Source organism: Scyliorhinus canicula, chromosome 17 (genome assembly GCF_902713615.1).
Source record: "Scyliorhinus canicula chromosome 17, sScyCan1.1, whole genome shotgun sequence".
NCBI lineage: Eukaryota > Metazoa > Chordata > Chondrichthyes > Carcharhiniformes > Scyliorhinidae > Scyliorhinus > Scyliorhinus canicula.
Window position 1 is genome coordinate 98,993,178 of NC_052162.1, and position 60,948 is coordinate 99,054,125.

General features: G+C 48.8%; 1 protein-coding gene across 1 annotated transcript; it reads left to right on the forward strand.

Moving 5' to 3' along the window:
• Positions 1–28,621: 28,621 nt before the first annotated feature.
• Positions 28,622–58,164, forward strand: gla (galactosidase, alpha). The gene is made up of 7 exons (XM_038775361.1): positions 28,622–28,836; positions 31,618–31,792; positions 31,950–32,127; positions 48,813–48,904; positions 54,550–54,711; positions 55,666–55,863; positions 56,658–58,164. Exons 1-7 carry the CDS (start codon positions 28,652–28,654, stop codon positions 56,976–56,978), a joined length of 1,311 nt encoding a protein of 436 aa, XP_038631289.1. The 5' UTR covers positions 28,622–28,651; the 3' UTR covers positions 56,979–58,164.
• The last annotated feature ends 2,784 nt before the right edge of the window (positions 58,165–60,948 follow it).

The following is a 60,948-nucleotide window of genomic DNA, read 5'->3' on the forward strand; positions in this document are numbered from 1 at the left end:
GCGCAGATGTCCCGTACGCCCCCTTCCCCCCTTACACCTTTGTCTGGTCTGGAGGGTATTAGCTATGAGGAGAGGTTGGATAAAGTCGGACTGATTTAATTGGGATGACGGAGGTTGAGGGGCGACCTGATAACGGTTTACAAAATTCTGAGTGGCATGGGCAGTGTGCACAGTCAGAGGGTTTTCACAGGGTGGCATCAGTTTGCCTTTGTACAAGGAATACAGAATTAAAAACATATTTAATTTGCAGTTCTTGGGCAGCTTTCGCAACTTCAGGAAAGCACTTTGGGGCTGATGGAGAACTTTTGAAGGGCAGTTGCTGTTACAATGTTGGAAATGCAGTAGCCAAGTTGTACACATCAAGATCCAACAAGCAGCAAGAATGAGAAACTAGTGGGACAATCCAAGCTGACACTCCCAAAGCAGGCTGGGAGTGAGGGACAGCCAAACTGTCAACAGAGCCATCTGTCAGATTGAGGCACCATTTGCCCTCTCAGGTGAATCAATCAGACCTACTTCACTGGGGTACAGTGTTCCTGACCTTCACCATCTGACCCACTGCAGCACGGTAGCATTGTGAATAGCACAATCGCTTCGCAGCTCCAGGGTCCCAGGTTCGATTCCGGCTTGGGTCACTGTCTGTGCGGAGTCTGCACATCCTCCCTGTGTGTGTGTGGGTTTCCTCCGGGTGCTCCGGTTTCCTCCCACAGTCCAAAGATGTACAGGTTAGGTGGATTAGCCATGATAAATTGCCCTTAGTGTCCAAAATTGCCCTTAGTGTTGGGTGGGGTTACTGCGTTATGGGGATAGGGTGGAGGTGTTGACCTTGGGTAGGGTGCTCTTTCCAAGAGCCAGTGCAGACTCGATGGGCTGAATGGCCTCCATCTGCACTGTAAATTCTATGATCTATGACCCTTTACACATTCTTTTGGTTCTTGTCATCCTGCCAGAACGGTCGCCCTTCATTTGTCATGGTCCATAAATCAGGATTCAAACTACTTTTTTACATTAAGACGTTGAATATTTTTAGCACCCACTGGCCTGACTTCCATTGCTCTCCGAGTGAGACTCTCACCATCAATTCTCCGTAAACTGCAGCACAGTCAACGCTCTGCTGCCTGTATCCTAACTGGTACCAGGTCCGATCCTGTGATTGATGAATCCACAGGAACCCAAGGTCGCAGCGACCAACGGAGCAGAGCAATGCCCCATGTGGGAGGAAGAATTAAGGAAATACCTAAAGGGGAAAGGATGGCCGCTTTGGTTGAATTTTTGTGCTAATGATGAGTCAGGTTCAGGAAAGATAAGACAAACTTGTTGGGAGAACCTAAGCGAGGTCCACAAGAAAGTCAGAAAGCCGATGGCAATAGTGTCCCGTTTGGCACAGTTCTGGGGCATGGAGGAGGTCGTGAAGATGCTCTGTAGGCAGTTATTTGAGAAGGAAGAAAAGAATGAGGGAAACAGGAACGAAAGCGAGAAGATAATTGAGCAACTCCAGGAACAGTTAGCAGCTAAGGATAAGGAAATGACCGATGTAAAATGTGCACATCAATCTTGTCTGGTTCCCTTAGTAGCTTCCAGACCCAGTACGATAAAGCCTGCCAAGAAGCACAGCGCACAGTCCTGGTAAGAGAGGAAACAGAACAACAGGTCGCCCAGCGAACTAGCAAATGCGCAGATTTAAAAGCAGCTTTGAGAGCGCTCCACAGCTCCACTAAGGAACAGAGGCAGAGTACCGTTGGCCATGCTAAATGCCGACAGAAGATAGAAAAGTCACTACTCCCAGTACAGAATGGCTTCAGGTACACTTTCGAGCAGGATTTAGATGAGGAAGATGCTCCCGATTGGCAAGAATTAAATTAAAGCGGCCAAAGATACGTAGAGGACATGGGAAATCAAAATCGAGCCCCCCTCGCCCCAAAAAGAAAAACACCCGCAGCACCGACTGCACAGGCAGCACACACCTCATGAATCCAGTCACCACACAACGCAAGTCATCGGATCAGGATGAGCCTGATATCGTTTACACCACCCCACTATCCATAACCCAATTAAGAGAAGCTTGCATGAACATTAGTCCATTCCTGCCCTCCGCAGACCCGCACAGCTTCTTTGAGGAGGTGCGCCAACAAAAAGTTATCTACGGCCTAGACGAGAGAGAGGAAGTAAAGCCAATAGTTATGACCCTTAGGCAGTCCATAAGATCAGCTTTGCAAGAACCTCAAAATGTAGCAGGAGGAACCCTACAGGAAATGAAAACAGCCATATTAGATGCCATCGGGTATAACAAAAGAGATCCAGTCAAGGGTTTAAAACACTGCAGTCAAAAGAAGGAAGAGCATCCGACCACATTTGCTGGTCGCCTATGGATTCATTTCATGGCAGTCTACTGACAATTGAACCGCGCACCTAAATGAGGAGGACACCACTAAATGGTCCCGGACCTTAGTCTCGCATGCCACAGACGCAGGTCAAAAGGCTTGTGTAAACTACGACCCCGCAGACCACACACACAATGAAGCTTGGGTATTGAAATGACTTTCTAGTGCATGGGAACAAACCCTACACCGACGGAGAGATCGGGACGAGGTAGAAGCAAACATGCACCCACTGAGGACTAGCCTGGACCCAGCATGGGTAGACACAAGGGACAGCACCCCAGAGCACAGGCACCACGAGGTTGTTACAATTGCGGCCACATGGGACATTATGCCTGTGATTGCCGACAAAACCCCCCCGAACCAGCACCGATACCAATAACCAAACCCCCCACCTAGGAACAATGTTAGGCCCATGCATAATGTTAGCGCCCATTCAGACGATTTAGGGTTTAATTCCACAGATTGACGTTGTTCGGACTCCCCAACTTGGGTCTGTGACACATGTTGGGACATATCAGGCAGACCAGTAGTTACAGGCACAGTCTGGGGACATAGTCAATTTTCTTTGGGACACAGGAGGATCCCGCACCACTTTAAACTCCTCCACCATGTTTCAATGTGACAAATGAAACCATCACCCTGAGTGGATTCACCGGCCACATACAGCAAGGATATATCACAGTTCCCGTACCCATTCAGATAGGGAACATTAGCACCAAACACCCCGTCATTTTAGTTGACTTACTCCAAACAGCTGAGCACATTCTAGACATTGAATTGATGAGCTCCCATAACCTTTAGTTTGACCCAGTAAACAAATGTGGCTGGCGAATGGCCAAAACAGCTAGGGCTCCCGCTACGCTCACAGTCTTCCTTCAAGCGGACTGGGCAGAGAGGGGAGTGATTTTTGGAGGGGAGAGCTGGAAGGTAAGCTGAGTTCTTGATTTTTAACTTACTTTTTCGGAGCAGGAAACCGGAAGTCAGCCGTGGGGAGACCTGGGAAGGTTGTATTACCCAATAAATTTGAACGGTGAGGAAACCCGAGACACTGCACTTGTAGTGTCTCCCACCCTCCCTCCTCCTAGAACCTAAAAAAAAAGACTCAGTGCTGTGAGCAGGTAAGCTATTTACTTTTCCTTTTCCTTTTTTACTGGGAGACTAAGTAGAGGTGATGGCAGCTAGGGCAGTGGAATGTCCCTCCTGCAGAATGTTTGAGGTAAGGGAGACCACCGGTGTCCTTGCTGACTTCACCTGCAGGAAGTTGAGCCATCTCCAGCTCCTCACAGACCGTTTTAGGGAACTGGAGCTGGAGCTGGATGAACTGAGGATCATTCGGGAAGCTGAGGGGGTGATAGATAGAAGCTACAGGGACATAGTTACACCTGAGAACAAAGGTAGCTGGGTCACAGTTAGAGGTGGGAAGAGGAGGAAGCAGTCAGTGCAGGGATCCCCTGTGGTTGTTCCTCTCAACAATAAGTATACCGATTTGGATACTGTTGGGGGGGGGGGGTTACCTAGCAGGGGTAGGCTGCAGTGACCGGGCCTCGGGCACGAGGTCTGGCTCTGGGGCTCAGAAGGGAAGGGGGGAGGTTAGGAGAGCACTAGTCAATAGTTAGAGGTACAGACAGGCGGTTCTGTGGGCACCAGCGAGACTCTCGGATGGTTTGTTGCCTCCCGGGTGCCAGGGTTCATGACGTCTCGGATCGTGTCGTCAGGATCCTTAAGGGGGAGGGGGAGCAGCCAGAAGTCGTGGTGCACATTGGTACCAACGACATAGGTAGGAAAAGGGGTGTGTATGGTGAATGTGATTCACACTATATATAGTTGCCAATATTACTCCATGTATATATGTTCGTTATCTACCCATTGTAAGGGCAGTTGTACTATCCGACCACCAGGGGGAGTCGCTCTGGGAGTACGTGAGAGTTTGTACTGGGCTCCTCCCTTGGCTTTGCACAGGACTCCTCCCCCTGGGACCGATGTATAAAGATCAGTGCCTTAGAGCCATCCTGCCAGTTCACCTGAAGTTCAACGACGAATAGGCTGGCTCTATTGTAAGTGTATTAAAGCCTCTGTTCAGATCCAACTACACGTGTTCGCTGAATTGATGGTTCCATCAATTTAATACACTTAATAAGCTACCGAAGTAAAGTATGGAGTCCGCTCTAAAACCAGGACGTCTAGAACTCGATCCGCAGGATGCAGAGGCGAAAGAAACCTTCTGCCACTGGCTGAAATGTTTTAAGGCCTACCTGGCCGAAATCAGCACCGCTGAAACTATGGAGGAACAAAAGCTCAGCCTACTGCACGCGAGGCTAAGCCACAGAATTTCTACACAACTAAATCCAGCCGGTTCCAATACCGCTGCGCTGGCGATTTTGGACAAAATGTATATTAGGCCCATGAACGAGGTCTTTGCCCGCCATGTGTTCACAACTCGCCGACAACGGTCTACTGAAACTTTAGCTGAATTTGCACGCGAGTTGAACAATCTCTCAAATGACTGCAATTACCAGGCCGTAACCATGGCCGAACATAGGGAGGTTGCTGTGCGGGACGTTTTTGTAGCGGGCCTTCGATCTAGCTAGGTACGCCAGAGACTATTAGAAAATCAGGCCCAGGGCTTAGAGACTACCGTAGAGGCTGCTATCACGATGGAAGTTTCCTTCCACAGCCTCAACTCGTTTCCCGCGGACCCCGCTAACCCTGCATGGACCCCCGACCTGAGGACCCCCCAAGCCTGTGCCGCAAGGCCCCCCCAGCTATCGCGCTGCCACAGCCGGTCCTACTGTCCCAGTCAACTACTCAAACTATCCAGCTGCTCCAGCTAATTACTCAGTTTCCCCAGCCAGCTACCCAGCTCGCCAAACCAGTTATTCAACTGCTCCAGCCTGCCACTATTCAGCTCCTCAAACCAGTTATTCAACTGCTCCAGCCTGCCACTTCTGTGGACAAAGCCAGTACCCGCGGCAGCACTGCTCAGCCCGATCCGCGACCTGCAGCAGCTGCGGGAAGAAAGGCCACTATGCTAAAGTGTGCCTCGGCAGAAGGGACCCAGCCCTCAACACCCCAACAGTCCAAAAACATCACCCCCAGCACCAGCAGGCCCGCGGAGCCCGAAACGCTGTGGCCTACGCTCAGGCTCCGCCCCCTCCCGCCACATGCGATCCATGGGGGCCGCCACCTTGGCAAACTTCCACCATGCGGCCGGCCACGTGCGATTCATGGGGGCCGCCATCTTGGATGCCATCTTCATCACCACCCTCCACGTGCTATCCACGGGCCCTAGCTGCATCCCCAGACTCAAACAGCTCATCGGAGGAGTACGACCTCCCCGGGCAGTCACCACATGGCCCGCAACTCGGCGCAGTGTTCCTGCATCAAGCTCGCCAGAACGCAGCGGCATCTACTCGACAGGACGCACGATCGGAAGAATTCGACTCCCCCGGGCACCCACCACGCGGCCCGCAACTCAACACGGTCACCCTCGACCAATCTCGCCCCAAGCATCTGAGAAATTCGATGACGGAGGTCCAGATCAACGGGTACAACACGTCGTGCCTCTTCGACTCCGGGAGCACAGAGAGCTTCATACACCCAGAGCTGGTAAGACGCTGTTCCCTCCCTATTTATCCCGCCAACCAAACTATCGCCCTCGCTTCGGGCTCCCATTCCATCCAAATCCAAGGCCGCACTACAGCAACGCTAACGATTCAAGGCGCTAGCTATTCCAAATTTAAACTGTATGTCTTGCCCGACCTCTGCGCGCCACTCCTCTTAGGCTTGGATTTCCAATGTAATCTCAAGAGTCTCACCCTCAGCTTCGGCGGGCCCCTGCCCCCACTCACTATCTGCAGCCTCGCCACGCTGCGCATCACCCCCCCCTCTCTTCGCCAACCTCACCCCGGATTGCAAACCGGTAGCCACCTTCAGCAGGCGGTACAGCCTGCAGGATAGGGTATTTATCAGAATGGAGGTCCGAAGGCTGCTCAGTGAGGGGATCATAGATGCCAGTAACAGTCCCTGGAGAGCTCAAGTGGTGGTCGTCAAGACCGGGGAAAAATTCCGCATGGTCGTCGATTATATCCAGACCATCAATCGCCTTACGCTCCTAGACGCGTATCCCCTCCCCAGAATCGCAGACATGGTAAACCAGATCGCCCAATATCGGGTATTTTCCACGGTGGATCTGGAGTCTGCATACCACCAGCTCCCAATCCGCCCGGAGGACCGCCACTACATGGCGTTCGAGGCCGATAGCCGCCTCTTACATTTCCTCCGGGTTCCCTTCGGCGTCACTAATGGGGTTTCGGTGTTCCAACGAGCAATGGACCGAATGGTAGACCAGTACGGGCTGCGGGCCACGTTTCCCTATCTGGATAATGTTACCATCTGCGGCCATGACCAGCAGGACCACGACGCCAACCTCCACTGTTTTCTCCAGACGGCCCAAAAATTAAACCTTACATATAACAAGGAGAAATGCGTGTTCCGCACAAACAGACTAGCCATCCTCGGCTACGTCGTGGAGAACGGAGTCCTGGGCCCAGACCCGGACCGCATGCCTCTTAGAACTCCCCCTCCCCCATGACACCAAGGCCCTCAAACGGTGCTTGGGGCTCTTTTCGTATTACGCCCAGTGGGTCCCCCAATATGCAGACAAAGCCTGCCCACTCTTCAAGGCCACACTATTTCCCCTGTCTGCTGAGGCGCGCCAAGCCTTCAGCTGCATCAGGGATGACATCGCCAAAGCAGCCATGCAGGCGGTGGATGAATCCACTCCCTTTCAGGTTGAGAGAGATGCTTCAGAGGTAGCGCTAGCAGCCACTTTAAACCAAGCAGGGCGGCCCATTGCATTTTTCTCCGTACCCTATCCGCTTCAGAACTCCGACATTCCTCAGTCGAGAAGGAAGCACAAGCCATCGTGGAGACTGTCCGACACTGGAGGCACTACCTCGCAGGTAGGAGGTTCACCCTCATTACCGACCAACGGTCGGTCGCCTTCATGTTCGACAACTCGCAAAGGGGCAAAATTGAAAATGACAAAATTCTTCGGTGGAGGATTGAACTCTCCACCTACAATTACGATATCAAATATTGACCGGGGAAGCTCAACGAGCCCTCGGATGCCCTATCCAGCGGGACATGCGCCAGCGCGCAAATCAGCTGCCTAAAAGCCATCCACGATGACCTCTGCCACCCAGGGGTCACCGGGCTCGTCCACTACATCAGAGCCCGAAACCTGCCTTTCTCCAACGAGGAGGTAAAAGCGGTCACCAGGGACTGCCCGATCTGTACGGAGTGCAAACCGCACTTCTATAGACCAGACTGGGCCCACCTGGTCAAGGCTTCTAGGCCCTTTGAACGCCTTGCGATCGATTTTAGGGCCACTCCCCTCCACTAACAAAAACATTTACTTCCTTAACATTATTGATGAGTTCTCCCGATTCCCCTTCGCCATCCCATGCCCCGATATGACCTCTCACACAGTCATTAGGGCCCTGCATAGTGTCTTCACCCTGTTCGGTTTCCCCATCTACGTGCACAGCGACCGGGGTGTGTCCTTTATGAGTGACGAGCTGCATCAGTAGCTGCTCGACAAGGGCATCGCCTCGAGCAGGACTACCAGTTACAACCCCAGGGGAAACGGACAGGTGGAGAGGAAGAACGCGACGGTCTGGAAGACCATCCTACTGACCCTCAGGTCCAGGAAGCTCCAAGTTTCCCAATGGCAGGAAGTCCTCCCTGACGCGCTCCACACAATTAGATCACTCCTGTGTGCAGCTACCAACCAAAGCCCCCATGAGCGGCTCTTCATTTTTTCCAGTGGCACTACCACAGGGGTCTCACTTCCGGCGTGGCTGAGGACGCCAGGCCCGGTTCTCCTAAGGAAGCACGTCAGGGCGCACAGGACCGACCCCATTGTTGAAAAGGTGCACCTGCTTCATTCCAACCCACAGTACGCATTTGTTGAGTTCCCGGACGGTCGCCAGGACACAGTATCCCTCCGGGACCTGGCAACCGCTGGATCCAGCCCCCCATCTACCCCCACCGAGGAACTCCTTTCCCCGTTCCCTATGCGGCCGCCCCCTTGCGCCCCCGATTCTGCGAGCTCACCCCACCAGTCCCGAGCGCCAGCACCAGCCCGCCCCCCGCACCCCCAGTCTCCATTCGACCAGGAGGTGCATGAGGCTTGGACAAGACTCACCCCGGAGCCGGCAACCGTACCCCAGACATCGACACCCGCCCAGCCACCGCAAGAGGCTGCAACCCCAGTTCTCCGCAGATCAAAACGGACAATTCGTCCACCGGACAGACTGACTCTTTGGGCCTTCACCCCCACCGGACTTGATTTTTGTAACAGGGGGTGAATGTGGTGAATGTGATTCACACTATATAGTTGCCAATATCACTCCATGTATATATGTTCGTAATCTACCCATTGTAAGTGCAGTTGCACTTTCCGACCACCAGGGGGAGTCGCTCTGGGAGTACGCGAGAGTTTGTACTAGGCTCCTCCCTTGGCTCCGCCCAGGACTCCTCCCCCTGGGACCGATGTATAAAGATCAGTGCCTTAGAGCCAGCCTGCCAGTTCACCTGAAGTTCAACGACGAATAGGCTGGCTCTATTGTAAGTGTATTAAAGCCTCTGTTCAGATCCAACTACACGTGTTCGCTGAATTGATGGTTCCATCAGTGTGAATTTAATAAACGAGTTTCGAGAGTTAGGCTGGAAGTTAAAAGACAGGACAGACAGAGTTGTCATCTCTGGTTTGCTGCTGGTGCCACGTGATAGCGTGGCTCGGAATACGGAGAGAGTGCAGTTGAACACGTGGCTGCAGGAATGGTGTAGGAGGGAGGGCTTCAGGTATTTGGATAATTGGAGCACATTCTGGAAAGGTGGCACCTTTCGGGTTGCATCTGACCAGGACGGGTTGCATCTGAACCAGAGGGGCACCAATATCCTGCAAGGGAGGTTTTCTAGTACTCTTCGGGAGGGTTTAAACTAATTTGGCAGGGGAATGGGAACCGGATTTGTCATCCAGCAACTAAGGTAGCCAATGTTCAGGACGCAAAAGCGTGTAGTGAGGCAGTGGGGGATGTAAACCTGACAAAGGAGAGCACTTGCAGGCACGGAGATGGGTTGAAGTGTGTATACTTCAACGCAAGAAGCATCAGGAATAAGGTGGGTGAATTTAAGGCATGGATCGGTAAATGGGACTACGATGTGGTGCCCATAACGGAAACTTGGATAGAAGAGGGCAGAAATGGTTGTTGGAGACTCCTGGTTATAGATGTTTCAATAAGATTAGGGAGGGTGGTAAAAGAGGTGGGAGGGGTGGCATTGTTAATTAGAGATAGTATAACAGCTGCAGAAAGGCAGTTCAAGGAGGATCTGCCTACTGAGGTACTATGGGTTGAAGTCATAGGAAAGGAGCAGTCACATACTTGTGAGTTTTCTATAGGCCCACCAATAGCAGATGTGGAGGAACAGATTAGGAGACAGATTTTGGAAAGGTGCAGAAGTCACAGGGTGGTAGTCATGGGTGACTTCAACTTCCCAAATATTGAGTGAAAACTCTTTAGATCAAATAGTTTGGATGGGGTGGTGTTTGTGCAGTGTGTCCAGGAAGCTTTTCTAACACAATATGTAGATTGTCCGACCAGAGGGAAGGCCATATTGGATTTGGTACTTGGTAATGAACCAGGGCAAGTGATAGATTTGTTAGTGGGGGAGCATTTTGGAGATAGTGACCACAATTCTGTGACTTTCACTTTAGTAATGGAGAGGGATAGGTGCTTGCAACAGGGCAAAGTTTACAATTGGGGGAAGGGTAAATACGATGCTGTCAGATAAGAACTGAAGTGCATAAGTTGGGAACATAGGCTGTCAGGGAAGGACACAATTAAAATGTGGAACTTGTTGAAGGAACAGATACTACGTGTCCTTGATATGTATGTCCCTGTCTGGCAGGGAAGAGATGGTTGAGTGAGGGAACCATGGTTGACAAGAGAGGTTGAATGTCTTGTTAAGAGGAAGAAGGATACTTATGTAAGGCTGAGGAAACAAGGTTCAGACAGGGCGCTGGAGGGATACAAGATAGCCAGGAGGGAACTGAAAAAAGGGATTAGGAGCTAAGAGAAGGCACAAAACAATCTTTGGCAAGTAGGATCAAGGAAAACCCCAAGGCCTTTTACACATATGTGAGAAATATGAGAATGACTAGAGCCAGGGTAGGTCCGATCAAGGATAGTAGCGGGAGATTGTGTATTGAGTCTGAAGAGATAGGAGAGGTCTTGAACGAGTACTTTCCTTCAGTATTTACGAATGAGAGGGGCCATATTGTTGGAGAGGATAGTGTGAAACAGACTGGTAAGCTCGAGGAGATACTTGTTAGGAAGGAAGATGTGTTGGGCATTTAAAAAAACTTGAGGATAGATGTCCCCCGGGCTTGACGGGATATATCCAAGGATTCTATGGGAAGCAAGAGATGAAATTGCAGAGCCATTGGCAATGATCTTTTCGTCTTCGCTGTCAACAGGGGTGGTACCAGAGGATTGGAGAGTGGCGAATGTCGTGCCCCTGTTCAAAAAAGGGAATAGGGATAACCCTGGGAATTACAGGCCAGTTAGTCTTACTTCGGTGGTAGACAAAGTAATGGAAAGGATAGGATTTCTGAAAAGTGTGAGGTTGTCCATTTTGGAAGGACAAATATGAATGCGGAATGCCGGGTTAATGGTAGGGTTCTTGGCAATGTGGAGGAGCAGAGAGATCATGGGGTCTATGTTCACAGATCTTTGAAAGTTGCCAATCAAGTGGATAGAGCTGTGAAGAAGGCCTCTGGTGTGCTAGCGTTCATTAGCAGAGGGATTGAATTTGAGAGCCGTGAGGTGATGATGCAGCTGTACAAAACCTTGGTAAGGCCACATTTGGAGTACTGTGTGCAGTTCTGGTCACCTCATTTTAGGAAGGATGTGGAAGCTTTGGAAAAGGTGCAAAGGAGATTTACCAGGATGTTGCCTGGAATGGAGAGTAGGTCTTACGAGGAAAGGTTGAGGGTGCTAGGCCTTTTCTCATTAGAACGGAGAAGGATGAGGGGGCGAGTTGATAGAGGTTTATAAGATGATCAGGGGAATAGATAGAGTAGAGCAGAGACTTTGTCCCTGGATGGAACAAACCATTACAAGGGGACATAAATTTAAGGTGAATGGTGGAAGATATAGGGGGATGTCAGAGGTAGGTTCTTTACCCAGAGTGTAGTGGGGGCATGGAATGCACTGCCTGTGGAAGTAGTTGAGTCGGAAACATTAGGGACCTTCAAGCGGCTATTGGATAGGTACATGGGTTACGGTAGAATGAGGGGGGTGTAGATTAATTTGTTCTTAATCTAGGACAAAAGTTCAGCACAACATCTGTGTTCTGTGCTGTATTTTTCTATGTTCTAGTAGGGGATTATGAAAAAAAGATTTGTTCAGTCGGGGACTATTGGTTTAATCCGCAAATAATTAGTGCAGACCAGGCGATTAGAGAGGTCCTCATAAAACACAAAGCTTTGTTTGCACAACAGAAACACGACTGTGGGAAGATCCCAGGTACAGTAAAGATTTCAGGTCCCGATCCAAAGCCGCAAAAGCAATAGTTTCCCACAACAAGCCGAGGGTGAGATTTAGAAGGTTATTAACAATTTTTTAGACCAAGGAGTTATTCGACCCGTAGCATCCACAAATAATGCCCCAATTTGGCCTGTAAAAAGCCCGATGGTTTGTGGCGATTAACGATCGACTACCAAGAACTTAATAAGGTAACCCCTTTAGCAGCCCCCACTGTTGCCACGTGTCCCGAGACCATGCTCAAACAGGGAGTACAGGCAAAATATTTCACAGTGCTGAACATCAGCAATGGCGTTTGGTCCATCCCGTTAGACAAGGCCTGCCACTATAAGTTTGCGTTTATGTTTCATGGGCAGCAGTACAAGTGGACATGCCTGCCACAAGGATTCCATAACTCCCCCTCCATTTTCCACTGACAATTAGCCAATGGACTTTCTAAATTTACCTGACCCGAATGCCTCATACAATATGTAGACGATCTGCCCCTGCAAATGGACACAAAAGAGGAACACGTAGAGCTCTTATCTGAATTACTAGGCCTACTGCAATCTATCAGATGCAAGGTCAACCCCAAAAAGGCCCAGATTTTAAAGGAAAAGGATCTTTATTTAGGCACCATCATCACCCACAGGAAGAGAGAAATTGAGCAAAAACGGATCGAGTCCATCGTTAAATTGCCCCTTCTGATTCGAGGGTACGATGGCCTGTGACAGTTAAAGGCACACGTTTGTCGGAAAACAGATCACTATTGTCCCAGTTTTATGCCCAGTTTCCACACGACTACAAACTCTTACTATCCACTCAGGTCACCAAAGGTAGGGAGTAACGGCACTGATCCCCGCCCTACCGAAGGACCCCAAATGCATCCGGTCAGTTAAGCTCAGGTAGTGGAGTAACGGCACTAACCCTGGCCCTACCCGGGGATTCCACCCATTCTTATCCTGCAGCGGTCCACACGCACCTCATATTCCAGTCACTTCATACGCTCTGGAATGGTTCTCTACACACTGCTTTGCCATTGGCAAGCCTTAGTTTCACCTTCTCTGCTCTCCCTTTGGTTGTGGTATAAAGGATGTATTTTTCCACGCTCACCCATTCTTTCCTTTACCTTCCGCGATCCCCTGGTCGCTCCCCACCTACTATTTACACATATGACACAATTGGTTGCTGTACATGCTGCTACACGCAAACTACCTCTGAACCCTGCGACGAAACTCTATAAAACTGGCCGCCCTGAAATTCGGCTGGTTAAGATAAACCTCAACCACCACTCGTTGCAAGTAAAGAAAAGACTGGTCGAGGAAATTGCCCAACCACTCCCCACATCGACCACAAGCTGCGAGAGTCTCTGTACTTAAAAATTTGCATTTCTTGTCTCTCCAAAATGGTATTTGAAAAATAAAAATGAGGGAGTCACACATGGTGACAATGATAACGGGTAATTGGAGTAAGGAGAGAAAGGCTAATAAAATGAAATATTAACCGAAGATAATAACAGATACTATGCTTGCACCCCAGGATCACCCGGAAAACAGAAAACACAGGATGAAGCAAGGACTGCTGACATGCGTTTGGATCATCGCTGGATTTCTGCAACTGCACGCGTAACGGACCTTTGTTACAAACCCCACACCAGCCCCAAACACTACCACACACCAGGCCACCACCAGCCCGGACACTACACCACACAAAAAGACAAACATCGAAACCCCCACTTGGTGCGAAAACATTGCCAAATGGAACCCCCTTTCAAACATAGTAGAGACCCTTCTCTTAATTGCAATGATCTGCAGTGTCATTCAGACACTTTGACTCCGTAAATGGCGAGCAAAAGCCTCCCGCTCCTCGATATATACAGTCCGATCCCCCTTCTTTGGAATTCAACAAAATTAAATTCATGTACCAATCGCTGCTAAGAATAAATCATGTACCTCTTTAACTTTATTATGATTAAGTAGAAATGTGATGCTGCTGTTTTAAATGTTGTACTGTATATAAGTTCTTTGATATTCACCAGCAGCATGAGGGTATCTTAGATAGTGTTAGCTACAGATCAACTGTGCGGATAAATTAAATGTTTTATAGTGACCTCAATTATAGTAACCGTTAGAGATGAATTAATTTATGGATGTATTAATGAAATATTAGGTAAATGTCCCAAACCATAAGATAGAATAGAGTAGAACCTTGCCTTGACCAAGGGTGACAGGTCCACCAAGGATGAACAGGGATCGATTGTGTGATCCACCACGCTTCGTGTTCAGGATCAAGAGGATGGGATGTAGCCATCTGGGATGTAGCCATCTAGGATGGCCACCTGCAAAGGACCATGGGAATTATGGCCAACCCAGGACTCAGACAGATACAGAGCCAATGTGTATTTGAGTCAAGTAACCAGACCTGATCGAAACCCCCACTCGTTTGCATTTTAATGTCCCATTTTCCCAGGACAATAGAACTCCAATCAAGCAACCAGTAAGCCACAGACTGATCGGCGCCACTCCCCTTATTCAGAAAGCCCAACTGCCATGGTCAATGACCGTTGAGGACCCGCCCAGTCACCAAGGCACCTGTCCCTTTATTTGCCGAAATCAAAGACAGTGATCAAATCCCTGTTGAACTATTGGGTCCAAGGTTAAGGACCACCCCAAAGAGCGCGAAATCAGAGAGGGATAAAAGAGGACACAGCCATGTGTTTTGTCTCTTTTGGATACTGCCTGTGCCAAGCCAATTGTAGCAGGAACAGCCAGTCAAGTTCAAGACCAACGATCATTACCTGATGGATGAGTCCAGCAGAGACAGAGCCACTTTCTTAGAACCAGCCAAGTGAAATCCAGATAAAGGCCTTATCCATTTGCACAATGCCGGTCACCCTGAAATTAAGTATAGGTTATTGTCGTTGATAGGTGTAGTTTAACTCGTTGTAGATATTGTGTTTGCATGTCGACATAACCCTTGTGTATGTAAATAAACCATCTTTTGAACTAACTAACTGGTTGTATGGTAATTTGACCGATATAAGGGAAGGTTTGTGGTTCACCAACATCATTAATATTAGCGACAGTACATGCTGCTGGGATCAAAACGAGCATAACAGCGTGCATCCAACAATTAGAAACAGAGGTAGGAATAAGGGAGGAAAGAAACCGCGCTAACGTGGTACACCTTAGCCAGTTCCAGCCTCAGTGTGATACCACATTGCAGCAGCTAGAAGAATTTCAACTAAAATGTCGCGAGCTACAGGCTGCAGTGAAAGTTCTGCATGAAGCAGATTAGGAGAAGTGAGCCGCACAACAAATCACACCAAATGCCTGCGCGAGATTGAACAATTCAAGTTGCAATTAACTACAAAGAGGGGTGGAATGTGCGCCTTCACGACCGAATCTGGGCACAGTGATCCAGGGGTAGAATGTAAGGAGTTAGAAGAGGATGCTGTGAATACGCAGCGACTGACTCCGATAATGACTGGGGACCCCAGCCTCCATTCTAAGAAACAGAACTGACCGAACCGACCTCCGTCCCTATGAACGCGGTCACCATCAGCCGATGGGACGGGCAGAATCCTAACGTAACGCCCTACACCATGACCCAACTCATTGACATTGCTGAAACAATGGGCAACACGGTAGCACAACTGGCTAGCACTGTGGCTTCACAGGACCAGGGTCCCAGGTTCAATTTCCAACTTGGGTCACTGTCTGTGTGGAGTCTGCACAATCTCCCCCGTCTGCGTGAGTTTTGTTGCTCGTTCTGGGTGAGTGTGCTTAACACTCGATTTGGCTCTGTTTCGTTACTTAGCTCTGGAGTCGCCAGGTATCGTTAAGATACCGCCACAAGTTTCAAGGTCAAGTTCAAAGCAATAAAACCATACACCAATTAGTACGTTCAAACAAATGAGTTTATTATAATACAATTATAAACTACTCATGCACACGCTAAGGTGACTAAACTATTCCTACCACTAAATAGACCAATACTTATCTGAATAAGGATCTGCCAGATCAGGGGACAAGGCCTCTTGCTCTGCACTGGGTCCGCAGACTTCAGGTTGGTACGGGTTACAAGGGGATCAGGAGTGTCTATCTCTGGTAGCGATCGTTGTGAGACACTTACTTGCTGGCGGCTGCTGTCCGAACCTCTCCTCTCTCTCGGACAAGGTCTTCTTCGGTAAAGGCTGGTCGAGAGGGCTGGTCAAGAGAGGAGGGCTGGTCAAGAAGAACGAACTAAGTTTGGGACCTGTCTTTTATAGGTCCCAGGGCTTCGCACCCTTTTGAGCGGACCCTCTATCTGCTGGGGATCGATTGGGTCTCTTCCCAATCGATTTGTTTGAATCCCCCAATACTGAGGCTGTCCCTCGCCTACTGGGCGGGCCTTCAGGTGCTTTGTCTTCAAACCCTGCTGGTGCCGGTGTGTCTGGTGTCCCATACAATGTTGCAATCACTTCCCTATTTGTGTACATTGTCCCTGGGATCGTTTCATTACTATGCTAACTGTCCCGGAGATTGCCCCATTAGTATGCAGAATGTTCGTTTCGGTGCTGTCTGCTCTTTTAGCAGACAGAATACACAGTGGCTTGTTGCAGCCTGCTTGTGCTGCAAACTTTGTCCATTTTACCCTGCAAACTTTGCGTTCCTCCATTTTGTATTGAGGGAATGGCCAACTTCGGTGGCTACAGTTTCCTCTAGGCGGGTGCTCTGGTTTCCTCCCACAAGTCCCGAAAGACATGCTGTTAGTTAATTTGGACATTCTGAATTCTCCCTCCGTGTACCCGAAGAGGCGCTGGATGTGGCGACTTGGGCCTTTTCACAGTAACGCAAAATGGCAGAGTGTAGGTAAATCCTTGGTACAAGGCAGCATGGTAGCATGGTGGTTAGCATAAATGCTTCACAGCTCCAGGGTCCCAGGTTCGATTCCCGGCTGGGTCACTGTCTGTGCGGAGTCTGCACGTCCTCCCCGTGTGTGCGTGGGTTTCCTGCGGGTGCTCCGGTTTCCTCCCACAGTCCAAAGATGTGCGGGTTAGGTGGATTGGCCATGCTAAATTGCCCGTAGTTTTTTAAAAAAGTAAGGTTAAGGGGGGGGGGGGGGGGGGGGGGGGGGTTGTTGGGTTACGGGTATAGGGTATACGGGTATAGGGTGGATACGTGGGTTTGAGTAGGGTGATCATTGCTCGGCACAACATTGAGGGCCGAAGGGCCTGTTCTGTGCTGTACTGTTCTATGTTCTATGTTCTAAGGCGAAGTAGGAGGCTGCTCCGACGAGTTCCTATAGACACAGGATGATCCCACACTACCTTCAACATATCCCGTGGTGTCAGTCGCACATGGCACACATGGAAAAAGTGGTTAATCCCACCCACACACGAAACCCCGATTGAGGTATCTACAGAAAAATACGTAGACTGAATTTCTACCATCCGCAACAGCATCTGGTCATTCCCTTTGACCGCCAGTGCCAGTGCAAATTTGCCTTTATGTTCCAGGGGCAATAGTACAGCCTGCCATAGGGCTTCCAACAACTCCCCCTCTATATTTCACCAGCGACTAGTCAAGGGCATGGAAGGCTTTTCCAAGCCAGAATGTCTGGTGCAATATGTCGACAATCTCCTCCTACAGACAGAAAAAAGAGGGAATATCTGAAATTATTGAAAGTACTGCTGAACTTCCTCACTATATTAGAATTAAAAGTAAATCCCAAGAAATCCCAAATAATGAAACCACAAGTCTCCTACTTGGGTACAGTAGTGACAGATGGTAGCATGAAACTGAAAGGAAGCGGATCGAGTCGGTAACACGCCATCAGGTAACACTACCAAATGAGGTGAGCTTGTTACGCTGCTTTCTCGGCTTGGTGGGGTTCTGCTGAAACCATATTGACGGATGTGGCACCAAAGCTGCTGCTCTTTCTGATCTTTTACGCAGAAATATCCCATGGACCGGGATCACACAATTAGTCTCAGAAATAAAACAGACCATAGCACAGGCCTATGCCCTACAGTTACCTAACCCATTGCTCTGGTAGCAGGGCAGCACAGTGGCGCAGTGGTTAGCATTGCTGCCTCACGACGCCGAGGCCGCAGGTTTGATCCGGCTCTGGGTCACTGTCCGTGTGGAGTTTGCACATTTTCCCTGTGTTAGTGTGGGTTTCGCCCCCATAACCCAAAGATGTGCAGGTTAGGTGGATTGGCCACACTAAATTGCCCCTTAATTGGAAAAAAAGAATTGGATACTCTAAATTTATTTTTTAAAAAGCACACTTGTAGCTATGCTCCTACAAGAATGGCATGGGCGACTCGGCCCAGTAGCCTACGCTTCCCGCATTCTAACCCCGATGGAACAAAGCTTTTCAATATGCGAGAAGCCCCTCTTATCGGTCTTCTGGACAGTGCAGTGTGTCAGCAAGATAGTCGGCTTAGGCAGCACGGTGGGCAGTGGTTAGCATTGCTGCCCCATGGCGCCGAAGTCCCAGGTTCGATCCCGGCTCTGGGTCACTGTTCATGTGGAGTTTGCACATTCTCCCCGTGCTTGCATGGGTTTCGCCCCCACAACCCAAAGATGTGCAGGGTAGGTGGATTGGCCACGCTAAAATTGCCCCTTAATTGGAAAAAATTAATTGGGTACACTAACTTAAAAAAAAAGATACTCGGCCTAAACCACCTCACCACCCTTGTTCCTTGTATTGCTCTCCAAGATAGCCAAAGTCGTAGTGTTGACAAAGAGCATAAAGCTATAAGTTTAAATCAAAATTAGTTTACTTGGTTTGCACACTCTACTGAGTAACAATTAAGAAAATAATATTGAATCTATGATACAGTAATTAATTATTTCTGTAATATATAACCTACAGTCAAATTCAACTTCACACTATCCTTCTACATCAACTTTGCCAACAGCTTCTCCCAGAATGCTTAGAGACACAGCCTTTGATAAGACTACTCAGTGATGCCATCTAGTGTTGATATACGTGAACATTATCTTGTTAACCCATTACTCTACTTAAATTATACATATCATTACAATCCTCATAGAACGCCCCCCCCCCCCCCCCCCCCCACCCCCCACAACTACTGATGAACCGGCAGATCAAAGAATGGACGTTAGCCAAAACCGTATATCACGCTGGACACTTATACTCCAGGGCAGTGACATTACGGTCAAACACACCGGAGTCCCTTCCTTCATAGCAGACAACCTGACCTACGGAGGGAAGCCCACAAATGCCAGGTTCTGGCAATCGATGGCCCCCCAAGGGGCCATTTCTGCCACAACAAAAGGGGGAGGAGCAAGAGAATCAAAACCAGAACAGTGGCACCTTAAAAATGTATGTGGACGGATCCTCTACGGTGCAGGAGAGAACAGGAGAACAGGCTGCATCATTTTTGTGGAAGACCAGGGAGCCAAGCCCCTGAGGGAGATAGCCTTAAAGCAACCCACCCATACGAGTGCCCAGGCTGCAGATCTAGCTGCCACAGCTTACTTGGTCAGCCACCCTGGCAAGTTCCCCACACCAGCAGTCATACACTCAGACAGTATGTCTGCAACAGTTTAATAGACTTCCCACCACTGTGGGAAGCGAGCGGATGTATCTCAGCTGATGGGAAACCTCTGCCATCAGCACCTTTATTAAGGTTTATTTTTCAAACTGCTCAAGGCCGAGTACGGCACATTAACGTCAAGGCTCACCACTGTACCTCTCCCTTAGAAACATTAGGGTGGATTAATTAGTCAAACAGAGCACCAGGGAGGGAAAACCATGGCAACACATTGCTGTCAAACACATTGTCGCTGCGACCGTCAGGCAGACCAAGATCGAAGACCTTAAACAGGCCCAAAAGCAGTGGACTAAGACCTGAACCAAATTCAGGAAGGGACATAACCCGCCTTCCTTGATCAATGGCGATCCCTCCTCACGGTTCAGGACGGGCTTGTCCTTAAAGACGGCATGTATGTGGTCCCGACCTGGGACTGCAACCAGATCATTTACCAGAACCACGACGTTCAGGGCCATCAAGGAGCAGGAACCACAGGTGAGCACATTAAGGGATTGTGCTCGTGGTCAAACCTGGAACAGGACTTGCAGCACTATGTCGATAATTGTATCATCTGTGCACAACGCAATCTTGTCAAATATGGTCACAAGGGGGAAGTGTGACACACACTCTTGGACGTATCTACAAACCAACTGTATCGGTCCCCTACTGCTGGGCACGGCAAGTTACAGATACATCCTGGGCGTGGTGGACACTTTTACTAAATGTGTGGAAGCCTTTTCAACCCGCACCAACGTGGCCAAGTTCACGGCTGACATCCTAGTGCAGCAAATCTTTACTAGATGGGGTCTCCCCCCACAGCGTTGACTCAGACCAAGGCACTCACTTCACTGCCCAGGTCATTCAATGGGTAATGGGTTGTTTGGGGAAAAACAAAATTTCCACATTGCATACCTCACTCAATCTAGTGGAAAACTCCGTACCCAGTTCCACTGGATTCACTCCCCACTTCTTCATGACCGGGCGACCTATTGCCGGAAACGAGCATCTACTCGGGTTAGATTTATCTTAACCTGAACTCGCGCCCCTCACACATGAGAGCGCCATGATAACACTACTAGAGAATGTCCAGGATGCACAATAGGCTGTAGCTGTTAAGTTAGGGAAACACAAACAGCAAAGCAAGGCCTACTTCAATTGTCAAGTAAACCCCATCAAGTACAAAGTTAGGCAAAAGATAATACTCCGTGTTTTCCTGCCCAAATATGCTGGAGCTTATCTAGTAGTAGACAAAGCCAGCCCCTCCGTTCACAAGGTGGACTCCAGGAAAGCCGGATAGTGCCATGACAGCCAAATGAAGGCATTCGGTTCCCAACAAAACTTTCACCATTCCACGTCACTTTAGAAGGGATTGATAGACCCAGTGTCCACCCCCGTCTCTCATCCCGTACCACCGGATCAGAGCCCCAGCCACGCCCCCATTCCGTCTCTAAACCCGAGCACCCCAGGTGTGAAATCTAAGGATATTCAGATGAAAGAAACGGGACAGTAACAAACCCCACCCTCTCCGGGGCACCTGGCATTGGGACTCTCGAAACCACTTAGTAAGGCATTCAAAACAAGAGCCATTAAGGGGCAGCACGGTGGAGCAAGTGGTTAGCATTGCTGCCTCACGGCGCCGAGGTCCCAGGTTCGATCCCGGCTCTGGGTGACTGTCCGTGTGGAGTTTGCACATTCTCCCTGTGTTATCGTGGGTTTCGCCCCCACAAACAAAGATGTGCAGAGTAGGTGGATTGGGCATGCTAAATTGCCCATTAATTGGAAAAAATGAATTGGGCACTCCAAAATTTATTTAAAAAAACAAGAGCCAGTAAAACATTGGATACCCAGTAGTCATATCCCGCCCATCTCGGAGGAGGTATCAGGACATCTTTGTCGAAATGTAAATAGAAAATTGCCCGTCCACTTCATGCATCCGTTTGTTTGAAGGATTTTGCCAATGTTCCATATTAGCTAATTGGCCGGTTATGTTGTGTCAAAACCCTTTCATAAACAGCAGCTTCAAACTCAAACTCAGGAATGTGTCCAGTTTCACTGTTTTAAGTGCCAACCATGACATACTATGCTTCGGGAAGATGCATCAGCCTCACGAGACATGCAGCTAATAGCTGTGACACTCTGCACATTAAGTATGCTGTATAGCATGCAACTCTCTTCTCATTCTCTTCAAATGCACCTTCCAGTTGCAAACTTCTCATCCCGACACAGGAAAGCACCCCCACTCCCCCGAATACGGATTTATTAACAAATCGTACTAGTGGCACCCTGAACATAAACCCCCCCCCCCCCCCCCCCCATCCTTTAAAAAATAAGTGAGTCATAAGACATTTGAAAAATCACAAGACATTCTGGTGGGGAAAGGGAAAAGGGGAATCAGGTATTGTCGAATGATAAGATGCTACCTTGATCTCTTCTACACAGTGGATTACATATTCCTATACTACGTAGGACCCCTCGCTCCACAGCGGTCACAGGAGTCCCCGTCTACAGACGCCACACTGACAGAAGATCAACCTACGACACCCCGGAAATGTGTGGTTCACCCCACCAGATGCGGGTGAATGTGAGGATGGTCTCCGATGGGTACACCCCAATAAAAGTGTCACCTATGGGTGCAACACCGAGAAGATGGTACTGAAGAAGGATAATAGGGGCTCCGATTACTGCTCCCTAAGGACGACTCTCACCAGTGATTGGTGGGCATACACAAAGCATGCTCGTAAGGAGCTAGCCTGTCTAGCCCACGGCCCAGAGAAAGGGCTGAAATTAGGGCAGAGGTGCCAGGTAAGGTTATACAACACAAATACATCTATTATGAGATTAGAAATGGATTAAGGCCAGCTGATAGCACACCCCTCCCAACTTGTCCTAAAGCCACCCCAAGGCCCCAAAATGGATTAATATTAAAACATACAGGGAACGTATTATTGACAACACCGACTACGAATTGGCACCAGTATTAGTACAGCTCCGGAACAGTTACCAGACTGGTGTCCATCCCCACTCAGGAGGTTAACACGCCATTTGACAAGACGGTTATTGAGCCTGGGACAAACAAGGGGGGGGGGGGGAGAGATATCTAGATCAAAGGGTGCAAGAGGAGGGAAATCCTGAAGAATGTGGCCATCGTTAAAGTGTTTGATTTCGACAATAAGCTCAGGGTCCCACCCCGACAAGTTAAACAGACCTTGGACAGCCTGAATGAAAATGCTCGTCAGGCAGCAAAGGCAGATTTGGCTGCACCTTTATGGTTGTTGTGCTGTAAGGGTAGGCCCAAACCATTAATCAAATCGCCTAACAGAGGGTGGAAGATCATGCTAGGCAACAGAACCAAACTTTGTTCAGTAAAACCTTTTTACCCTGAGGGTGGTAGAGGAGGGTTGCCTCACATCCTTTAAAAAGTACCTGGATGATCATAACATTCAAGACTATGGGGCAGGTGCAGACTCAATGGGCTGAAGGGCCTTTTCTGCACTGTATTTTCTGTCATTCTGTAAATGTAAGGCACAGAGTCATCTAAAGGGCAGAACGGTGGCACAGTGGTTAGCACTGCTGCATCACAGCTGCAGAGACCCGGGTTCAATTCCAGCCTCGGGTGACTGTGTGGAGTTTGCATTTTCTCCCCGTGTCTGCATGGGTTTCCTCCGGGGGCTTCGGTTTCCTCCCACAATCCAAAGGTGTGCAGGTTAGGTGGACTCCACAGACGGCCGCCCCATCGTGGACCCCATCAGCGACCTCCCTCAGCCAACCCCACGCCTGTGCCGCGCGGCAGCCAACCAACCCCGGGGGGGCCCCAAATGCTACTTCTGTGGGCAGTCAAAACACCCCCGACAGTACTGTCCGGTGCGGAGCGCGCTCTGCAAGGCCTGTGGCAAGAAGGGAGATTTCGCTGAAGTGGCTAGGCCCGCTCAATCGCCGCTATTGTCCTGGCACCCCCCACGTGCGGCCAGTGGGCACAGCCATCATCCCCTCCTTGGACCACGTGCGGCCACCTTACTCGACTTGCAACACGTGTGGCCTGTGGCCGCCGCCATCTTGTTCCTACCAGGACCAACGAGCTCCGCCATCTTGCCTTCCTCACGACACGTGCAGCCGCAGGGCGCCACCATCTTGCCTCCCCCACAACACGTGCGGCTCGTGGGCGCTGCCATCTTACCCAACTCAGGACCCCTGCCCGTCGTGCACCTCATCCGGCCACTCATCGCCTGCAACCGCCGATGATCAGCCGTGTCTCGCCTCGGTCACGATTGACCAGTCTAGACCACACAACGACATGACTGCTTTAACTAAAGTGAAGTTCAACGGGCACGAGATCTCCTGCCTGCTGGACTCTGGGAGCACTGAGAGCTTCATTCACCCCGATATGGTAAGGCGCTGCTCCCTCGCGGTACACCCCGCTAACCAGAGAATCTCCCTGGCCTCCGGATCCCACTCCGTGGCGATCCGGGGGTACTGCATCGCCACTCTCACTGTCCAGAGCGTGGAGTTCAGCGGCTTCCGCCTCTACGTCCTCCCCAACCTCTGCGCTGCCTTGCTACTCGGCCTGGACTTCCAGTGCAACCTCTACAGCCTAACCCTAAAATTTGGCGGGCCCCTATCACCCCTTACTGTGTGCGGCCTTGCGACCCTTAAGCCGCATCAGATGCATCAGACATCGCTCTGGCCGCCACCGTCAAACAGGCAGGCAGGCCCGTGGCATTCTTTTCCCGCACCCTCCATGCCTCTGAAATTCGGCACTCCTCCGTCGAAAAGGAGGCCCATGCCATCGTTGAAGCTGTGCGGCATTGGAGGCATTACCTGGCCGGCAGGAAATTCACTCTCCTCACTGAACAACAGTTGGTTGCCTTCATGTTTAATAACACACAGCGGGGCAAGATCAAAAACAATAAAATCTTGAGGTGGAGGATCGAGCTCTCCACCTACAACTACAAGATTTTGTATCACCCCGGTAAGCTCAACGAGCCCCCTGATGCCCTATCCCGAGGTACATGTGCCAGTGCACAAGTGGACCGACTCCGGACCTTGCACAACAACCTCTGTCACCCAGGGGTCACACGTTTTTCCCATTTCATCAAGGCCCGCAATCAGCCCTACTCCATCGAGGAAGTCAGGGCGATCGCCAGAGACTGCCAGGTCTGCGCGGAGTGTTAACTGCAATTCTACCAGCCAGAACATGCTCGCCTGGTGAAGGCCTCCCACCCCTTTGAACGCCACAGCATGGACTTCAAAGGGCCCCTCCCCTCCACCGACTGCAACAAGTACTTTCTCAGTGTGGTCGATGAATATTCCTGAATCCCCTTTGCCGTCCCATGCCCCGACATGACATCTGCCATCGTCATCAAAGCCCTCAACACCATCTTCGTTCTGTTCGGTTTCCCCGCTTACGTCCACAGTGACCGGGGATCCTCATTCATGAGCGATGAGCTGCGCCAGTACCTGCTCAACAGAGGCATTGCCTCGAGCAGGATGACCAGCTGCAACCCCCGGGGAAACGGGCAGGTGGAGCGGGAGAATGGGACGGTCTGGAGGGCTGTCCAGCTGGCCCTACGGTCCAGAAATCTCCCAGCCTCCCACTGGCAGCAGGTCCTCCCCGATGCACTTCACTCATTCAGTCACTCCTGTGCACCGCGACTAATGAAACCTCCCATAAACGTCTCTTTGCCTTCCCTCGGAAGTCCACCTCCGGGGTTTCGCTCCCAACATGGCTGGCAGGTCCAGGACACGTTCTCCTCCGTAGACACGTTCGAATCCACAAGGCAGACCCATTGGTTGAAAGGGTACAGTGACTTCACGCCAACCCGCAGTACACTTACGTAGTGTACCCCGACGGCCGCAAAGACAGTCCCTCAGTGACCTGGCACCGGCTGGTTCCACACACAGCCCGCCCCCCCCCCCCCCCCCCCGGCGCCACCCTCCCTTCTCCCGGCGCATCCCACAGCAGCCTCCACTCCGGGACAATCCGTCCTCCCCTTGCTCACACCCGGGGATGTAGAGGATTTTGACATGCTCCCGGAGTCACCGAAGACCAAGCCGCCGCCGCCGGAGTCGCCACCAGCACTACGGCACTCCCGACGACAGATCAAGGCACCGGACCGCCTTTTTTTGTCCTATTATCTGTACTTTTAAAACACGCCTTTCTATATATAGTTCTCCACCACTCCCGCCGGATTCACATTTTTAACAGGGGGTGAATGTGGTAGTCACCACTGATGTGTATATTGTATATATAGGATGTAAATATCGGTGCTTTACGGTAAGGCCCCTGTACCACAGGTACGGGGGTAGATCCCTGCCTGCCGGGGATAGGCGGAGTATAAATATGTGTGCTCCCCGTACAGCACCCATTTCGTAAGCTGAAGGTGCTGACTCTCTCTCCCCCCCTCCCCTGAAGGTGCTGACTCTCTCTCCCCCCCCTCCCCTGAAGGTGCTGACTCTCTCTCCCCCCTCCCCTGAAGGTGCTGACTCTCTCTCCCCCCTCCCCTGAAGGTGCTGACTCTCTCTCCCCCCTCCCCTGAAGGTGCTGACTCTCTCTCCCCCCTCCCCTGAAAGTGCTGACTCTCTAACCCCTCCCCTGAAGGTGCTGACTCTCTCTCCCCCCTCCACAGAAGGTGCTGACTCTTTCCTCCCCTCCCCTGAAGGTGCTGACTCTCTCCCTCCCCGAAGGTGCTGACTCTCTCTCTCCCTCCCCTGAAGGTGCTAATTCTCTCCCCCCTCCCCTGAAGGTGCTGATTCTCTCCCCCCTCCCCTGAAGGTGCTAGCTCTCCCCCCCCCCCCCCCTGAAGATGCTGACTCTCTCTCTCCCTCCCCTGAAGGTGCTAATTCTCTCCCCCCTCCCCTGAAGGTGCTGATTCTCTCCCCCCTCCCCTGAAGGTGCTGATTCTCTCCCCCCTCCCCTGAAGGTGCTAGCTCCCCACCCCTCCCCTGAAGGTGCTGGCTCACTCTCTCCCTCCCCTGAAGGTGCTGTCCCCCCCTCGCCTGAAGGTGCTGACCCCCCTCCCCTGAAGGTGCTGACCCCCCTCCCCTGAAGGTGCTGACCCCCCGCTCCCCTAAAGGTGCTGATCCCCCCCTCCCCTGAAGGTGCTGACCCCACCCCCTGAAGGTGCTGACCCCCCCTCCCCTGAAGGTGCTGACCCCCCCTCCCCTGAAGTTGCTGACCCCCCCTCCCCTAAAGGTGCTGACCCCCGCTCCCCTAAAGGTGCTGATCCCCCCCTCCCCTGAAGGTGCTGACCCCACCCCCTGAAGGTGCTGACCCCCCTCCCCTGAAGGTGCTGACCCCCCCCTCCCCTGAAGGTGCTGACTTTCACCCCCCTCCCCTGAAGGTGCTGACTCTCCCCCCCCCCTCCCCTGAAGGTGCGGACTCTCCCCCCTCCCCTGAAGGTGTTGACACTCCCCCCCCTCCCCTGAAGGTGCTGACTCTCTCTCCCCCTCCCTGAAGGTGCTGACTCTCCCCACCCCCCTCCCCTGAAGGTGCTGACTCTCTCTCCCTCCCCTGAAGCTGCTGACTCTCTCCCCCCTCCCCGAAGGTGCTGACTCTCTCTCCCCCTCCCCGAAGGTACTGACTCTCTCTCCCCCTCCCCGAAGGTGCTGACTCTCTCCCCCCCTCCCCGAAGGTTCTGACGCTCTCTCCCCCTCTCCTCTGAAGGTGCTGACTCTCTCTCCCCCTCCCTGAAGGTGCTGACTCTCTCTCCCCCTCCCCAAAGGTGCTGACTCTCTCCTGAAGGTGCTGACTCTCTCCCCCCTCCCCTGAAGGTGCTGACTCTCTCTCCCTTCCCTAAAGGTGCTAACTCTCTCGCCCTCCCCTGAAGGTGCTGACTCTCTCTCCCTCCCCTGAAGGTGCTGACTCTCTCCCCCCTCCCCTGAAGGTGCTGACTCTCTCCCCCCCTCCCCTGAAGGTGCTGACTCTCTCCCCCCCTCCTCTGAAGGTGCTGACTCTCTCCCCCCCTCTCCTGAAGGTGCTGACTCTCCCCCCCCCCTCCCCTGAAGGTGCTGACTCTCTCTCCCCCCCTCCCCTGAAGGTGCTGACTCTCTCCTGAAGGTGCTGACTCTCCCCCCCCCCCTCCCCTGAAGGTGCTGACTCTCTCTCCCCCCCTCCCCTGAAGGTGCTGACTCTCTCTCCCCCCTCCCCTGAAGGTGCTGACTCTCTCTCCCCCCCCTCCCCTGAAGGTGCTGACTCTCTCTCCCCCCCCCTCCCCTGAAGGTGCTGACTCTCTCTCCCCCCCCTCCCCTGAAGGTGCTGACTCTCTCTCCCCCCTCCCCTGAAGGTGCTGACTCTCTCTCCCCCCCCTCCCCTGAAGGTGCTGACTCTCTCTCCCCCCCCTCCCCTGAAGGTGCTGACTCTCTCTCCCCCCCTCCCCTGAAGGTGCTGACTCTCTCTCTCCCCCCCCCTCCCCTGAAGGTGCTGACTCTCTCCCCCCCCCCTCCCTTGAAGGTGCTGACTCTCTCTCCCCCCCTCCCCTGAAGGTGCTGACTCTCTCTCCCCCCCCCCCTGAAGGTGCTGACTCTCTCTCCCCCCCCCCCTCCCCTGAAGGTGCTGACTCTCCCCCCCCCTCCCCTGAAGGTGCTGACTCTCTCTCTCCCCCCCCCCGAAGGTGCTGACTCTCTCTCTCCCCCCCCCCCCCTGAAGGTGCTGACTCTCTCTCCCCCTCCTCTGAAGGTGCTGACTCTCTCTCCCCCTCCCCTGAAGGTGCTGACTCTCTCCCCCCTCCCCTGAAGGTGCTGACTCTCTCTCCCCCTCCCCTGAAGGTGCTGACTCTCTCTCCCCCTCCTCTGAAGGTGCTGACTCTCTCTCCCCCTCCCCTGAAGGTGCTGACTCTCTCCCCCCTCCCCTGAAGGTGCTGACTCTCTCTCCCCCTCCCCTGAAGGTGCTGACTCTCTCTCCCCCTCCCCTGAAGGTGCTGACTCTCTCTCTCTCTCCCCTGAAGCTGCTGACTCGCCCCTTTCCCCTTAAGGTGCTGACGCCCCTCCCACTCCTGCGCTGTCGAAGCTGCTGCCGGCCCCGCCCTGGCTCGCGCGGACTGGTTGATGGGCACAGGGGGGCGGGGACTGGTTAGCTGCTGAACAGTGAATTGGGGGGGGGGGGGGGGCTGGGACTCAGACGCGGTTACAGGGAAGCAATGCGGAAGATGGAGCGGCGGCTGAGCTGTGCTCTCACAGTCCTGCTCGCCTGCCTGCTGGGGCTGGCCCAGGAGGGCTGCAGCCTGGAGAATGGACTGGCCAGAACCCCCGTCATGGGCTGGCTTCACTGGGAGAGGTTTCTGTGCAATGTCGATTGTCAGGAGGACCCACACAACTGCATCAGGTGAGTGAGCAAAGAATAAACAGGGGAGGTCACCAGGAGAGGGAGCAGAAATAATAATAATCTTTATTGTCACAAGTAAGGTTACATTAACACAGCAATGAAGTTACTAAGAAAACATTCTGAGTTACTGAGTCGCCACATTCCAGTGCCTGTTCGGGTACACCGAGGGAGACTTCAGAATGACCAATTCACCTGACAAGCTTGTCTTTTGGGTCTTGTGGGAGGAAACCAGAGGGGGCAGAAAAACACAGGGAGAAAATCACCTGGAGCAGGGGAGGGGCTGAAATAGACAGGGGGGAAGTCACCTGGAGCAGGGGAGGGGGCTGAAATAGACAGGGGGGAAGTCACCTGGAGCAGGGGAGGGGGCTGAAATAGACAGGGGGAAGTCACCTGGAGCAGGGGAGGGGGCTGAAATAGACAGGGGGAAATCACCTGGAGCAGGGGAGGGGGCTGAAATAGACAGGGGGGAAGTCACCTGGAGCAGGGGAGGGGGCTGAAATAGACAGGGGGGAAGTCACCTGGAGCAGGGGAGGGGGCTGAAATAGACAGGGGGAAGTCACCTGGAGCAGGGGAGGGGGCTGAAATAGACAGGGGGAAGTCACCTGGAGCAGGGGAGGGGGCTGAAATAGACAGGGGGAAATCACCTGGAGCAGGGGAGGGGGCTGAAATAGACAGGGGGAAATCACCTGGAGCAGGGGAGGGAGAAGAAATAGATGGGGAAGACACCTGGAGTAGGGGAGGGGTGCTGAAATAGATAGGGGGAAATCACCTGGAGCAGGGGAGGGGGAAGAAACAGATGGGGGAAGTCACCTGGAGCAGGGGAGGGGGAAGAAACAGATGGGGGAAGTCACCTGGAGCAGGGGAGGGGGAAGAAATAGACAGGGGGAAATCATCTGGAGCAGGGGAGGGGGCTGAAATAGATAGGGGGAAATCACCTGGAGCAGGGGAGGGGGAAGAAATAGACAGGGGGAAATCATCTGGAGCAGGGGAGGGGGCTGAAATAGATAGGGGGAAGTCACCTGGAGCAGGGGAGGGGGCTGAAATAGACGGGGAAATCACCTGGAGCAGGGGAGGGAGAAGAAATAGATAGGGGGAAGTCACCTGGAGCAGGGGAGGGGGCTGAAATAGACAGGGGGAAGTCACCTGGAGCAGGGGAGGGAGAAGAAATAGACAGGGGGAAGTCACCTGGAGCAGGGGAGGGGGAAGAAACAGATGGGGGAAGTCACCTGGAGCAGGGGAGGGGGAAGAAATAGACAGGGGGAAATCATCTGGAGCAGGGGAGGGGGCTGAAATAGATAGGGGGAAATCACCTGGAGCAGGGGAGGGGGAAGAAATAGACAGGGGGAAATCATCTGGAGCAGGGGAGGGGGCTGAAATAGATAGGGGGAAGTCACCTGGAGCAGGGGAGGGGGCTGAAATAGACGGGGAAATCACCTGGAGCACGGGAGGGAGAAGAAATAGATAGGGGGAAGTCACCTGGAGCAGGGGAGGGGACTGAAATAGACAGGGGGAAGTCACCTGGAGCAGGGGAGGGAGAAGAAATAGACAGGGGGAAGTCACCTGGAGCAGGGGAGGGGGAAGAAACAGATGGGGGAAGTCACCTGGAGCAGGGGAGGGGGAAGAAATAGACAGGGGGAAATCATCTGGAGCAGGGGAGGGGGAAGAAATAGACAGGGGGAAATCATCTGGAGCAGGGGAGGGGGCTGAAATAGACAGGGGGAAATCACCTGGAGCAGGGGAGGGGGCTGAAATAGACAGAGGGAAGTCACCTGGAGCAGGGGAGAGGGCTGAAATAGACAGGGGGAAATCACCTGGGGAGTGAACTGAAAGAGCACTCTATGCAGGCCCACTCCCCCATCCTACCTCTTACCTCTCCACATTGACCGTGACCAATCCACCTAACCGGCACATCTTTGAGCTGTGGGAGGCAATCGGTTCACTCGAAGAAAACCCACACAGATGTGGGGAAAATGTACAAACTCCACACAGATAGTCACTGGAGGCTGGAAACTAACCATGACCCTGGTGCTGTGAGGCAGCAGTGCTAACCACTGTATTATGTGGAATTACGAGTTTCTGTGCTACAGACTCCATTTAATCATATGACTTGATATATGATATCGGGTCACTCCACTTCAAAAGTACCTAATTTCCTGTAAAGTGGAATGGTGAAAGGCACTATATAATACAATCTTGTTTTACTGATTTACCCCGGAACAGGAAAAATTCTTTTTGAATCTCTACAGTGTGCCATTCAGCCCATTGTGCCCATTGAAAGAATACCCTACCTACCCCAGTAATCCCACCAACCTTTTGTACATGAAGGGGCAATTTAGCATGAATCGATCCATCTAACCTGCACATCTTTGGACGAAGCACCTGGAGGAAACACACACTGACACTGGGAGAAAGTGCAAACTCCACACAGTCAGCCGAGGCTAGAATTGAACCAGAGTCTCTGGTTCTGTGAATCAGCAGTGCTAACCACTGTGCTGCCCCCCCCCCCCCCACTGTCTTTTTAGTCACCTTTTGTACCCTCTGTTTTGGGATGGGGAGTGTCGGGCAGGACACTGGGAGAACACCTCTTCAAATAGTGCCGTCAAATCTTTCACATTTATCTGAGGACAGAACAGTTAACATTTAATCTGAAAGAAAGTGCAGAACTGAGGGATTGCTGGGCTGGAGTGTCAGCCTAGATTGTCAAACATTTGAGCCAGTCATTGGTATTTTACCTGGCGGGTCTAGTGAAGAAAACGCTGTTTTTCTCTTGGTTCTGTGCAGTGAGCAGCTCTACATGCAGATGGCTGACATCATGGCAGCAGAGGGCTGGAAGGACGTTGGCTATGACTATGTCTGTATTGATGACTGTTGGCTTGCTCGCACACGTGATTCAAACCACCGCCTGCAGCCTGACCCCAAGCGGTTCCCTAGCGGAATAAAGCGGCTGGCGGACTATGTGAGTATGGCCTGTGTGTGAATTTAAATGAACCCTGCCATTGGCCAGTTGGGTGGAAAGGTCTGTGTTTCTGTGTAATAATTCTCAAATTCTCCATGGTTTTTACACGCTATTGATCATGCTGATTTTGCCCCCCTCTCTCTCTCCCCTGGTACAGGTCCATTCTAAAGGCCTGAAATTGGGCATCTATGAAGATGTGGGCACCCATACCTGTGCTGGATACCCGGGCAGTTATGGCTACTATGAGTTGGATGCTCAGACCTTTGCCGAATGGGGAGTAGACCTCCTGAAGTTTGATGGCTGTAATTTCATTAATTTGGATTTGCTGATTGAGGGTGAGTCAAGGGCAGCACGGTAGCATTGTGGATAGCACAATCGCTTAACAGCTCCAGGGTCCCAGGTTCGATTCCGGCTTGGGTCACTGTCTGTGCGGAGTCTGCACATCCTCCCCGTGTGTGCGTGGGTTTCCTCCGGGTGCGCCGGTTTCCTCCCACAGCCCAAAGATGTGCAGGTTAGGTGGATTGGCCATGATAAATTGCCCTTAGTGTTGGGTGGGGTTACTGGGTTATGGGGATAGGGTGAAGGTGTTAACCTTGGGTAGGGTGCTCTTTCCAGGAGCCGGTGCAGACTCAATGGGCCGAATGGCCTCCTTCTGCACTGTAAATTCTATGAACATCTATAAGGTGGTGACGAGACCCAAATGTTCTTGGGATCAGGAATCTGCAGTTCCTCAATCTGTTCCTGTTGACCAAATGTTCTTGGGATCAGGAATCTGCAGTTCCTCAATCCGTTCCTGTTGACCAAATGTTCTTGGGATCAGGAATCTGCAGTTCCTCAATCCGTTCCTGTTGACCAAATGTTCTTGGGATCAGGAATCTGCAGTTCCTCAATCCGTCCCTGTTGACCAAATGTTCTTGGGATCAGGAATCTGCAGTTCCTCAAGCCGTTCCTGTTAACCAGTATCACTTTGCAGTTCCTCTTGTAATGGGTAATGAAACAGAATTAATATTTTTAAAATGTAACTTCTGATCCTGACCATAGAATCCCTACGGTGCTGAAGGAGGCCATTCAGCCCATCGAGTCTGCACTGACCCTCTGAAAGAGCACCCTATCTAGGCCCACATGCCCGATCCCTGTAACTCCACCGGATCTGCGCATCTTTGGACACTTGAGGAGCAATTTATCATAGCCAATCCACCTAAAACTTTGGCTTGTGAGAGGGAACCAGAGCACCCGGAGGAAACCCCCACAGGCACTGAGAACGTGCAAACTCCACACACAGTCACCCAAGGTTGGAATCGAACCTGGATCCCTGGTGCTGTGATGCAGCAGTGCTAACCATTGTGCCGCCTTGTTCATCTGCTTCATGTTGTCTGTTTCCACTCGGGTATAATGTATAAACATCTCTCTAGATGTTTCTGTATGTACATGCTCATTCATAGAATCATACAACTAGAAAGGGTACAGAGGAGATTGCCTGGGCTGGAGCATTTCAGCTATGAAAGAAGGCTGGTTAGGCTGGGGTTATTTTCTTTAGAGCTGAGGGGGATCCTCATCAACGTACACGCACAAAATTACGAGGACCGTAGATAGGAAGCCATTTCCCCTTTTAGTAGAGGGGTCAGTAACCAGGGAGTTGGATTTGAGGTAAGGGGCAGGAGATTTAGAGGTGATTTGATGATGAACCTTTCTCACCCACCGGGTGGTGGGATTCTGGAACTCATTGCCTGAAAGAAGCAGGGACTTCACAAAATTTAAGAAGCATTTAGATGAGCCCTTGAAACATCATGGCATACAAGGCTACAGAACCAAGTGCTGGTAAATGGGGTTAGAATAGGTAGTGCTTGATGGCTGGCACAGACAGGATGGGCAGAAAGGCCTCTTTCTGTGTTGTAAAACACTGATTGTAACACTCTAATACAGAAGAGGTCCTTCGGCCCATCAAGCCTGCACCAACAAAGAAATGTCTCTCACCTACGCTCATCCCACTTCCCAGCACTTGGCCCATAGCCTTGAATGTTATAACGTTTCAAGTGCTCATCCACGTAATTTGTAAAGGTTGTGAGGTTACCTCTTTTGACTAATAATGGGGAAACACCGGGAAGATAAAGATAAACTATTTCCACTAGTAAAACTAGGGGGCATGGTCTTAAAAATTAGGTCTCGACCATTCAGGAGAGATGTTGGGAAGAACTTCACTCAAAGGGTCATAGAAGCTTATACCTGTCTCCCACAAACAGCAGTTGAAGCTAGATCAGTTGTTAATTTTAAATCTCAGATAGATAAATTAAATCTGAGACAGTAGACTTTTGTTAAGCAAAGGTATTAAGGGATATGGACCAAGGGCAGGTATATGGAGTTAGGTCTTAGGTCAGATATGATCTCATTGAATGATCGGACAGGCTCAAGGGGCTGAATGGCCTACTCCTTTTCTATATAAGTACCAGGGTTCAATCCAGCCTTGGGTGACTGTGTTGAGTTTGCATGTTCTCCCCATGTCTGTGTGGGTTTCCTCTGGCTGCTCTGGTTTCCTCCCACAGTCCAAAGATGTGCAGATTAGGTATATTGTCCATGGTAGAATTGCCCCTTAGTGTCGAGGAATGTGTGTGTTGGTTGGATGGGGTGGGTTGGTGTAGACTTAATGGGCTGAGTGGTCTCCTTCTGCATTGTAGAGATTCTATGATCAAGGTTAGATGGGGTTACGGGGATAGGGTGAGTGAACAGGCCTTGTTAGGGTGTTCTTTCAGAGGGTCGTTGCGGACTCGATGGGCCCAATGGCCGCCTTCGGCACAATAGGGGCAGCACAGTGGAAAGCACTGTTGCTTCACAGCTCCAGGATTCCAGGTTCGATTCCCGGCTTGAGTCACTGTCTGTGTGGAGTCTGCACGTTCTCCCCGTGTCTGTGTGGGTTTCCTCCGGGTGCTCCGGTTTCCTCCCACAAGTCCCGAAAGATGTGCTGTTAGGTCAATTGGGCATTCTGAATTCTCCCTCTGTGTATCCGAACAGGCGATGGAATGTGGCGACTAGAGACTTTTCAGTAACTTCATTACAGTGTTAATGTCAGCCTACTTGTGACAGTAAAGATTATTAAATTATAGGGATTCTATGGTTCTGTTGTAACTATCTTCCCAGATTTCCACAACCCTCTGGGTGAAAACATTTTTCCTCAAATCACCTCTAACCCTCCTGCCTTTCACCTTAAAATTATGCCCCCTTGTTATTGACCCTTCAACCTACTCCATGCCTCTCTCAATCTTGTATACCTCAATCAGGTCCCCTCTCACCTTCTCTGCTCCAGAAGAAAACAACTCTAGTTTAACCAGCCTCTCTTCATAGTCTGTTCCATCCTAGGCAACATCCTGTTGAATCTCCTATGTCCCCCCTGAATCAATCACATCCTTCCTGTAGTTTGGTGACCAGAACTGCACACAGTACTCTATCTGCGGCCTAACCAAATTCCTGGATACCTCCAACATAACCTCCCTGCTCTTATAATATATGCCATGACTGAGAAAGGCAAGTGTCCCGTATGCCTTCTTAACTATCTTATTAACGTCCTTCCTTCAGGGATCTCTGGACAAGCATTCCTAAGATCCCTCTGTTCCTCTGAGATTCCTAGTGCCCTGCCATTCATTGAGTAGTCCGTTGCCATGTTACCCCTTCCAAAATGCATAACCTCGCACTTTTCAGGGTCAAATTCTGTCTGCCCATCTGAACAATCCATCTATATCCTCCTGTAACCTCAGCCCCTCTTCTTCACTGTCAACCACCTGGTCAATCATTGTGCCGTCTGCAAACTTGCCTACCAGTCACATAAGCAGCTTTCTACCGCCATCCTCTGTCCCTGTCACGAAACAGTTTTGGATCCAACTTGCCAAGTTTCCATAGATCCCATGTGCATTTGCCTCCTTCATCAATCTCCCTTGTGGGACCTTGTCAAAGACTTTGCTGAAATCCATATAAACTACATCAACTGCACTACCCTCATCTACACACCTGATCACCTCATTCAGGTTAGGTATGACCTCTCTCTGACAAAGCCAAGCTGACTATACCTGATCAAACCTTGCCTCACCAAGTGGAGCTTGATTGTGTCCTTAGAATTTTCTCCAATAGTTTCCCTAGCACTGACGTGAGACTCCCTGGTCTGTAATTCCCTGGCTTATCTACACCACCCTTCTTGAAAAGTGGAACCCCTCTGGTACCTTCCCCGTGGCCAGAGAGGAATTAAAAATTTGGGTCCGAGCCCCTGTAATTTCATTCCTTGCTTCCCAAAGCAGCCTGGGATACAACAACTCTGGATTGTCCACTGTTAAGCCTGCCAAATTCTCCAGTACCTCCCCACTCGCTTATGTCAAACTGCTCAAGAATCTCACAGTCACTCTGTCTGAATTCTACACTCCTATCCTCCTTCAATAAAGTGAAGACAGTATGTGAATTGCGCATTTAACACCCCACCATTGTCATCTGCCTCGATGCACAGATTACCCCCTTGGTCCCTAATGGATCCTACTTTTTCCCTGGTTATCCTCTTCCACTTGATATACTTTTGGAATAATTTGGGATTTTCCATAATCTTACCTGCTCGTGCTTTTCCATGCCACCTCTTTGCTCTCCTAATTGCTTTTTTTGATTCCTCCTCCTCCGTCCCCCACCCACCCAGCCCCGACTGTCCATGTTCCATGATGGCCGCTGTGGATTTTCTCCCTTTTGTACAAGTTAAAGCCTTGTTTCTTTTATATCCAGTCCTAAATATGCGATTGGATTGAATTGGATTTGTTTATTGCCACGTATATCAAGGTACAGTGAAAAGTATTTTTCTGCGAGCAACTCAAACAGACCAGTTAGTACATGAAAAGAAAATATGTAATAGGGCAAAACAAGGTACACAATGTAAATACATATACACCGGCATTGTCTGAAGCATACAGGATGTAGTATTAATCAATCCGGTCCATAAGAGGGTCATTTAGGAGTCTGGTAACAGCGGAGAAGAAGCTGTTTTGAATCTGTTTGTGCGTGTTCTCAGACTTTGTATCTCCTGCCCGATGGAAGAAGTTGGAAGAGTGAGTAAGCTGGGTGGGAGGGATCTTTGATTATGCTGCCCGCTTTCCCCAGACAGCAGGATGTAGAGTCAATGGATGGTAGGGTGTTTTGGGTGATGGACTGGGCGGTGTTCACAGCTCTCTGAAGTTTCTCGTGGTCTTGGGCCGAGCAGTTGCCATACCAGGCTGTGATGCAGCCAGATAGGATGCTTTCTATGGTGCATTTGTAAAAATAGGTAAGAGTCCATGTGGACATGCGGAATTTCCTTAGTTTCCTGAGGAAGTTTAGGTTGTAGCTTTCATGGTTGTAGCATCAACGTGAGTGGACCAGGACAAATTGTTGATGTTGTGCACACCTAGGAATTTAAAGCCTTAGATATCGAAGATTCCCTGGACATGTCGCTCCTACATTTCATCCTAAAGGGAGACCTGTTGGACCTGTACTCTCGCCAATTCCATTTTGAATACACCCCACTGTTCTCCTGTAGATGGCCCCAGAGGTAGCTGTTCCTGGTCTCTTTCTCTTTCCCACCCCCCCCCCTTTCCTTTTTTCATTACAAATTTAAAACATACAATGATCACTATCACTAAAATGCTTTACCTCTGCTAACTCCAACACTTGTCTGGGTTCGTTCCCCAGAACTAGGTCCAATGCTGCATCACCCCTTGTTGGACATGTTAATATTAAAAAAAAAACTCTCTTGAATACATTTTCAAGGAACCTACTCCATGTAAACACTTTACAATGTGACTGTCCCAATCAATGTTGGGGAATTTGAAATCCCCTAATATAATTACTATATTATTGTTTTTACACACCTCGGTGAGTTGCCTACATATCTGCTCCTCTATTACCCGCTGACTATTTGGTGGACTATAATACACTCTCCGTAGTGTGACTGCCCCCTTTTTGTTCCTGAACTCAACCCACAAAGCCTCATTAGAAGTCCCTTACCAAGATATCATTCCTCCTACTGGAGTAACAGACTCCTTAATTAATAATGCAACATCAAAGTAGAGGCCATCCAGCCTCGCCTTAACGTAGAACGACACAGCGCAGTACACGCCCTTCGGCCCTCGATGTTGCACCGACATGGAAAAAAAACTAAAGGCCATCTAACCTACACTATGCCCTTATCATCCATATGCTTATCCAATAAACTTTTAAATGCCCTCAATGTTGGCGAGTTCACTACTGTTGCAGGTAGGGCATTCCAAGTCCTCACCACTCTTTGTGTAAAAAATCCACCTCTGACCTCTGTCCTATATCTATTACCCCTCAATTTAAGGCTATGTCCCCTCGTGCTAGCCACCTCCATCCGCGGGAGAAGGCTCTCGCTGTCCACCCTATCTAACCCTCTGATCATTTTGTATGCCTCTATTAAGTCACCTCTTAACCTTCTTCTCTCTAACGAAAACAACCTCAAGTCCATCAGCCTTTCATAAGATTTTCCCTCCATACCAGGCAACATCCTGGTAAATCTCCTCTGCACCCGTTCCAAAGCTTCTGCGTCCTTCCTATAATGAGGCGACCAGAACTGTACGCAATACTCCAAATGCGGCCGTACTAGAGTTTTGTACAACTGCAACATGACCTCATGGCTCCGGAACTCAATCCCTCTACCAATAAAGGCCAACACACCATAGGCCTTCTTCACAACCCTATCAACCTGGGTGGCATCTTTCAGGGATCTATGTACATGGACACCGAGATCCCTCTGCTCATCCACACTACCAAGAATTTTACCATTAGCCAAATAGTCCGCATTCCTGTTATTCTTTCCAAAGTGAATCACCTCACACTTCTCCACATTAAACTCCGTTTGCCACCTCTCAGCCCAGCTCTGCAGCTTATCTATGTCCCTCTGTAACCTGCAACATCCTTCCGCACTGTCTACAACTCCACCGACTTTGGTGTCGTCTGCAAATTTACTCACCCATCCTCTCGCCCTCCTCTAGGTCATTTATAAAAATGATAAACAGCAACGGCCCCAGAACAGATCCTTGTGGTACGCCACTCGTAACTGAACTCCATTCTGAACATTTCCCATCAACTACCACTCTCTGTCTTCTTTCAACTAGCCAATTTCTGATCCACATCTCTAAATCACCCTCAATCCCCAGCCTCCGTATTTTCTGCAATAGCCGACCGTGGGGAACCTTATCAAACGCTTTACTGAAATCCATATACACCACATCAACTGCTCTACCCTCGTCTACCTGTTCAGTCACCTTCTCAAAGAACTCGATAAGGTTTGTGAGGCATGACCTACCCTTCACAAAACCATGCTGACTATCCCTAATCATATTATTCCTATCTAGATGATTATAAATCGTATCTTTTATAATCCTCTCCAAGACTTTACCCACCACAGACGTTAGGCTCACCGGCCTATAGTTACCGGGGTTATCTCTACTCCCCTTCTTGAACAAAGGGACCACATTTGCTATCCTCCAGTCCTCTGGCACTATTCCTGTAGACAATGATGACCTAAAAATCAAAGCCAAAGGCTCAGCAATCTCTTCCCTGGCTTCCCAGAGAATCCTAGGATAAGTCCCATCAGGCCCCGGGGACTTATCTATTTTCACCTTGTCCAGAATTGCCAACACTTCTTCTCTACGCACCTCAATGGCATCTATTCTAATAGCCTGGGTCTCAGCATTCTCCTCCACAATATTATCTTTTTCCTGAGTGAATACTGACAAAGTATTCATTTAGTATCTTGCTTATCTCCTCAGCCTCCACACACAACTTCCCACCACTGTCCTTGACTGGCCCTACTCTTACCCTAGTCATTCTTTTATTCCTGACATACCTATAGAAAGCTTTTGGGTTTTCCTTGATCCTACCTGCCAAAGACTTCTCGTGTCCCCTCCTTGCTCGTCTTAGCTCTCTCTTTAGATCCTTCCTTGTAACTATCAAACGCCCCAACTGAAACTTCACGCCTCATCTTCCCATAGGCCTCCTTCTTCCTCTTAACAAGAGATTCCACTTCTTTGGTAAACCACGGTTCCCTCGCTCGACCCCTTCCTTCCTGCCTGACTGGTACGTACTTATCAAGAACATGCAATAGCTGTTCCTTGAACAAGCTCCACATATCCAGTGTGCCCAACCCTTGCAGCCTACTTCTCCAACCTACACATCCTAAGTCATGTCTAATGGCATCATAATCGCCCTTCCCCCAGCTATAACTCTTGCCCTGCGGGGTATACTTATCTCTTTCCATCACTAACGTAAAGGTCACCGAATTGTGGTCACTGTTTCCAAAGTGCTCACCTACCTCCAGATCTAACACCTGGCCTGGTTCATTACCCAAAACCAAATCCAATGTGGCCTCGCCTCTTGTTGGCCCGTCAACATATTGTGTCAGGAAACCCTCCTGCCCACATTGTACAAAGAACGACCCATCTAATGTACTCGAACTATATCTTTTCCAGTCAATATTTGAAAAGTTAAAGTCTCCCATAACAACTACCCTGTTACTTTCGCTCTTTTCCAGAATCCCAGAATCATCTTCGCCATCTTGGTTAGGTGGATTGGCCATGCTAAATTGCCCGTAGTGTAAGGTTAATGGGGGGATTGTTGGGTTACGGGTATACAGGTTACGTGGGTTTAAGTAGGGTGATCATTGCTCGGCACAACATCGAGGGCCGAAGGGCCTGTTCTGTGCTGTACTGTTCTATGATCTATGATCTATCCTTTCCTCTACGTCCCTAGAACTATTAGGTGGCCTATAGAAAACTCCCAACAGAGTGACCTCTCCTTTCCTGTTTCTAACCTCAGCCCATACTACCTCGGAAGAAGAGTCCCCATCTAGCATCCTTTCTGCCACCGTAATACTGTCCTTGACTAGCAGCGCCACACCTCCCCCTCTTTTGCCCCCTTCTCTGAGCTTACTAAAACATCTAAACCCCGGAACCTGCAACAACCATTCCTGTCCTTGCTCTATCCATGTCTCTGAAATGGCCACAACATCGAAGTCCCAGGTACCAACACATGCTGCCAGTTCCCCTACCTTATTTTGTATACTCCTGACATTGAAGTAGACACACTTCAAACCACCTACCTGAACACTGGCACCCTCCTGCGAAGTCAAATCTGTGCTCCTGACTTCTATACACTCAATCTCCCGTACCCCAAAACTACAATCCAGGTTCCCATGCCCCTGCTGAATTAGTTTAAACCCCCCCAAAGAGCACTAACAAATCTCCACCCCTCCCCCCCCTCCTCTTTCCCCCCCCCCCCCCCCCCCCCCCCCCCCCCCCCCCCCCCCCCCCCCCCCCCCCCAGGATATTGGTGCCCCTCGGGTTCAGATGTAGACCATCCTGTCTATAGAGGTCCCACCTTTCCCAGAAAGAACCCCAGTTGGCCAGAAATCTGAATCCCTCCTGCCTGCACCATCCCTGTAGCCACGTGCTTAATTGCTCTCTCTTCCTATTCCTCATCTCACTATCACGTGGCACGGGCAACAACCCAGAGATAACAACTCTGTTTGTTCTCGCTCTGAGCTTCCATCCTAGCTCCCTAAAGGCCTGCCTGACATCCTTGTCCCCTTTCCTACCTATGTCGTTAGTGCCAATGTGGACTACGACTTGGGGCTGCTCCCCCTCCGCCTTAAGGACCCGGAAACCACGATCCGAGACATCACGTACCCTTGCACCTGGGAGGCAACATACCAAACGTAAGTCTCTCTCGCTCCCACAAAATCTCCTATCTGTGCCCCTGACTATTGAGTCCCCAATTACTAATGTTCTACTCCTTTCCCCCCTTCCCTTCTGAGCAACAGGGACAGACTCCGTGCCAGAGGCCCGTACCCCATGGCTTACCCCTGGTAAGTCGTTCCCCCCCCACAAGTATCCAAAACGGTATACTTGTTACTCAGGGGACCGACCGCAGGGGGTCCCTGCACTGACTGCTTCTTCCCAGTCCCTCTTACAGTTACCCATCTATGTCCAGTCTTTGGTGTAACTACTTCCCTGAAGCTCCTATCTATGACCCCCTCTGCCTCCCGAATGATCCGAAGTTCATCCAGCTCAAGCTCCAGGTCCCTAACACGGTTTTTGAGGATCTGGAGTTGGGTGCACTTCCCACAGATGAAATCAGCAGGGACACTGACGGCGTCCCTCACCTCAAACATTCTGCAGGAGGAGCATTGTACTGCCCTCCCTGACATCACCTCTAGATTTAAAAAAAAACAAGAAAAAGAAAGGAACAGCTTACCTGATATTCCCTCAAACCCTGCTGCCGCTGAAAGGTAAGCAAATTTAAAGGCACTCACTCACCTTCACGACAGGCCCCTGCTCCCGCTTCCCAACAACCGTGGTTTTTTTTTTGGTTAGAGGAGGAGGTAGGGGGGGAAACACTGAGGAAGTGTTTCTGGTTTAACTGTCACTTGACAACAGCCCCTCCACAAACCACCTTCAAATTAGGCTGACTGCACTGCACGTATGCAAATTTCCCCAGAACAGCTGTCCAGTAGCTCTGCTCTGCTGCCCTCTGCAGCACTCAACATTGTGTCCCTATTACAATGACAGTGTTCCCCTGCCCCTGCCAAACTAGTTTAAATCCCTCACAATAGCACCAGCAAACCCATCCACAAGGATGTTAGTCCCATTCTGGTTCAGGTGCAGACCGTCTGGTTTGTAGAGGTTTTGCCTTCCCCTGAATTGATCTCAGTTACTGAGGACTCTAAGCCCCTCACTCCTACACCAACTCTTGAGCCGCACATTCATCTGCCCTATTCCCCTATCTCTGTACTTGCTAGGATGTGGTACTAGGAGCAATCCACAGATTAGGACCTTTTTAAGGTCCTCCTATTTAGTCTACTGCCTTGCTCCCTACATTATTGATGCAGAGCTTCATTCCTCATCTACCTATATCATTGGTACTAATGTGTGCTACAAGTTCTCTCTTACCACCATCCCTCTCCAGAGTGCTCTTCAGCCATTCAGTGACATCCCTGGCACCAGGAAGGCAACACACCATATAGGAGTCGTGTCTGTGTCTGCAGAAACTGTCTGTTCCGTAACTAATGAATCACATCACTATCGCACCTGCTTTCATCTTCTTCCCCTCTTGTACAGTCAAGCCGCTGGTACTGCCAGAAGCTTGGCTCTACCTGCATTCCTTTGGGGAACCAGCTTCCAAAATAGAAAACTGATTGTGAGTGGGACCCCAGGGGATTCCCCTGCCACCACCTGCCTGTTTCTTATTGGCTGCCTGGTGGTCACCCATTCCCTTTTTTTTCCTCCAGTCCCTTGAGGTGTGGTGTAACTACCTCCGTAAACGTGCTATCCAGATAACATTCCACCTCACGGATATGTCTCCAGCCACCGCTCGAGCTCTGAAACCGGGAGCTCCGATTCCTGCATTTGGGAGCACTTCCTGCACATTTGGTCATCTAGGATGCTGGTAAAGTCCATGACTTCCCGCGTAAGACATGTCACACATTCCACTCAGCTGACCTCACCTGCCATGCCTTAAACTTGGTCTCAGAGTCCTATGTGCTAATTTTGCGAATTACTTAATCTTTAAATACTCTCAGCCTCCTCTCTCTTATAAGAACATAAGAACTAGGAGCAGAAGTAGACCGTCCGGCCCGTCGAGCCTGCTCCGCCATTCTATAAGATCATGGCTGATCTATTCGTGGTCTCAGAACCACTTACCCGCATTCTCGCCATATCCCGTAATTCCTTTCATTTTTCCAAAAAACATCTACTTTTTCTTTAAATATATTCAATGAAGTAGCGTCTACTACTCCTTTCGGTAGGGAATTCCATACTTTAACCACCCTCTGAGTGAAGAAGTTCCTCCTTGATTCAGTCCTAAATCTGCTCCCCCTAACCTTGAGGCTATGCCCTCTTGTCGTACTTTCACCTACCAGTGGAAACATCCTTTCTACTTCTATCTTATCCATTCCCTTCAAAATTTTATATGTTTCTATTAGATCCCCCCTCAACCTTCTGAATTCCAGTGAATATAATCCCAATCTACTCAGCCTCTCCTCATACGATAACCCCCTCAACTCCGGAATCAGCCTAGTGAACCTCCTCTGCACCCCCTCTAGTGCTAGCACATCCTTTCTCGTGTGGAGACCAAAACTGCACACAGTACTCCAGGTGTGGCCTCACCAGCACCTTGTACAACTGCAACATTACCTCCCTACTTTTAAACTCAATCCCCTTCGCAACGAAGGACAAAATTCCATTTGCCTTCCTAATTACTCTGTTGCACCTGCAGACCAACCTTCTGTGACACAAGTACACCCAGGTCCCTCTGCATAGCAGCATGCGGCAGCTTTTTACCATTTAAGTAATAATCCGTTCTATTGTTACTCCTACCAAAATGCACGACTTCACACTTATTGACATTATACTCCATCTGCCAGACCATTGCCCACTCACTCAATGTGTCAATGTTCCAAGGTTTTACAGTCCTCAGTACACTTTGCTCTGCCACACACCTTCGTGTCATCTGCAAACTTGGATACCTTACACGTAGTTCCCAACTCCAAATCGTCTATATATTATTGTAAATAATTGTGGTCCCAACACCGATCCCTGAGGCACACCACTCGTCACTGATTGCCAGCCAGAATAGCACTCATTTATTCCCACTCTTTGTTTCCTGTTAGACAACCAATCCTCTATCCATGCTAGTACTCTACCCTTAACACCATGCATCCTTATTTTATGCAGCAGCCTCTTGTGCGCTACCTTGTCAAAGGCCTTTTGGAAATCTAGGTACACCACATCCGCTGGGTCCCCTTTGTCTACTTTGCTCGAAATGTCTTCATAGAATTCCAAGAGATTCGTCAAGCATGACCTGCCCTTCATGAATCCCTGGTGCTCCTCAGTAATCCCTTAATCTTCCTGCATTTTGGGTCTTGGTCTGCAGCTGCCCCTTTCGACCTGTGAAAGTAGTTAGAAAAACATGACAGCAGAAGGGGAAACCAGCCTCCCCCATTTCAGCGAATAAGTCCTACATGTAACGAACTGCCAACTCCACTCGTGCGTTTCACTCTATGCACAGAGGCCTACTGATTTTAAAGTCTGCTTCTAAGCTGTTTCGAGGAATTGGTTAAAAACAGATTACCCACTAGCCCTGTAATGATATGCATAAGCAATTTTACATGTGTGTATATATGCTAGACCTCCAACCAGCAGGTGGCAGTAGAGTTACACCGTGACACTGCAGCCTCAGAGTCTGGGTGAGGAGTCATTGTGGATAGTCGTGTTTTGTATTAGCTCTCGTATTCTAGTTGTTAACAGTTTACAATTCGTCAGTAGTATAAGTATCGTTTTCCATCCACGTCATTGTAATTTAATAAATCTTAACTAATCACGAACAAGATGTTCTTTGGTGCGCTGGCTGTGATTCAATTATTGCAACAATCGTTGCAACATAGGCGAGAGAGGAAATTGCTGAGGCCTTGACAGAAATCTTTGGATCCGCACTGTCTTCAGGTGACGTCCCGGAGGACTGGAGAATAGCCAATGTTGTTCCTTTGTTTAAGAAGGGTAGCAAGGATAATCCAGGGAACTACAGGCCGGTGAGCCTTACGTCAGTGGTAGGGAAATTACTGGAGAGAATTCTTCGAGACAGGATCTACTCCCATTTGGAAGCAAATGGACATATTAGTGAGAGGCAGTACGGTTTTGTGAAGGGGAGGTCGTGTCTCACTAACTTGATAGAGTTTTTTGAAGAGGTCACAAAGATGATTAATGCAGGTAGGGCAGTGGATGTTGTCTATATGGACTTCAGTAAGGCCTTTGACAAGGTCCCTCATGGCAGACTGGTACAAAAGGTGATGTCACAAAAGGGCAGCAGGGTAGCATGGTGGTTAGCATAAATGCTTCACAGCTCCAGGGTCCCAGGTTCGATTCCCGGCTGGGTCACTGTCTGTGTGGAGTCTGCAAGTCTTCCCCCTGTGTGCGTGGGTTTCCTCCGGGTGCTCTGGTTTCCTCCCACAGTCCAAAGATGTGTGGGTTAGGTGGATTGGCTATGCTAAATTGCCCATAGTGTCCTAATAAAAGTAAGGTTAAGGGGGAGGTTGTTGGGTTACGGGTATAGGGTGGATACGTGGGTTTGAGTAGGGTGATCATGGCTCGGCACAACATTGAGGGCCGAAGGGCCTGTTCTGTGCTGTACTGTTCTATGTTCTATGTTCACACAGGATCAGGGGTGAGCTGGCAAGATGGATACAGAACTGGCTGGGTCATAGAAGGCAGAGAGTAGCAATGAAAGGGTGCTTTTCTGATTGGAGGGCTGTGACTAGTGGTGTTCTGCAGGGATCAGTGCTGGGACCTTTGCTGTTCGTAGTATATAAAATGATTTGGAGGAAAATGTAACTGGTCTGATTAGTAAGTTTGCAGACGACTCAAAGGTTGGTGGAATTGCGGATAGCGATGAGGATTGTCAGAGGATACAGCAGGATTTAGATCAGTGAGAGACTTGCGCGGAGAGATGGCAGATGAAGTTTAATCCAGACAAATGTGAGGTAATGCATTTTGGAAGGCCTAAAACAGGTAGGGAATATACAATGAATGGTAGAGCCCTCAAGAGTATTGACAGACGAGAGATCTAGGTGTACAGGTCCACAGATCACTGAAAGGGGCAACACAGGTGGAGAAGGTAGTCAAGAAGGCATAAGACATGCTTGCCTTCATTGGCCGGGGCATTGCGTATAAGAATTGGCATGTCATGTTGCAGCTGTACAGAACCTTAGTTAGACCACACTTGGAGTATAGTGTTCAATTCTGGTCGCCACACTACCAGAAGGATGTGGAGGCTTTAGAGAGGGTGCAGAAGAGATTTACCAGGATGTTGCCTGGTATGGACGCATTAGCTATGAGGAGCGGTTGAATAAACTCGGTTTGTTCTCACTGGAACGACGGAGGTTGAGGGGCGACCTGATAGAGGTCTATAAAATTATGAGGGGCATAGACAGAGTGGATAGTCAGAAGATTTTTCCCAGGGTAGAGGGGTCAATTACTGGGGGGCATAGGTTTAAGGTGCGAGGGCCAAGGTTTAGAGTAGATGTACGAGGCAAGTTGTTTACACAGAGGGTAGTGGGTGCCTGGAACCCGCTGCCGGAGGAGGTGGTGGAGTAGGGATGATAGTGACATTTAAGGGGCATCTTGACCAATACATGAATAGGATGAAATAGAGGAATGCGGACCCCGGAAGTGTAGAAGATTTTAGTTTAGACGGCCAGCATGGTCGGCACAGGCTTGGAGGGCCGAAGGACCTGTTCCAGTGCTGTACTTTTCTTTGTTTTTTGTTCACACTAGAATGTAACAAGCTTCAGTGAACGATTAGAAACTTTCGAAAATAGAAGCAGGAGGATGCCATTCAGCCCTTAAAGACTGCTCTTCCACTCATTATGATTATGGCTGATCACCAAGCTACAGCAGCCCCACCCACTAGGAGAGCCTGTTGTCTCCCCAGCCCTAAAGATACTTAACTGCATCTTTAAAATGTATTCATAGGATATGAGCATCACTGCTAAGGCTGGCATTTATTGCTTATACCTAACTGTTATTGAATAGGTGGTGAGCTACTACTTAGACCCACTTAGGGTCTAATGACACAGTTAGGCAGGGAGCTCCAGGATGATGTGCTGTGACCTCTTCTATGTGCCGTCAACTCTTATCTCTTTGACCCTGCTGAATAAACAGAAGTCTCTGGTTTCTGGCAGTTCTCCCAAAAACCTCACTGGTATGCTGTTTTTCAGCTCCTAATATTCACAGTAACAGGAATAGGCCATTTGAGTCAGTTCCGCCACTCGATTAGGTCATGGCTGATTTATATTTTAACTCCATTTAACATGAGTTTATATCATTTCTCCTCCTCCTGTCTTCCAAACCATATCGCTTTACACTTCTCTGTTTTTAACATCTTCTTTAAATTTGCCATTATCCTCCTCACTCATTACTACATTTGCGTTTTGGGCCATATATACGCAAGTCCAGGACATTAATGTATAGATTCAAAATATTGACCTCTTGAAGGACCCACTGTCTAATTCCCTTCGGTATGAAGGACATCACTACTTTCTTAGTTTGTATCGATGCTGCCATTGCCCTTTAAACCACAGGGCTTCCATTTTACCAACCAGTTCATTAGGTGGTGTTATTGAAAGTCTATTATATATGGAGAACATCGATCCTGGCTCTGGGTCACTGTCCGTGTGGAGTTTGCACATTCTCCCCATGTCTGCGTGGGTTTCGCCCCCACAACCCAAAAATGTGCAGAGTAGGTGGATTGGCTACGCTAAATTGTCCCTTAATTGGAAAAAATAATTGGCTAATCTAAATTTAATTTTTTTTTAAAAATTATATATGGAGAACATAAACCCTCTATTATATCATTCAATCAATTTAATCGGACATCATTTCTTGATGCTCTACTGGAACTGACTGCTAGGTTGTTGGTTCAGAACGACAGGATAAGAGGTTAATCACTTGGGACGAGGAGAAATTTCTTTATTCACTCTGTTTATTATAATCTTTGTTGTCACAAGTAGGCTTACACGAACACTGCAATGAAGTTACTGTGAAAATCCCCTCGGCGCCACATTCCAGCGCCTGTTCGGGTACACTGAGGGAGAATTCAGAATGTCCAGTTCACCTAACAGCACGTCTTTCAGGACTTGTGGGAGAAAACCGGAGCACCCGGAGGAAACCCACACAGACACAGGGAGAATGTGCAGACTCCACACAGACAGTGACCCAAGTCAGGAATCGAACCTGGGACCCTGGAGCTGTGAAGCAACAGTGCTACCCACTGTGCTAACGTGCTGCCCATGTTCTTGCATGTTCAGCCACTGACTACATTGAAGACTGTGATCGATTTAAATATCTAGCACTGTAATTGTTATGAATATTTAGCTGGGAAAGTGGATTTGATGGGGAAGATCAGCCATGTTCTAATGAAAGATTTAACCCTATGCCTTGTCCTCTGCTTTTTTCAGGTTACATGAACATGTCTCTGGCCTTGAATAAGACAGGACGTGATATTGTGTACTCCTGTGAGTGGCCTTTCTACCTGTGGCCTTTCAAGAAGGTATTGCCCACTTGGCTAAGCAATCAATAAAGATGAGGTTTCGAATCGTATCCGGCCATGTTGACTCATCCAGGACAACTCCAGACCAGAGGAGATTCAGCCCCTCCAGTCTGTTGCATAGGAACCTTGAGCCTGCAATACACAATTTATTTATTATTGGAATTTTGGCACTGCCAGCTACACCAGCATTTGTTGCCCATTGTTAATTGGCCTTGAGAAGGTGATGATGAACCACCTTCTTGAACCCCTGCAGTGGGGTAGATACTTCACACAGTGCTGTCAGGGAGGAATTTTAATCGGCGACAGTGAAAGAACGACGATACAGCTCCCAGTTGGGGTGCTGAGTGGTTTGGAGGGGAATTTGTAGGTGGTAGAGGTCACAGGATGCTGCTGAAGAAGGAGGCTTGAAGCTGCTGAAGTACATCTTGCAGTCAGTACACACTTACTACTGCCAATGGCGGAGGGAGTGAATGTTAGTTCATAGAATTTACAGTGCACAAGGAGGCCATTCGGCCCATCGAGTCTGCACCGGCTCCTGGAAAGAGCACCCCACCCAAGGTTAACACCTCCACCCTATCCCCATAACCCAGTAACCCCACCCAACACTAAGGGCAATTTTGGACACTAAGGGCAATTTATCATGGCCAATCCACCTAACCTGCACATCTTTGGACTGTGGGAGGAAACCGGAGGAAACCCACGCACACACGTGGGTGATTTACAGCTGATTCTTGCCTCAACTTAATTTGTGCATTGTTTCATAGCCCTTGGTGCACATATCTAACTAAATCAGTTGTGAAAGCTCAAATTGTCCTCCAGAATTCACAGAGCATTTGGAGAGTGTTCCAGAATTGCACGATGCTTTGTGTGCAAACGTGCTGCCTGATTTTACTCCCGAACAACCTAGTTCTAATTTGAAGGTTACTCCACAAGAGGAATGTTTAACATTGACGGGGTGATGAGTGACACAGTTACACCAGCTCATTAAGATTACCCTTGAAAAGAGCAGCTGTTACATTAGAAGAACTTGATGGCCTCGATGTTTTAGTCAGCATAATCTGTGCATTATCTGGAGAATTGAGGAATGGATGAAATAGGTAGTTGCATATTGTGGAGGATTGGAAGATGGACAGGATCCTATTGATTGGTCACATTATTGTGTTCTCAATACCATGTGATTGCAGAATTGTCCACATTGGCGGAGCATAGTTTAGTCTGCACACTAAACTTGAGGAGCACCAAACCTGCTTAACACACAATGAATGGCAAGTCGGCTATTGTCCAACCATCCATTACCTTAAATATTCACTCCCCCCACCCCTTCCACCACCGACACAGTTGCAGCAGTGTGTACCATCTACAAGGTGAACTGCAGCAACTCGCCACGGCTCCTTTGTTGGCACCTTCCAAACCCGTGATCTCTACCATCTAGAACAGGGGTGGGCAAACTACGGCCCACCAAGTCATTAAAAAAATTTTTTTTTTAAAAACAAATTTTTTTTTTTTAAATTTTCAATTATTTTTTTTAAGGTTAATGGGTTTACTTACTGGTATAGGGTGGATACGTTGACTTGAGTAGGGTGATAATTGCTCGGCACAACGTCGAGGGCCGAAGGGCCTGTTCTGTGCTTTACTGTTCTATGTTCTATATGAGGCGCCCAGAATCATAACCGGGTGAAGTAATTATTTTACTTAATATACTATGCGGCCCTTTAAAATTGTGAATTTCTGAATGTGGCCCTTGCACGGAAAAGTTTGCCCACCCCTGATCTAGAAGGACAAGGGCAGAAGATACTTGGGAACACCACAACCTAGACGTTCTCCTCCAAGTCACACATCAACCTGACTTGGGAATATGTCACTGTTGCTTTGCTATCGCTGGGACCTCCTTCCTAACAACACTGTGGGTGTGTCTGTACTGTAGTGGTTCAAGAAGGTAACTCCCCTCACCTGAAGGGCAATTAGGGATGGGCAAGCTAGCGATACCCCACGTCCCGTGAAATAATTTGTTTTTAAAACTTAACCATCAGATCCAATGATTCAACTCTAGGCTTTGATCTTTAAGTCATCTTTGTCTACAGGAATAGTGCCAGAGGACTGGAGGATAGCAAATGTTGTCCCCTTGTACAAGAAGGGGAGTAGAGATAACCCCGGTAACTATAGACCAGTGAACCTTACTTCTGTTGTGGGAAAAGTCTTGGAAAGGTTTCTAAGAGATAGGATGTATAATCATCTGGAAAGGAATAATTTGATTAGAGATAGTCAACATGGTTTTGTCAAGGGTAGGTCGTGCTTCACAAACCTCATTGAGTTCTTCGAGAAGGTGACCAAACAGGTGGATGAGGGTAAAGCAGTTGATGTGGTGTATATGGATTTCAGTAAAACGTTTGATAAGGTTCCCCACGGTAGGCTATTGCAGAAAATACAGAGGCATGGGATTCAGGGTGATTTAGCAGTTTGGATCAGAAATTGGCTAACTGATAGAAGACAAAGAGTGGCGGTTGATGGGAAATGCTCTGACTGGTGTCCAGTTACTAGTGGTGTGCCACAAGGATCTGTTTTGGGGCCGTTGCTGTTTGTCATTTTTATAAATGACCTGGAGGAGGGCGTAGAAGGATGGGTGAATAAATTTGCAGATGACACTAAAGTCGGTGGAGTTGTGGACAGTGCAGAAGGATGTTACACGTTACAGAGGGACATAGATAAGCTGCAGAGCTGGGCTGACAGGTGGCAAATAGAGTTTAATGCACAAAAGTGTGAGGTGATTCGTTTTGGAAGGAATAACAGAAAGGCAGAGTACTGGGCTAATGGTAAGATTCTTGGTAGTGTGGACGAGCAGAGAGATCTCGGTGTCCATGTCCATAGATCCCTGAAAGTTGCCACCCAGGTTGAGAGGGTTGTTAAGAGGGCGTACGGTGTTTTAGCTTTTATTGGTTGAGGAGTTGAGTTTCGGAGCCATGAGGTCATGTTGCAGTTGTACAAAACTCTGGTGCGGCCGCATTTGGAGTATTGTGTACAGTTCTGGTCGCCACATTATAGGAAGGATGTGGAAGCATTGGAAAGGGTACAGAGGAGATTTACAAGAATGTTGCCTGGTATGGAGGGAAGATCATATGAGGAAAGGCTGAAGGACTTGAGGCTGTTGTCGTTAGAGAGAAGAAGGTTAAGAGGGGACTTAATTGAGGCAGACAAGATGATCCGAGGATTAGATAGAATGGACATCGAGAGCCTTTTTCCTCGGATGGTGATGTCCAGCATGAGGGGACATAGCTTTAAATTGAGGGGAGATAGATATAGGACAGATGTCAGAGGTAGGTTCCTGACTCGGAGAGTAGTAAGGGCGTGGAATGCCCTGTCTGCAACAGTAGTGGACTCGCCAACACTAAACGCATTGAAATGGTCATTGGATAGGCATATGGACGATAAGGGAATAGTGTAGAGGGACTTTAGAAGGGTTTCACAGGATGGTGCAACATCGTGGGCCGAAGGGCCTGTACTGCGCTGTTATGTTCTATGTGTCATACACACGCGAGAAGCCATGGATATCTGTGTACCACACACTAGCCTGCAAGAGGTCCTGGAGATCTACCAACACCTCTTCTGAGACAGCGGCTTTCTCATCAATTACATCTGACTATCCTTGCTCAGAGAACAGACTACTATCCATTTGGACAGTTAGCTAATCCATATTTGAACATTAAAATGTAGTGACCCATTACGAACGCAATAGCCTGACCAATCAACAGTACAATCCCATCCAAAATTAGGTAAGTGGCAGGCGACAGAATGGGGATAGTTACTCTAATTGGCAGAATATGAATAGTGGTGCACTATAGGTTACTCCATTATTGTTGCGGCCTCAATTATTCAAACAATTAATGACTTGGATGATGGCTTAGAATGTCATGTAACCAAATTTGCGGAAGATACAAAGTTAGGCATTATGGACAGCCTGGATGATATAAAATTGCAAGGAGACATTGACAGATGAGGTGAATGGGTATAACTAGGGCGGATGAATTTTAAGTAAAGCAAGTGTGAGGTTATTCTTTCAGGACCAAAAAAGGATCGAGCAGGGTACTTTCTAAATGGAAAGGGGTTGGGTACACTGGATGTCCGAAGAGACTTAGTGGTTCAGGTGCATAGGTCCTTAAAATGCCAGGAACAGATGCAGAAAATAATCAAAAAGGCTAACATTACAATCCTCTAGCCTTTATATCTAGAGGATTGTAATGTAAAGAAACACCGGGGTTATGTTGCATCTGGTTAGACCCACTTGGAGTACTATGAACAGTTCTGGGCACCACACCTGGGGAAGAATATTTTTGCCTTGGAGGGAGTGCAACATAGGTTTACAAAAATGACGCCTGGATTAGAGGTTGAGTTACGAGGAGAGATTACTCCAACTAAACCTGTTTTTGCTAGAATTCAGAAAGTTAAGGGGTGATCTGATTAAATATTCAAGATATTAACAGGAAAAGACAGGGTAAAGATAATTATTTCTACTGGTTGGCAATCCTAAAACATAGTCTAATAATTAGGGCTAGTCCGTTCAGGAGAGATGTTGGGAAGAACTTCTTCACAATAGGTGGTAGAGGTTTGGAACTCACTCCCACACGCAGCAGTTGAAGCTAGATCAGTTAATTAGCAGTCTGAGTGGGATAGATATTTGTTAAGCAGAAATCTAAAAGGACCAAAGGCAGGTATATGGAGTTAGCTCATAGATCAGCCATGATCTCATTGAATGGCGGAGCAGGCTCAAAGAGCTGCAAGGCATACTCTGTCCCTATGTTCCATATTCACATCTTCCCCTTAATATCTCTTTCACTGACCCATTCACCCGACTAGATATTGGACAGTGTGTTGTGTATTGCTCTAAGTAAGACTAACAGAACACAACTGCTCCCAGCCATTACTGAAGTTGTTTACTGACACTCCTCCAACAACAAGATAACAAAATGTTTGATTATTACACAATAGTTGAGCTTGATTAAAATGCCCGTTCACCTAAGGAACTCTTTTTTTTTTTACAAGGTGTAAACATAAATTGTTTTATGTAACAGATCCTCAAAGTTGAACTGCCAGAAACTTTTTCATTTTGTGCAAATTGCACAGCTATACTATTTTCAATTCCGCTTTACAATGAGAGATTGGAATACAGACTTCATGGTTGCAAGTCATTCAGCTTGGTTGTCATTTTCAGTTAAATTTTCTGCTTTGCTAACACTTTTCTTTTTCTCTCGTGATAAAAATCTGACACCATTTGCTCCCAGGCAACATCTGGTGTTCTCGTGATAAATCGCTTGAAAAACATTCTTGAAATGTTGGAGTTCAATATTGGCACTTCCTCCTACTGTAGATGGGAAGTGGCAGGCTGGTGTTTTGATGGGACAGTGCAGAGGGAGAATTCCCCTGTGTACCCTTCCTTAACAAGTGTGCTGATCAGTAGTAAGAACTGTCATGTGTCTGGCTGCCATCCAGGATAAGTTGTGCTCACTGTGCACTGAGTGTAATTCTGCAGAGTCAGTAGCGCATTGGGTTGAGCAGAGGTTGGAATGAGAGATTGGTTTGCACTATGAGACCCGAGGGTGATTCAGAACTCTTGATTTGGGAATTTGCCGGTAATTCTCTTTGTGCTTTTCCAGCCCAATTACATGGAGATCAGGAAATACTGCAACCATTGGAGAAACCATGGAGACATTGATGATTCATGGGGGTCTGTGAAAAACATCATTGATTGGACTGCCCTCCACCAGAGTCTGATTGCTCCAATAGCAGGTCCTGGAGGCTGGAATGATCCTGATATGGTAGGTGTATGCCTCACGTGTAAATGTTGCTGGTTTAAAAAAATCCGAATCTATGAAAAATGAAAATCGCTTATTGTCACAAGTAGGCTTCAATGAAGTTACTGTGAAAAGCCCCTAGTTGCCACATTCCGGAGCCTGTCCGGGGAGGCTGGTACGGGAATCGAACCGTGCTGCTGGCCTGCTTTAAAAGCCAGCGATTTAGCCTGGTGAGCTAAACCAGCCCCTAAATCTACAATAGATTCTGATTTCTCATCAGATCACAGTGTGGATTCTTCACCCACTGCCAACCCCCGCACCCGTCCAGAATCAGGGTGAGAATCCTTGAATCTATCCCCTGCCCCTCAAGAGGGGGTTTGCTGCCCTCTACTGGCATTAACTGATGAAATCCGACAAATTAAATACCCATTGCACACTTTTTGTATTGCTTTTACATCAATAACTTTTATTTAACTCAATTCTATGTACTGGTTTAAACATTTGCATAAGTTTCAAGATCACAACTTGAACAAAAGTTCTACCACTTAGAGAGAACTTGGCCAGGCTCGCTCTGGAGTGTGTGCTTCTAAACCCTGTTCTCGTCTTGTGAAAGTTGATCCCTGGGGTTGTTGCCGTTGAAATCTTAAAGCTACTGCTTTTTATAATGTTTTGGCTTGCAGTTATAGTTCATTCATATAAACCATCCTGTTATTCCATCTTCAGAGAGCCTTGTTCCCATGAAATTCATTTTGCAGAGAGCTGTAGTCTTTTTTGCCTCATTTTTAATGTGAGCATTTGCCTCTTTTTCCATCATGCCCCACGGCCCAACGTTAGCCATCCTTCCTACTCAGCAGGTTGTGGTGGTAATGGGGGGGGGGGGGGGGGAGGTGAGAGACACATGGCCCCTTCTCTTTCTGTCTGTCCGAATGGGGATGGGAGCTTCCTAGGTGTGATGCCCTATTGTGTTTTTGCTTTCAGCTGGTGATCGGGAACTTTGGGTTGAGCAAGGACCAGCAGATCACCCAGATGGCACTATGGGCCATAATGGCGGCCCCACTTCTCATGTCAAATGACCTGCGGAACATTGACCCGGACTCCAAAGCTCTGTTGCAGAACAGATACATCATCGCCATTAACCAGGATCCTCTGGGTATTCAAGGCCAGCGAGTCAACAAAGTGAGTAACATGCCCCTACAAAGTGAGTAACATACGCATAGAATCCCAACAGTGCAGGAGGTCATTCAGCCCAAAGAGTCTGCACTGACCCTCTGAAAGAGCATCCTAACTAGGCCCATTTCCCCTGCCCTCTCCCTGTAACCCATGCATTGATCATGGCCAATCCTTCTCATCTGCATATCTTTGGAGTGTGGGAGGAAAGAAACACATGCAGTCACGGGCAGAACATTCAAACTCCACACGGACAGTCACCCAAGGCTGGAATCAAACCTGGGTCCCTGGTGTTGTGAAGCAGTGGTGCTAACCACTGTGCCATCCTGCTCATTCCCTTGGGTTGGGCCCCACATGGGGTTTGGCAGAAGGCTGTGATGTGTCTGAGCTCCTCCATCCCACTCTGTTAGGAAATGATTGCGTGTGTGTGGCCATCAATGAGGGACATTAGCTGCAATCAGCTACTTGTAGCTTAATACCCAGCCCCGTGTATAGGGTTGGAATAAAACCGGACTTTTCCAGAGCAAGTGAGGACTGCTTGAAGTGAATGAAGGAGAACTTTGTTTTGAGGATAAAATTAATTTCACTGATGGTGGACTGAATGCTGGCATGATTTTTACCATGCTTCCAAAATACCTTCAACGGCTTCAGTCACCACCTCTGAGGCCTTTGCAAATCTCTGTGCCATTGTACATGTTAACATTCGCTACACATGTACATATTATCATTAATATGTGTATGAATGCCATAGCACATGGGTTAGCGAATATGTTGGCATTTAAATTGTTTCCTTGCCTCCTCAGCTACGCAACTTTGAGCTTTGGTCGCGGCCCCTAGCAGGCGGAGGATATGCTTACGCTGTTGTCAACCGGGCAGAGATCGGGGGCCCACAGAAGTTCTCCATCGTCATGTTTGGCCTGGATGATGGCAAAGCCTGCCGGCGGGAGTGTCTCATCACGCAGATCCTCCCAGCTTTCCAGTTCCGAGGAATCCATGTACTGACCTCGGTGCTAGACTTCTGGGTGAATCCCACTGGGACTATCCTCTTTACTGTTTTCCCTCACAGCACAGACTCCTCACTCAAGATGGAAAAACTTGAGAGGGAGCATAAACCCTGGCAGTGAAAGATTGGCTACTGTTTGGATCAGCCTGTGTGTTCTGCAGTCTAACCCATCACCCTAGTGCTGCTGATCGTTCAGAAGTTTCAAACTCAGAATATCCACATGGATAAATTTAATTCCATTAGTTCAGTGATTTCTCCCTCTTTCCTCCTCATGACTTTTAATCTCAAGGTGGGAGGGATTTGCTTTCTGATTCCCTTGTTCTATTAAACTTCTGTCAAACAGGCCATGTACCTTCCCGTGGTATCTGCTGGTTCTGTAGGTCAGGTTTGCCCAGCCCCTTGCATCCAATCCAGAAAGTAGTAAAACATTTGCTGCTATTCTCAGCTGCTCTCCTGGTGCAAGGAGGGGGGTTTGAGTTGGAAATATTCTCATGTCTAAATGTGCCTTTTGGTGCTCTCAGCCTGTGGTTGAAACACTTGAGCAGCAGGTAAACCATTCAATATACATTGCACTGGCTCTGGATTGGGAGCAGTTTCTGGATGATTGCTCCTGTCCTGGGAGTTGGCTAAACACTGAGGATCAGGAAACAGCACCCCATTTAACACCAGTTCCTGAACACACTCCTTACCAGTGTCCCTTCCATACCTCTCGTTCCATACGGTTTCTGCTATGTGAATGAGAATTTCTACCTCAACTATGAGTCCCAGTTTGAACCTTGGGGTTGGATCTCATGCCGAAACCTGACCCTTCTGGGATCTGATTCCAATTGGGATGATCATATGCCTCCTGTTGGCTCACCATTTCAAGGCACAGCAGAATGTTTCCAGTTATTCATCATAGTCCAATCTTAATCCATGTGGCCCCTATGAGCTAGACTTAGTGCAGCAATTATGCCCTACAATCCACCCTTCGTGTGTCCGTATGCAATCCATGATCCTTTTTTCTGCTGTGCATTGTGTGGACAATTCAGGCACCAGACTCCATACTGTGTTATCTGTCAGTCATGGCACAAAAAGGATGATTGCCCCTTGGCAACTACTCGCTGTACCCATACACATCCAACAGAGGGTTAGTTCCAGCTACTCAGGGCTCCATTGCTCCCTTATGATCTATGGGCAGATTGCGATGATTTTAAGATAATCACATTTTAGTAAGTTGAAAATACCGTTTGTTATTTGGTGGTGAATTTATAAATGGCTAATTCCTAACATGAATTAATCTATTAAATTAAATTGTACAATCTCTACTCTTGCCTGGATTTAGTTTATTTTTTTGAATACTGCTGTATCTTTCTGGGGTAGAATCGTCAAACTCTTGAGATGCTGTTTTCTCAAAACGTGGGTTGAGACCACACAATATAGCTATCTCATACGAAGTCCGGGAAATAAAATTAGTCTTTAGCAGCACTTGAATCCTTTCCAAGCAAGCCTTTCAAGGATGAAGATTGTGCGTTTAAATTCCACCCAACAGGCCAGAGTGCAAAACAGAAAAAATGCTGGACAATCTCGGGTCTGACACTATCTGTGGAGAGAGAATGGAGCTAACGGTTGCAACTCGGTGCATAATCTGGCTTGAGTTTGGTGTTGATCAGATGTTCAACCTTGGGGGGGTGTAAAAGTTTCCATCGTGTTAGTTGAAAGAACAGGAACATTCTAGTTAATATTTATCTCCCAACCAAGGTTGCTAAAAATGGAATCACTGCTCTGGTCATTATCACATAGCTGTTGCGAGCAAATTAGAACAAAGAACAAAGAAAATTACAGCACAGGAACAGGCCCTTCAGCCCTCCCAGCCTGCGCCGATCCAGATCCTTTATCTAAACCTGTCTCCTATAAAGAACAAAGAAAATTACAGCACAGGAACAGGCCCTTCCATATATTCTACAGACTGAATTTATTTATGTAACATAGAGGCGGTGTTAGCCGCATGAGACTAATGTAAAAGATGCCTGCCACATTAATACCATAACTTGCAAATCACTCACCCGCAGATCATAAGACTGGAATCACACTACAAACTAGAATATATCCCCAACCTGCTCAACAAGACTGATCTGTAACCAAACTCATGCCTACCGTTGATCCAGATCCCCAAATATCTTTACAATTAATTGCCAGAGTTCCCAGCCTTTACCGCCCCAATCGGACTCCCCAGCCAGCAGAAACTGTTTCTATCCATCCTCCCCGATGCTTTCCTTCAGCCTGACTAGAAACCGAATTCTAGCTGATGGAAACTTATTTATCCTTTGGAATCCAGGTACCAGTACCTTCAAGGTACTATCCCTATGGAGGCAAGCCCAGAACTCCTCTTTGTATTCCAGATGTGGTCTGACCCCCTAGGACTTTGTTCTACCCCATTGTATTCTGTTCCATCAATATTTTAATTATTATTTTGTATCGTCCATTCAGCGAGAGATAGGTAAAGATTTTGGATAGGTAGAAAAGTAACAGGGTTGTTGTAGTAGGAAATTTTAATTTCCCCTACATTGACCGGGACTCACTTAGGGTTTTGGTTGGGCAGTTTGTAAGGTATATCCAGGAAGGCTTCTTGATGCAACATTTAGATAGTCCAACTAAGGAAGGGGCAGTACTGGATCTGGTATTGGGGAATTTGCCTGGACAAGTGGATGAGGGTTCAGTAGGGGTAGGGGAACATTTTGGGAGAAGTGACCACAATTCCTATGTTTTTCGGGTACTTTTGGATAGGGTCGAGGGTCTTGCGATAAGGTGCTAAACTGGAGAAAGGCAAATTACGATATTAGACAGGAACTGAAGAATTTGGATTGAGTGCAGCTGTTGGATAAATCGACATCTTTCAAGCGACAGTTGATTAGGATTCAAGAAAGTCACGTTCCCGAGAGAACAAAGGATAAGTATGAAACCAAAGAGAAAATACTGGAAAATCTCAGCAGGTCTGGCAGCATCTGTAGAGAGAGAAAATAGCTAACATTGAGACCAGATGATACTTTGTAATTACTGTCTGCAGTAATTTGCTTTTATAAAGGATAAGTATGGGAAGTTTAGGAAGCCTTGGATAACGAGGGATATTGTGAACCTCGTCAAAAAGGAGATTTGTACAGTATGGAAACATTGAGTATAACGGAGGAAGGAAGGTACTCGAGTGGGAAATTAGGAGGGGGTCATGAAAAGTCCTTGGCAAGCAGGATTAAGGTGAATCCCAAAGCTTTTTATTCATATGTAAAAAGCAAGAGGGTGACCAGGGAAAAGATTGGACCACTTGAGCCAGAGAAAATGGATGAGGTAATAAATGAGTACTTTGCATCAGTATTCACCAAAGAAAATGACTTTTTGGAAGATGATTCTTGATGAGGGTGTGTGGACAGTCTAGGTCATGTTGACATCAAAAAGGAAGTATTGGGTCTTTTATCTACCTTAATATCTTTGAAGTCTCCTGGGCAAGATGGGATTTATCCCAGAATACTGAGGGAAGGGATGAAATTGCAGGGGCCTTGACTCTCATCTTTCTATGTTCATTGGCTACAGGTGAGATCACAGAGGATTGGAGAATAACTAACGTGGTACCGCTGTTTAAGGTAGCAGGGATAATCCAAGAAACCATAGGCCTGTGAGCCGATAGATAAATCATGGGAGAATTTTCATGGACAGGTTTTATACCCATTTGGACACAGACTCATTAGCGATAGACAGCATGATTTTGTGAAGGAGAGGTCGTGCCATTGTGTTTTTTGAGGTGTTGACAAAGATGATTGAGGGGGAGGGCGGTGGATGTTGTTTACATGAACTTCAGTAAAGCCTTTGACAAGGTGAAGTTACACGGGATCAGAGGTGAGGTGGCAAGATGGATACAGAACTGGCTCGGTCACAGAAGGCAAAGGATAGCAGTAGAAGGGTTTTTTTCTGAATGGAAGGATGCGACTTGTGGTGTTCCACAGGGATCTGTGCTGGTGCCTTTGTTGTTTGTAGTATACATAAACGATTTGGAGGACAATATAGCTGGTCTGATTAGTAAGTTCACGGATGACACCACAGCTGGTGGTGTGGCAGACAGT

Bases quoted from the DNA above. Each gene is read 5' to 3' on its own strand.
- gla (XM_038775361.1), top strand. From the start codon at position 28,652: ATGCGGAAGATGGAGCGGCGGCTGAGCTGTGCTCTCACAGTCCTGCTC. The intron at 31,793-31,949 runs GTGAGTATGGCC...CCCCTGGTACAG, and splicing joins TAAAGCGGCTGGCGGACTAT to GTCCATTCTAAAGGCCTGAA. The intron at 54,712-55,665 runs GTAGGTGTATGC...TTTTGCTTTCAG, and splicing joins GCTGGAATGATCCTGATATG to CTGGTGATCGGGAACTTTGG.